The 72,089-nt window shown below is 41.8% G+C and overlaps 1 protein-coding gene across 1 annotated transcript; it reads left to right on the forward strand.

Annotated features, from left to right (window-relative positions):
• The first annotated feature begins 27,013 nt into the window (after nucleotides 1-27,013).
• LOC147732618 (uncharacterized) lies at nucleotides 27,014-46,488 on the forward strand. Its single transcript, XM_086954292.1, has 3 exons — nucleotides 27,014-27,118; nucleotides 31,185-36,827; nucleotides 46,399-46,488. The coding sequence occupies exons 2-3, from the start codon at nucleotides 31,224-31,226 to the stop codon at nucleotides 46,486-46,488; spliced, it is 5,694 nt and encodes a 1,897-aa protein (XP_086810418.1). The 5' UTR covers nucleotides 27,014-27,118; nucleotides 31,185-31,223.
• The last annotated feature ends 25,601 nt before the right edge of the window (nucleotides 46,489-72,089 follow it).

A 72,089-nucleotide genomic window follows, 5' to 3' on the forward strand; every position in this document is an offset into this window, starting at 1 on the left:
AAGCACTATGTTTAACATATGTACTTACTTGGACATATAGCACTGAGATATCCATTCACTCATCAACACATCCATGCACACAGTCAACCACCCATACAGCTGTTTCCACATGCACTCTTGTATTCATACACCTAGTGAATCAACTGTTCAAACATCTATGCACAGAGTCACACACCTCCCAGGCACCCACACACACACTCAGTCTCCCATACAAATACTCGGGCAACCAATCAATAACACATATAGCCACTCATATAGCTACTGATCAACACATGCAGTAGCTTACACAACAACAGACATACTGATGCACACATTCAAACAGTTTAGTCACTAACCCATGCATTCAGTAAGACACATTTAATCACTCAGTCATACATTCAGTCATGTACCTACTAAATCTTTCATTAAGACACTTATACATCCACTCATTCTTCAATATGTAAAACATATTTAAACTTTACAGAAACACACAGTCACTGGATGATGCCATCAGTGATGTCATTTGAGATGTCATCAGTGATGTCATCAGTGATGTCACTGACCATGTCATGAATGATGTAATATGTGACATCATCAGCAGTGGATTGCAGGCGCGCGAGTTATAGTGAGGCCAACTAACTATAACGTGGGAATTTCAATGGTTTTGTATGAGTGAAATGTTTAGCTAACTATAACTGGTGTGAAACCTATGGTTTTATTCTGTGAATATATATATATATCTGAATGTAATTCGCCAACGACTCGAGGCAGCCGCCCCAGCCCAGTCCCAAATGACAAAAGAGCAGACCCGTAAGTTGGTGCTTAGTCAAGGTGCTTTATTTTATCCAGCAAGCCAGCCGCCATTACGCGTTTCGCTTTTCACAAAGCTTGATCACATGGCAAGTTGCTTAGAGCTGGTACCAGTATTTAAAGTGCTAGTGCACTGGGAATTTCACAGTCAAGGAAACAACATGAAAGAAATACTCTCAAACAATGTTGTACATAGGAATTTTGGCATGAATGCAATTACACATTTGAACACATTATAAAATATATAAATACTTTAAAATTAATTATAAATTCATGTATAAATACAAATATTCCTTAAAAAGTCATGTATGGCAATTTTTATGAGTGGGCTATTTTTAATTTTAATACCCCTTGCGACATTACCTTGTACTCGACAATTAATCCACATGTCTGAATCATGGTAACACCACATACCATCTTCAAAAGTGGAGATGTATCACTACTTCAAATGTGTACTCCACATATGACTAAAGGATAGAGCCCCATTGGGCTTAAATCTTCTTGTCAAGAAGATTAAATTCCCCATGACTGTGTCTAACCCTACAAAACTACTGGTATGTAGAGGTCAACAAAATGTGCATTAGAATAATGAAAAAAGTGCTGGTGCTATTACAAAATACGTAGAGCCAAATGCTAACTCCACCAGAAACATTCCTGGTGCAACCCTCTTAAATTATCTCATTAAATTAAACATTAAAAATAAGCACAGACCCAAATATAGTCAAGAATGTTCTAAAATTAATGGTTCCAATAAACATTAGGCTACAGTACAGACTACAATCAAAACATTTCAGATTGAAAAACTTGAATTAGCGATCCTCTATCATGACCCCTTTTGTATTTAAAACCCTTAGTGCTGCCAACCAATACACTGCATGTTACATTGTTTTCTTAGCTGGTATGACAGTTGCTTTACCCTTATATTGGTCACCTGGTTAAAGACAGGAATATAAATCCTCCATGGCATTTAACCCATTGGGCTGCTTGCTATCTAATTCTAGAATGTACCGGGTTTCGAGTAGTCGAAACCTAGCTTTTCGATCCCCTCCTCTTTTTAAAGGCCACACAGAATCGATAACATAGAAAGACAAGTAAGAAGGATTCGAACCATGCTCCGTTTCAAAATGCCTGGCTACAGGGTAGGCTTGATCTTTAGTGCTAATTGCCCTAATGTGCTGGAGCACACGTTTGTGGGCCGGTAAACGAGTACTACCCACATACCTAAGCCCATACGGTCCTCGGTAGCTTGTTTCCTTCCCAGTATAAGAATTGGCTTGGTAGTTGGGTCTGCCCTGTTCCCAGGATGCACTGGGCCAGGGTCAGACTAATTTGCATATAGCCAAGTTCTGAGCTGGGATGGTGCAGTGAGCTGAAAAACGGTGATGGATCAAGCCCTGATCTTTGGACTGGGTAAGAGTGGTCTGCTTAATTCAGACACTCTGTTCATCACCACCCCCTTTTCTGAATAATTTTTGTCCACCATAAGTGTGGAAGGGTATACTCAGATGTGAGTCCCTAGCTCATTGCACCATCAGGATTCAAGCAAGCCGGGCCGAAGACGGCTGAAATGCCAGAAACCGGTCCCCGGTAGCTTGTTTCCTTCCCAGTATAAGAATTGGCTTGGTAGTTTGGTCTGCCCTGTTCCCAGGATGCACTGGGCCAGGGTCAGACTAATTTGCATATAGCCAAGTTCTGAGCTGGGATGGTGCAGTGAGCTGAAAAACGGTGATGGATCAAGCCCTGATCTTTGGACTGGGTAAGAGTGGTCTGCTTAATTCAGACACTCTGTTCATCACCACCCCCTTTTCTGAATAATTTTTGTCCACCATAAGCGTGGAAGGGTATACTCAGATGTGAGTCCCTAGCTCATTGCACCATCATTCGCTCCTTCATACTTTTTCCTTCCCTTACTCCCCTTACTCCACTTCAGTAACTCCTTATCACAATCCTTCTGTCCTGTAACTTACTCACTCACCTTCTTTCACTCTCTCTCTGTTACCCTCATTTTCTCTGTCCCCTTAGTCTCTCACTCCTCTTCTGTCACGCTCACTACCTATAACTGAGCCGTACTCCCACACTCACCTTGTTTTAGTCCTTCTCCTTTACTTTCTTTCCTCTCTGTTCCCTTCCTTCACTCCTTCATTCTTTTTCCTTCACTCACTCCCCTTACTCCACTTCAGTAACTCCTTCTCTCAATCCCTCTGTCCTGTAACTTACTCACTCACCTTCTCTCACTCTCTCTCTGTTACCCTCATTTTCTCTGTCCTCTTAGTCTCTCACTCCTCTTCTGTCACGCTCACTTCCATTAACTGAGCCATACTCCCATACTCACCTTCTTTCAAACCTTCTACTTTACTTCTCTTCCTCTATCTTCCCTTCTTTCACACCTTCACTGTTTTCCCTTCCCTTACTCTCCTTACTCCACTTCACTAATTCCTTCTCTTACTCCCTCTATCCTCAAACTTCTATACTCCCCTTCCCTCATTCTCTCTCTGTTTGCCTCATTCTCTCCATCCCTATAGTCTCTCACTCCTCTTCTGTCATGCTCACTCCCTATAACTCAGCCATACTCCCACACTCACCTTCTTTCAAACCTTCTCCTTTACTTCCCTTCCTCTCTCTTCCCTTCCTTCGCTCCTTCACTGTTTTCCCTTCCCTTACTCTCCTTACTCCACTTCTCTAATTCCTCTCTTTCTCCTCCCTCACCTCCCACACTCACCTTCTTTCAGTCCCCCTGCTTCACTTCCCTTCCCCTCTCGTCCCTTTCTTTGCTTTCTCACTCATTTTCCTTTCCTCTCTCACTGCACTCCACTTCAGTTACTCTTTTTGATTTTTTTAAGAATACAGCTCTATTTTGAGAATTGGAGGTAGTTCTAAAAATAACTTTTTTTTCTCTTCTTTTTTCGTTTTTTTAACTACAAAAACAAAAACAGGGTATGTCAAACTGCTCAACAGGAGCAAAAAAAGAGTCAAAATTAGGGCTGGGGACGGCACCGGTGGTTTTCTCTTGTTCGGACAATGTTCATAATACTTTGTTCTCAGTAACAAAGTAGTTCATCACAGTCTTTTCATTAGATGCTGATTCCATTAAAAACAGGCTGAATATTAGGAATCAGCTGTTCAGGTCGCCCCCTCACCCATGATGTAGTTGGTCCTCCAGTTGATGTCGAAGCACCATCCCTTGGAGCATCTCGAGCCAGAGCTCGGACATTCTCCCGAGCATAATTCTGGGGGTGCCTCCTCTGAACATGGCGAATCATGGTCGAATTTCCGAAACTGTATTTCCTTGTAGGGTTACCCCATGAAAAGACAGTATTGCAAATTTTGCACTCTACAGTAGGAGCATTCACTTTTTTTTATCTGCTGGTATTTTGAAAAACTTCCAAATGAAGTGCTCCTTTACCTTGTGTTGAGGAACCTCTTCATCTATAAACTCATTCAAGTCATTACTGCTACTGGAGGATCTAGCAGCCATTATAATCCCAAAAAGGTTCATCAGAAACAAACAGGTCTTGCATTCACAAAAGTGAAAGCAGAAGTGAAGGAAATGGGTGAGGTTTTCATTCTTTGTAAAAAAAACTGTTAGCAACCAATGAAAAGTGCTAATTTAAGGTCACATGACTTGACGCGCTTACGCTGCGTGCACCGAAGCGCTTCCGGGGGTGCTTACGCGGCACGCACGTAGGCGCTTCCGGGGGCGCTTACGCGGCACGAACGTGGGCGCTTGCGCGGCGCGTTCAAGTGACGTTTTGCTAGCTTTTATGGAAATGCAAAATCATATCTATTCTGAAAATCAAAAATACTACTTTTATAAGTCTAGTACTGAATTTCTTGCATTATTATTTAGTTTTCATACATATTTTTTTTTACGAATGCAGAAATGGCGCTCTCGCTGCGTTCTCTGGTGAGCTTACCGGTGCGCGCACCGGGAGCGCTCCAAGGCAAAATGATACGGGTAAGCTCACCGGTGCGCGCACCCTGAGCGCCCCAGGAAAAAATGATTAAAAAAAATAAAAAAATAAAAAATATTTTTAAACAATAAATTAATAATAATGAATAGTTATACAAAAAAGCTAATAAAAAAACACAAAAAATTGTAATTTACAAACTCGATATACAAAGGAATTTGGTTTTAAAAAACCTTTCAAATTCATTGAAAAAAACAGAGGTTTCACAATCGTTATAGTTAGGAATTAGCATTTAAAAAACCTTTGAAATTCACAGAAAAAACCATAGGTTTCACACCAGTTATAGTTAGCTAAACATTTCACTCATACAAAACCATTGAAATTCCCACGTTATAGTTAGTTGGACTCACTATAACTCGCGCTCCCGCAATCCACTGCTGATGATGTCACATATTACATCGTTCATGACATGGTCAGTGACATCACTGATGACAACACAAATGAAAATACGATGCACCTCCTCACACTCTAATCTAACCTTTGATACACCCAGTGTTAAATACAGACTGCCAATTTTGAAACCATTGACACACCAATATCAGTTACTACATATGAACTCAGTGATTCCTAAGACAACACACTCATCCACTCATTCACCTATAGAATCACTCATACATATAGTCACTCATCAATACAACACTATCATATGCACTCATACGCCTATACAGACACTCACACACTGCCACTCATCCACAGAGTTACTCACACACCTAGTCAGTTATAAAAAGAATCAAACTCCGAATTCCTCATCTACACAGTTATACACACTAAACTTTACTTATTCAAACATAAACTAGCACATAGTTACTCTCTTTTACAATCACTGATACAAGTACACATTGATCCATACAGCAACTTACGCAATCACAGGCTCCCATGTATAGTCATTTACATATGCCAACTCTCCCAAGCACTATGTTTAACATATGTACTTACTTGGACATATAGCACTGAGATATCCATTCACTCATCAACACATCCATGCACACAGTCAACCACCCATACAGCTGTTTCCACATGCACTCTTGTATTCATACACCTAGTGAATCAACTGTTCACACATCTATGCACAGAGTCACACACCTCCCAGGCACCCACACACACACTCAGTCTCCCATACAAATACTCGGGCAACCAATCAATAACACATATAGCCACTCATATAGCTACTGATCAACACATGCAGTAGCTTACACAACAACAGACATACTGATGCACACATTCAAACAGTTTAGTCACTAACCCATGCATTCAGTAAGACACATTTAATCACTCAGTCATACATTCAGTCATGTACCTACTAAATCTTTCATCAAGACACTTATACATCCACTCATTCTTCAATATGTAAAACATATTTAAACTTTACAGAAACACACAGTCACTGGATGATGCCATCAGTGATGTCATTTGAGATGTCATCAGTGATGTCATCAGTGATGTCACTGACCATGTCATGAATGATGTAATATGTGACATCATCAGCAGTGGATTGCAGGCGCGCGAGTTATAGTGAGGCCAACTAACTATAACGTGGGAATTTCAATGGTTTTGTATAAGTGAAATGTTTAGCTAACTATAACTGGTGTGAAACCTATGGTTTTATTCTGTGAATATATATATATATATATATATATATATATATATATATATATATATATATATATATATATATATACATATATATATCTGAATGTAATTCGCCAACGACTCGAGGCAGCCGCCCCAGCCCAGTCCCAAATGACAAAAGAGCAGACCCGTAAGTTGGTGCTTAGTCAAGGTGCTTTATTTTATCCAGCAAGCCAGCCGCCATTACGCGTTTCGCTTTTCACAAAGCTTGATCACATGGCAAGTTGCTTAGAGCTGGTACCAGTATTTAAAGTGCTAGTGCACTGGGAATTTCACAGTCAAGGAAGCAACATGAAAGAAATACTCTCAAACAATGTTGTACATAGGAATTTTGGCATGAATGCAATTACACATTTGAACACATTGTAAAATATATAAATACTTTAAAATTAATTATAAATTCATGTATAAATACAAATATTCCTTAAAAAGTCATGTATGGCAATTTTTACGAGTGGGCTATTTTTAATTTTAATACCCCTTGCGACATTACCTTGTACTCGACAATTAATCCACATGTCTGAATCATGGTAACGCCACATACCATCTTCAAAAGTGGAGATGTATCACTACTTCAAATGTGTACTCCACATATGACTAAAGGATAGAGCCCCATTGGGCTTAAATCTTCTTGTCAAGAAGATTAAATTCCCCATGACTGTGTCTAACCCTACAAAACTACTGGTATGTAGAGGTCAACAAAATGTGCATTAGAATAATGAAAAAAGTGCTGGTGCTATTACAAAATACGTAGAGCCAAATGCTAACTCCACCAGAAACATTCCTGGTGCAACCCTCTTAAATTATCTCATTAAATTAAACATTAAAAATAAGCACAGACCCAAATATAGTCAAGAATGTTCTAAAATGAATGGTTCCAATAAACATTAGGCTACAGTACAGACTACAATCAAAACATTTCAGATTGAAAAACTTGAATTAGCGATCCTCTATCATGACCCCTTTTGTATTTAAAACCCTTAGTGCTGCCAACCAATACACTGCATGTTACATTGTTTTCTTAGCTGGTATGACAGTTGCTTTACCCTTATATTGGTCACCTGGTTAAAGACAGGAATATAAATCCTCCATGGCATTTAACCCATTGGGCTGCTTGCTATCTAATTCTAGAATGTACCGGGTTTCGAGTAGTCGAAACCTAGCTTTTCGATCCCCTCCTCTTTTTAAAGGCCACACAGAATCGATAACATAGAAAGACAAGTAAGAAGGATTCGAACCATGCTCCGTTTCAAAATGCCTGGCTACAGGGTAGGCTTGATCTTTAGTGCTAATTGCCCTAATGTGCTGGAGCACACGTTTGTGGGCCGGTAAACGAGTACTACCCACATACCTAAGCCCATACGGTCCTCGGTAGCTTGTTTCCTTCCCAGTATAAGAATTGGCTTGGTAGTTTGGTCTGCCCTGTTCCCAGGATGCACTGGGCCAGGGTCAGACTAATTTGCATATAGCCAAGTTCTGAGCTGGGATGGTGCAGTGAGCTGAAAAACGGTGATGGATCAAGCCCTGATCTTTGGACTGGGTAAGAGTGGTCTGCTTAATTCAGACACTCTGTTCATCACCACCCCCTTTTCTGAATAATTTTTGTCCACCATAAGTGTGGAAGGGTATACTCAGATGTGAGTCCCTAGCTCATTGCACCATCAGGATTCAAGCAAGCCGGGCCGAAGACGGCTGAAATGCCAGAAACCGGTCCCCGGTAGCTTGTTTCCTTCCCAGTATAAGAATTGGCTTGGTAGTTTGGTCTGCCCTGTTCCCAGGATGCACTGGGCCAGGGTCAGACTAATTTGCAAATAGCCAAGTTCTGAGCTGGGATGGTGCAGTGAGCTGAAAAACGGTGATGGATCAAGCCCTGATCTTTGGACTGGGTAAGAGTGGTCTGCTTAATTCAGACACTCTGTTCATCACCACCCCCTTTTCTGAATAATTTTTGTCCACCATAAGCGTGGAAGGGTATACTCAGATGTGAGTCCCTAGCTCATTGCACCATCATTCGCTCCTTCATACTTTTTCCTTCCCTTACTCCCCTTACTCCACTTCAGTAACTCCTTATCACAATCCTTCTGTCCTGTAACTTACTCACTCACCTTCTTTCACTCTCTCTCTGTTACCCTCATTTTCTCTGTCCCCTTAGTCTCTCACTCCTCTTCTGTCACGCTCACTCCCTATAACTGAGCCGTACTCCCACACTCACCTTCTTTTAGTCCTTCTCCTTTACTTTCTTTCCTCTCTGTTCCCTTCCTTCACTCCTTCATTCTTTTTCCTTCACTCACTCCCCTTACTCCACTTCAGTAACTCCTTCTCTCAATCCCTCTGTCCTGTAACTTACTCACTCATCTTCTCTCACTCTCTCTCTGTTACCCTCATTTTCTCTGTCCTCTTAGTCTCTCACTCCTCTTCTGTCACGCTCACTTCCATTAACTGAGCCATACTCCCATACTCACCTTCTTTCAAACCTTCTACTTTACTTCTCTTCCTCTATCTTCCCTTCTTTCACACCTTCACTGTTTTCCCTTCCCTTACTCTCCTTACTCCACTTCACTAATTCCTTCTCTTACTCCCTCTATCCTCAAACTTCTATACTCCCCTTCCCTCATTCTCTCTCTGTTTGCCTCATTCTCTCCATCCCTATAGTCTCTCACTCCTCTTCTGTCATGCTCACTCCCGATAACTCAGCCATACTCCCACACTCACCTTCTTTCAAACCTTCTCCTTTACTTCCCTTCCTCTCTCTTCCCTTCCTTCGCTCCTTCACTATTTTCCCTTCCCTTACTCTCCTTACTCCACTTCTCTAATTCCTCTCTTTCTCCTCCCTCACCTCCCACACTCACCTTCTTTCAGTCCCCCTGCTTCACTTCCCTTCCCCTCTCGTCCCTTTCTTTGCTTTCTCACTCATTTTCCTTTCCTCTCTCACTGCACTCCACTTCAGTTACTCTTTTTGATTTTTTTAAGAATACAGCTCTATTTTGAGAATTGGAGGTAGTTCTAAAAATAACTTTTTTTTCTCTTCTTTTTTCGTTTTTTTAACTACAAAAACAAAAACAGGGTATGTCAAACTGCTCAACAGGAGCAAAAAAAGAGTCAAAATTAGGGCTGGGGACGGCACCGGTGGTTTTCTCTTGTTCGGACAATGTTCATAATACTTTGTTCTCAGTAACAAAGTAGTTCATCACAGTCTTTTCATTAGATGCTGATTCCATTAAAAACAGGCTGAATATTAGGAATCAGCTGTTCAGGTCGCCCCCTCACCCATGATGTAGTTGGTCCTCCAGTTGATGTCGAAGCACCATCCCTTGGAGCATCTCGAGCCAGAGCTCGGACATTCTCCCGAGCATAATTCTGGGGGTGCCTCCTCTGAACATGGCGAATCATGGTCGAATTTCCGAAACTGTATTTCCTTGTAGGGTTACCCCATGAAAAGACAGTATTGCAAATTTTGCACTCTACAGTAGGAGCATTCACTTTTTTTTATCTGCTGGTATTTTGAAAAACTTCCAAATGAAGTGCTCCTTTACCTTGTGTTGAGGAACCTCTTCATCTATAAACTCATTCAAGTCATTACTGCTACTGGAGGATCTAGCAGCCATTATAATCCCAAAAAGGTTCATCAGAAACAAACAGGTCTTGCATTCACAAAAGTGAAAGCAGAAGTGAAGGAAATGGGTGAGGTTTTCATTCTTTGTAAAAAAAACTGTTAGCAACCAATGAAAAGTGCTAATTTAAGGTCACATGACTTGACGCGCTTACGCTGCGTGCACCGAAGCGCTTCCGGGGGTGCTTACGCGGCACGCACGTAGGCGCTTCCGGGGGCGCTTACGCGGCACGAACGTGGGCGCTTGCGCGGCGCGTTCAAGTGACGTTTTGCTAGCTTTTATGGAAATGCAAAATCATATCTATTCTGAAAATCAAAAATACTACTTTTATAAGTCTAGTACTGAATTTCTTGCATTATTATTTAGTTTTCATACATATTTTTTTTTACGAATGCAGAAATGGCGCTCTCGCTGCGTTCTCTGGTGAGCTTACCGGTGCGCGCACCGGGAGCGCTCCAAGGCAAAATGATACGGGTAAGCTCACCGGTGCGCGCACCCTGAGCGCCCCAGGAAAAAATGATTAAAAAAAATAAAAAAATAACAAATATTTTTAAACAATAAATTAATAATAATGAATAGTTATACAAAAAAGCTAATAAAAAACACAAAAAATTGTAATTTACAAACTCGATATACAAAGGAATTTGGTTTTAAAAAACCTTTCAAATTCATTGAAAAAAACAGAGGTTTCACAATCGTTATAGTTAGGAATTAGCATTTAAAAAACCTTTGAAATTCACAGAAAAAACCATAGGTTTCACACCAGTTATAGTTAGCTAAACATTTCACTCATACAAAACCATTGAAATTCCCACGTTATAGTTAGTTGGACTCACTATAACTCGCGCTCCCGCAATCCACTGCTGATGATGTCACATATTACATCGTTCATGACATGGTCAGTGACATCACTGATGACAACACAAATGAAAATACGATGCACCTCCTCACACTCTAATCTAACCTTTGATACACCCAGTGTTAAATACAGACTGCCAATTTTGAAACCATTGACACACCAATATCAGTTACTACATATGAACTCAGTGATTCCTAAGACAACACACACATCCACTCATTCACCTATAGAATCACTCATACATATAGTCACTCATTAATACAACACTATCATATGCACTCATACGCCTATACAGACACTCACACACTGCCACTCATCCACAGAGTTACTCACACACCTAGTCAGTTATAAAAAGAATCAAACTCCGAATTCCTCATCTACACAGTTATACACACTAAACTTTACTTATTCAAACATAAACTAGCACATAGTTACTCTCTTTTACAATCACTGATACAAGTACACATTGATCCATACAGCAACTTACGCAATCACAGGCTCCCATGTATAGTCATTTACATATGCCAACTCTCCCAAGCACTATGTTTAACATATGTACTTACTTGGACATATAGCACTGAGATATCCATTCACTCATCAACACATCCATGCACACAGTCAACCACCCATACAGCTGTTTCCACATGCACTCTTGTATTCATACACCTAGTGAATCAACTGTTCACACATCTATGCACAGAGTCACACACCTCCCAGGCACCCACACACACACTCAGTCTCCCATACAAATACTCGGGCAACCAATCAATAACACATATAGCCACTCATATAGCTACTGATCAACACATGCAGTAGCTTACACAACAACAGACATACTGATGCACACATTCAAACAGTTTAGTCACTAACCCATGCATTCAGTAAGACACATTTAATCACTCAGTCATACATTCAGTCATGTACCTACTAAATCTTTCATCAAGACACTTATACATCCACTCATTCTTCAATATGTAAAACATATTTAAACTTTACAGAAACACACAGTCACTGGATGATGCCATCAGTGATGTCATTTGAGATGTCATCAGTGATGTCATCAGTGATGTCACTGACCATGTCATGAATGATGTAATATGTGACATCATCAGCAGTGGATTGCAGGCGCGCGAGTTATAGTGAGGCCAACTAACTATAACGTGGGAATTTCAATGGTTTTGTATGAGTGAAATGTTTAGCTAACTATAACTGGTGTGAAACCTATGGTTTTATTCTGTGAATATATATATATATATATATATATATATATATATATATATATATATATATATATATATATATATATACATATATATATCTGAATGTAATTCGCCAACGACTCGAGGCAGCCGCCCCAGCCCAGTCCCAAATGACAAAAGAGCAGACCCGTAAGTTGGTGCTTAGTCAAGGTGCTTTATTTTATCCAGCAAGCCAGCCGCCATTACGCGTTTCGCTTTTCACAAAGCTTGATCACATGGCAAGTTGCTTAGAGCTGGTACCAGTATTTAAAGTGCTAGTGCACTGGGAATTTCACAGTCAAGGAAGCAACATGAAAGAAATACTCTCAAACAATGTTGTACATAGGAATTTTGGCATGAATGCAATTACACATTTGAACACATTGTAAAATATATAAATACTTTAAAATTAATTATAAATTCATGTATAAATACAAATATTCCTTAAAAAGTCATGTATGGCAATTTTTACGAGTGGGCTATTTTTAATTTTAATACCCCTTGCGACATTACCTTGTACTCGACAATTAATCCACATGTCTGAATCATGGTAACGCCACATACCATCTTCAAAAGTGGAGATGTATCACTACTTCAAATGTGTACTCCACATATGACTAAAGGATAGAGCCCCATTGGGCTTAAATCTTCTTGTCAAGAAGATTAAATTCCCCATGACTGTGTCTAACCCTACAAAACTACTGGTATGTAGAGGTCAACAAAATGTGCATTAGAATAATGAAAAAAGTGCTGGTGCTATTACAAAATACGTAGAGCCAAATGCTAACTCCACCAGAAACATTCCTGGTGCAACCCTCTTAAATTATCTCATTAAATTAAACATTAAAAATAAGCACAGACCCAAATATAGTCAAGAATGTTCTAAAATTAATGGTTCCAATAAACATTAGGCTACAGTACAGACTACAATCAAAACATTTCAGATTGAAAAACTTGAATTAGCGATCCTCTATCATGACCCCTTTTGTATTTAAAACCCTTAGTGCTGCCAACCAATACACTGCATGTTACATTGTTTTCTTAGCTGGTATGACAGTTGCTTTACCCTTATATTGGTCACCTGGTTAAAGACAGGAATATAAATCCTCCATGGCATTTAACCCATTGGGCTGCTTGCTATCTAATTCTAGAATGTACCGGGTTTCGAGTAGTCGAAACCTAGCTTTTCGATCCCCTCCTCTTTTTAAAGGCCACACAGAATCGATAACATAGAAAGACAAGTAAGAAGGATTCGAACCATGCTCCGTTTCAAAATGCCTGGCTACAGGGTAGGCTTGATCTTTAGTGCTAATTGCCCTAATGTGCTGGAGCACACGTTTGTGGGCCGGTAAACGAGTACTACCCACATACCTAAGCCCATACGGTCCTCGGTAGCTTGTTTCCTTCCCAGTATAAGAATTGGCTTGGTAGTTTGGTCTGCCCTGTTCCCAGGATGCACTGGGCCAGGGTCAGACTAATTTGCATATAGCCAAGTTCTGAGCTGGGATGGTGCAGTGAGCTGAAAAACGGTGATGGATCAAGCCCTGATCTTTGGACTGGGTAAGAGTGGTCTGCTTAATTCAGACACTCTGTTCATCACCACCCCCTTTTCTGAATAATTTTTGTCCACCATAAGTGTGGAAGGGTATACTCAGATGTGAGTCCCTAGCTCATTGCACCATCAGGATTCAAGCAAGCCGGGCCGAAGACGGCTGAAATGCCAGAAACCGGTCCCCGGTAGCTTGTTTCCTTCCCAGTATAAGAATTGGCTTGGTAGTTTGGTCTGCCCTGTTCCCAGGATGCACTGGGCCAGGGTCAGACTAATTTGCAAATAGCCAAGTTCTGAGCTGGGATGGTGCAGTGAGCTGAAAAACGGTGATGGATCAAGCCCTGATCTTTGGACTGGGTAAGAGTGGTCTGCTTAATTCAGACACTCTGTTCATCATCACCACCCCCTTTTCTGAATAATTTTTGTCCACCATAAGCGTGGAAGGGTATACTCAGATGTGAGTCCCTAGCTCATTGCACCATCAGGATTCAAGCAAGCCGGGCCGAAGACGGCTGAAATGCCAGAAACCGGTCCCCGGTAGCTTGTTTCCTTCCCAGTATAAGAATTGGCTTTGTAGTTTGGTCTGCCCTGTTCCCAGGATGCACTGGGCCAGGGTCAGACTAATTTGCATATAGCCAAGTTCTGAGCTGGGATGGTGCAGTGAGCTGAAAAACGGTGATGGATCAAGCCCTGATCTTTGGACTGGGTAAGAGTGGTCTGCTTAATTCAGACACTCTGTTCATCACCACCCCCTTTTCTGAATAATTTTTGTCCACCATAAGCGTGGAAGGGTATACTCAGATGTGAGTCCCTAGCTCATTGCACCATCATTCGCTCCTTCATACTTTTTCCTTCCCTTACTCCCCTTACTCCACTTCAGTAACTCCTTATCACAATCCTTCTGTCCTGTAACTTACTCACTCACCTTCTTTCACTCTCTCTCTGTTACCCTCATTTTCTCTGTCCCCTTAGTCTCTCACTCCTCTTCTGTCACGCTCACTCCCTATAACTGAGCCGTACTCCCACACTCACCTTCTTTTAGTCCTTCTCCTTTACTTTCTTTCCTCTCTGTTCCCTTCCTTCACTCCTTCATTCTTTTTCCTTCACTCACTCCCCTTACTCCACTTCAGTAACTCCTTCTCTCAATCCCTCTGTCCTGTAACTTACTCACTCACCTTCTCTCACTCTCTCTCTGTTACCCTCATTTTCTCTGTCCTCTTAGTCTCTCACTCCTCTTCTGTCACGCTCACTTCCATTAACTGAGCCATACTCCCATACTCACCTTCTTTCAAACCTTCTACTTTACTTCTCTTCCTCTATCTTCCCTTCTTTCACACCTTCACTGTTTTCCCTTCCCTTACTCTCCTTACTCCACTTCACTAATTCCTTCTCTTACTCCCTCTATCCTCAAACTTCTATACTCCCCTTCCCTCATTCTCTCTCTGTTTGCCTCATTCTCTCCATCCCTATAGTCTCTCACTCCTCTTCTGTCATGCTCACTCCCTATAACTCAGCCATACTCCCACACTCACCTTCTTTCAAACCTTCTCCTTTACTTCCCTTCCTCTCTCTTCCCTTCCTTCGCTCCTTCACTGTTTTCCCTTCCCTTACTCTCCTTACTCCACTTCTCTAATTCCTCTCTTTCTCCTCCCTCACCTCCCACACTCACCTTCTTTCAGTCCCCCTGCTTCACTTCCCTTCCCCTCTCGTCCCTTTCTTTGCTTTCTCACTCATTTTCCTTTCCTCTCTCACTGCACTCCACTTCAGTTACTCTTTTTGATTTTTTTAAGAATACAGCTCTATTTTGAGAATTGGAGGTAGTTCTAAAAATAACTTTTTTTTTCTTCTTTTTTCGTTTTTTTAACTACAAAAACAAAAACAGGGTATGTCAAACTGCTCAACAGGAGCAAAAAAAGAGTCAAAATTAGGGCTGGGGACGGCACCGGTGGTTTTCTCTTGTTCGGACAATGTTCATAATACTTTGTTCTCAGTAACAAAGTAGTTCATCACAGTCTTTTCATTAGATGCTGATTCCATTAAAAACAGGCTGAATATTAGGAATCAGCTGTTCAGGTCGCCCCCTCACCCATGATGTAGTTGGTCCTCCAGTTGATGTCGAAGCACCATCCCTTGGAGCATCTCGAGCCAGAGCTCGGACATTCTCCCGAGCATAATTCTGGGGGTGCCTCCTCTGAACATGGCGAATCATGGTCGAATTTCCGAAACTGTATTTCCTTGTAGGGTTACCCCATGAAAAGACAGTATTGCAAATTTTGCACTCTACAGTAGGAGCATTCACTTTTTTTTATCTGCTGGTATTTTGAAAAACTTCCAAATGAAGTGCTCCTTTACCTTGTGTTGAGGAACCTCTTCATCTATAAACTCATTCAAGTCATTACTGCTACTGGAGGATCTAGCAGCCATTATAATCCCAAAAAGGTTCATCAGAAACAAACAGGTCTTGCATTCACAAAAGTGAAAGCAGAAGTGAAGGAAATGGGTGAGGTTTTCATTCTTTGTAAAAAAAACTGTTAGCAACCAATGAAAAGTGCTAATTTAAGGTCACATGACTTGACGCGCTTACGCTGCGTGCACCGAAGCGCTTCCGGGGGTGCTTACACGGCACACACGTAGGCGCTTCCGGGGGCGCTTACGCGGCACGAACGTGGGCGCTTGCGCGGCGCGTTCAAGTGACGTTTTGCTAGCTTTTATGGAAATGCAAAATCATATCTATTCTGAAAATCAAAAATACTACTTTTATAAGTCTAGTACTGAATTTCTTGCATTATTATTTAGTTTTCATACATATTTTTTTTTACGAATGCAGAAATGGCGCTCTCGCTGCGTTCTCTGGTGAGCTTACCGGTGCGCGCACCGGGAGCGCTCCAAGGCCAAATGATACGGGTAAGCTCACCGGTGCGCGCACCCTGAGCGCCCCAGGAAAAAATGATTAAAAAAATAAAAAAATAAAAAATATTTTTAAACAATAAATTAATAATAATGAATAGTTATACAAAAAAGCTAATAAAAAAACACAAAAAATTGTAATTTACAAACTCGATATACAAAGGAATTTGGTTTTAAAAAACCTTTCAAATTCATTGAAAAAAACAGAGGTTTCACAATCGTTATAGTTAGGAATTAGCATTTAAAAAACCTTTGAAATTCACAGAAAAAACCATAGGTTTCACACCAGTTATAGTTAGCTAAACATTTCACTCATACAAAAGCATTGAAATTCCCACGTTATAGTTAGTTGGACTCACTATAACTCGCGCTCCCGCAATCCACTGCTGATGATGTCACATATTACATCGTTCATGACATGGTCAGTGACATCACTGATGACAACACAAATGAAAATACGATGCACCTCCTCACACTCTAATCTAACCTTTGATACACCCAGTGTTAAATACAGACTGCCAATTTTGAAACCATTGACACACCAATATCAGTTACTACATATGAACTCAGTGATTCCTAAGACAACACACACATCCACTCATTCACCTATAGAATCACTCATACATATAGTCACTCATCAATACAACACTATCATATGCACTCATACGCCTATACAGACACTCACACACTGCCACTCATCCACAGAGTTACTCACACACCTAGTCAGTTATAAAAAGAATCAAACTCCGAATTCCTCATCTACACAGTTATACACACTAAACTTTACTTATTCAAACATAAACTAGCACATAGTTACTCTCTTTTACAATCACTGATACAAGTACACATTGATCCATACAGCAACTTACGCAATCACAGGCTCCCATGTATAGTCATTTACATATGCCAACTCTCCCAAGCACTATGTTTAACATATGTACTTACTTGGACATATAGCACTGAGATATCCATTCACTCATCAACACATCCATGCACACAGTCAACCACCCATACAGCTGTTTCCACATGCACTCTTGTATTCATACACCTAGTGAATCAACTGTTCACACATCTATGCACAGAGTCACACACCTCCCAGGCACCCACACACACACTCAGTCTCCCATACAAATACTCGGGCAACCAATCAATAACACATATAGCCACTCATATAGCTACTGATCAACACATGCAGTAGCTTACACAACAACAGACATACTGATGCACACATTCAAACAGTTTAGTCACTAACCCATGCATTCAGTAAGACACATTTAATCACTCAGTCATACATTCAGTCATGTACCTACTAAATCTTTCATCAAGACACTTATACATCCACTCATTCTTCAATATGTAAAACATATTTAAACTTTACAGAAACACAGTCACTGGATGATCAGTGATGTCATTTGAGATGTCATCAGTGATGTCATCAGTGATGTCACTGACCATGTCATGAATGATGTAATATGTGACATCATCAGCAGTGGATTGCAGGCGCGCGAGTTAAAGTGAGGCCAACTAACTATAACTATAACGTGGTAATTTCAATGGTTTTGAGTGAAATGTTTAGCTAACAGTCCTACTTATTACAAAGGTATGGCACACCTGAAGCCATCTTGATTGGAATAAAGTGATAACTCTTAAAACATTTAATTTAAAAAGGAACAAAATGAGGGGGTTCATTTTGCCATAGAAAGTATGATTAGCGAATATATGACGAAATCCCGCATACCATCAGTCCGCAAAAAAAATCCAGCATGTACTATTAGGCCGCAAATTAAAATAACGAAAACTTTTAGAACGAATATGCCTTTAGCATACACTAAACAACTAAACTACCCTAAACCCTAAAACACTACCCCCAGCATGACCCTACACTACACAAACAGTACAACACTACCCTAAACCCTAAAACACTACCCCCAGCATGACCCTACACTACACAAACACTACAACACTACCCTAAACCCTAAAACACTACCCCCAGCATGACCCTACACTACACAAACACTACAACACTACCCTAAACCCTAAAACACTACCCCCAGCATGACCCTACACTACACAAACACTACAACACTACCCTAAACCCTAAAACACTACCCCCAGCATGACCCTACACTACGCAAACACTACAACACTACCCAAAACCCTAAAACACTACACCCCAGCATGACCCTACACTACGCAAACACTACAACACTACCCTAAACCCTAAAACACTACCCCCAGCATGACCCTACACTACACAAACACTACAACACAACCCTAAACCCTAAAACACTACCCCCAGCATGACCCTACAGTACGCAAACACTACAACACAACCCTAAACCCTAAAACACTACCCCCAGCATGACCCTACACTACGCAAACACTACAACACTAACCTAAATCCTAAAACACTACAGCCAGCATGACCCTACACTACGCAAACACTACAACACTACCCAAAACCCTAAAACACTACACCCCAGCATGACCCTACACTACGCAAACACTACAACACTACCCTAAACCCTAAAACACTACCCCCAGCATGACCCTACACTACGCAAACACTACAACACTACCCAAAACCCTAAAACACTACACCCCAGCATGACCCTACACTACGCAAACACTACAACACTACCCTAAACCCTAAAACACTACCCCCAGCATGACCCTACACTACGCAAACACTATAACACTACCCTAAACCCTAAAACACTACCCCCAGCATGACCCTACACTACGCAAACACTACAACACTACCCAAAACCCTAAAACACTACCCCCAGCATGACCCTACACTACGCAAACACTACAACACTACCCAAAACCCTAAAACACTACCCCCAGCATGACCCTACACTACGCAAACACTACAACACTACCCTAAATCCTAAAACACTACCCCCAGCATGACCCTACACTACGCAAACACTACAACACTACCCAAAACCCTAAAACACTACACCCCAGCATGACCCTACACTACGCAAACACTACAACACTACCCTAAACCCTAAAACACTACACCCCAGCATGACCCTACACTACCCAAACACTACAACACTACCCTAAACCCTAAAACACTACCCCCAGCATGACCCTACACTACGCAAACACTACAACACTACCCTAAACCCTAAAACACTACCCCCAGCATGACCCTACACTACGCAAACACTACAACACTACCCTAAACCCTAAAACACTACCCCCAGCATGACCCTACACTACGCAAACACTACAACACTACCCAAAACCCTAAAACACTACCCCCAGCATGACCCTACACTACGCAAACACTACAACACTACCCAAAACCCTAAAACACTAACCCCCAGCATGACCCTACACTACGCAAACACTACAACACTACCCAAAACCCTAAAACACTACCCCCAGCATGACCCTACACTACGCAAACACTACAACACTACCCAAAACCCTAAAACACTACACCCCAGCATGACCCTACACTACGCAAACACTACAACACTACCCAGAACCCTAAAACACTACCCCCAGCATGACCCTACACTACGCAAACACTACAACACTACCCTAAACCCTAAAACACTACACCCCAGCATGACCCTACACTACGCAAACACTACAACACTACCCAGAACCCTAAAACACTACCCCCAGCATGACCCTACACTACGCAAACACTACAACACTACCCTAAACCCTAAAACACTACACCCCAGCATGACCCTACACTACGCAAACACTACAACACTACCCAAAACCCTAAAACACTACCCCCAGCATGACCCTACACTACGCAAACACTACAACACTATCCTAAACCCTAAAACACTACGCCCAGCATGACCCTACACTACGCAAACACTACAACACTACCCTAAACCCTAAAAAACTAGCCCCAGCATGACCCTACACTACGCAAACACTACAACACAACCCTAAACCCAAAAACACTACCCCCAGCATGACCCTACACTACGCAAACACTACAACACTACCCTGAACCCTAAAACACTACCCCCTGCATGACCCTACACTACGCAAACACTACAACACAACCCTAAACCCTAAAACACTACCCCCAGCATGACCCTACACTAAACAACCACCACAACTCTACACTACACTAACACAACACTACACTACACAACACTACACTACACTACACAATCACTAACCCACGAAAAAATTCACACAAACCCACTTACCTCTCTCGTCATCGTGGTTTTCACAACGCAAATGCATTTACCATACATGCCTTTAAAACGTAATTCTTTGTAAAGGCATGCGCGATAAATGCACATGCGTTTTGAAAAAATGTGGGATAATGGTATGCAAGCTCAATGACCTTGCGGGATAATGGTATGCGGACTGAAAGTCTGCGGGATAAAAAATGCGGGAAAATGGCTGCAAACCATGATTAGCAGCAGACTTCCCTGGTGAGCACTAGCTTTACTACAGTGATCTAATGAGCAACTAGAGTGCTAACATTCAGAATTTATGGCAAATGTGTGACACATCTGAATGCCTTCTTGATAGAACCAAAGTAAACAAGCATTGAAAATGCAATAGATCTCGCCCTCGTTTAAGTTAAAGCCATTCTGTTTGTAATGAGGTTGCTTTTTAGCTTTGCTTTTATTAGTGTTTTTAAAACTTTCATGTAAATAACATGCATATGTATGCATATATGTATATGTATGCATGCATTTATATTTATATAGATATGCAGATTACATATGTTTATATATGTATATTACCTACTGGCGATAGCCAGTGGGTATATATAGTTAGGATTTTTTCTCTATGGGATTTCTGAAAATTCTATGTCTAATAACTTTGGCGTTTGTGGACGGAATTGGCTGAAATTTTCAGGAAAATGGCACATTTTTTTTCTGAGCAGCCCCTGAAAATTTGGTGGGGTTTCGTTAAGGGGGGGCCGAGAACAAAGGGGGGTCCCAAAACGCGTTTTTCCCATTCATTTTTCCATAGGGCGGTTGGACTCACTTTTAGCTCGAACGGCTGAATAGATTTACATGAAACTTGGCAAAATTGTAGATATGGTTTGCCCGACGTGCCTTTGCTATGTCTCAATATATGTGCTCCAGTGGATTTTGAGAAATTAACGTTTAAAAAAATATATATATCTGTGACAGCGCTCCGGTTAGCGCCCCGGTTCGCGTACCTGACGCGTAACGGAACTTCGCGAAGTGAATCTGATTGGCTCTCCGGTGTCTGTCAACATTCTAAACAAACCGGAGCGGCCGCCATCTTGTCAAGATGTGGTGAAAAACGAAGGGGCGATTTTTCGCGGTAGAGGCGCTTCCCGGTACGCGAACCGGGCAGCTAACCGGCAGCGTAACGGGAGTCCGCCATCTTGTGTTTTTGGAGCGTCCGGTTCGCGTACCGGGTAGCGTCCCGGTAAGCGTAACAAGGGGAAAACCAAGAGAAACAGTAAAAAAAAAATTAAGGGAATAGATTTCCAGCAAACTTGGCAAAATTGTAGGGACTGTTTGTTTGATGTGCCTTTGCAAGGCCTCAAGATATGTGCACGTGTGGATTTTGTCTAATTAAGGTTAAAAAAAATATATATATCTGTAAGCGTGCTCCGGCACGCTTACGTTACGGGTTTTGTTTGCGCTGCAGAACCGATACGTCACGGTTATGCGACGCGTCATGAGGCGTCTCACGTGGCTACGTGATACGTCACGTAATAAAGAATATATTTTACAGCTATAGATATTAGCTTTTAAAAAACCAATGAAATTCAATGAAAAAACCATAGGTTATAGACCATATATAGTTAGGAATTTGCATTTACAAAACCTTGAAAATTCACTGAAAAAACCATAGGTTAGAGACCATATATAGTTAGCTGGACATTTTATTGACATAAAACCAATGAAATTCCATATATAGTTAGTTGCACTAACTATATATCGCGCACCCGCAATCCACTGCTGATGATGTCACATATTACATCATTCATGACATGGTCAGTGACATCACTGATGACATCACTGATGACATCTCAAATGACATCACTGATGACATCACTGATGACATCTCAAATGACATCAGTGATGACATCATGACACACCAATACCAGTTACTACATACGCACTCACTGATTCCTACGTCTACACACACATTCACTCATTCACCCATACAATCACTCATACATACAGTCACTCATTATTACAACAATATCATATGCACTCATACACCTATGCAGACACTCACACACTGCCACTCATACATGGAGTTACTCACACACCTAGTCAGTCCTGTAAAGAATCAATCACACTTCCATTTCCTCATCTATACAGTTAAACACAGAACACCATACTTCAGTGACATCACTGATGACATCACTGATGACATCTCAAATGACATCACTGATGACATCTCAAATGACATCACTGATGACATCATGACACACCAATACCAGTTACTACATACGCACTCACTGATTCCTACGTCTACACACACATTCACTCATTCACCCATACAATCACTCATCCATACAGTCACTCATTATTACAACACTATCATATGCACTCATACACCTAGTCAGTCCTGTGAAGAATCAATCACACTTCGATTTCCTCATCTATACAGTTAAACACAGAACACCATACTTTTCACACATATACTAACACATACTTACTCTCTTATACAATCACTGATACAAGTACACATTGATATGCACAGAGTCACACACCTCCCAGCCAGCCACACACACACTCAGTCTTCCATACATCCTCTCATTCTTCAATATGTAAAACATATTTAAACTTTACAAAAACACACAGACACTAGATGATGTCATCAGTGATGTCATTTGAGATGTCATCAGTGATGTCATCAGTGATGTCATTTGAGATGTCATCAGTGATGTCATCAGTGATGTCACTGACCATGTCATGAATGATGTAATATGTGACATCATCAGCAGTGGATTGCGGGTGCGCGATATATAGTTAGTGCAACTAACTATATATGGAATTTCATTGGTTTTATGTCAATAAAATGTCCAGCTAACTATATATGGTCTCTAACCTATGGTTTTTTCAGTGAATATATATATATATATATATATTACCTACTGGCGGTCGCCAGTAGGTAGTTATAGTTAGGATAATTTTCAATGTTAAATCTCAACATTCTATTTTGAATAACTTTGGCGCCGGTTGACGAATCTGCCTGAAATTTTCAGGAAAATGGTCTCATGGCGGTCCGGTCCTTCCCTGAAAGTTTGGGGGGGATACGTCAAGCGGGGGCCGAGATAAAAGGGGGGTCCCAAAACGCGTTTTCCCCATGTTAATTTCCATAGGGCGGTCGATTTCACTTTTAGCCCGAACGGCTGAATGGATTTCCACCAAACTTGGCAAAATTGTAGGGACTGGTAGCCCGATGTGCCTTTGCTATGTCTCAAGATATGTGCTCCAGTGGATTTTGAGTAATTAAGGTTCAAAAAAATATATATATCTGTAGCCGCTCACCGGTGCGCGCACCGGTACGCGCACCGGGCGCGACACGCGACTTGCGCGCAGAAAGCTGATTGGCTCTCAGTTGTCTGTAAACATTCTAAACAGTCCGGAGCGGCCGCCATCTTGTCTATCGGTAAAATCTAGTCATAAGAGGTGGCAAAAACAAAGGGTGGAATTGACCATAAGGGGGCAGGGTAGACCCCCCCTGACCCCCTAGGTTTGATATGGGGGCCATTAAAGGGCCCCGCGGGGCCTCAAATTATTTTTTTTTTTTTTCGATTTTTGCGGGGGAAGCGCCCGGTACGCGCACCGGGGAGCGCACCGGGGAGCGCTCCAAGGAGGGTACTATGGAAAAATAATCACTTTAAAAAATTGTATGTTTATTAATTGTTTTTTTTAAATTTTTTTATTTTATGTAAGTACCTACATGTAGGTACTAATGAAGAGACTTAAATTTAATGTTCACCATCTTCTTTGTAGACATCTTGCATGTTGTTATTGTATTTTTTGTGGTATATGGAATTCATAATATAGTCTGTCTGGAAAGGAGAAACAGATCTTTTAAGCACTCCCTGAGAATTTCTAGGGGATCATGAGTAGTCTATCCTGTTCACTTATGAAAATGAGGTGTAAAATATTCATATGAGATAATATAGTGGGAGAAAGGTAGTAACTATGAGTAAACTTACTATGTAACAGAAAAATAGTTGAACAGTATACTATAAGTCTCACTTTATATTTTAAACATTTTTGGTAATACTTCATGAATTACATATAAAAAAGAATATTGTCTGAAACAATTGAAATTATTAAATATAAATTTATTCCTCTGATTCTTTTTCATAATTTAATAAAATTTCTAACATAATATTGTCCGGAATTTCCTCATAATTATATGTACATGATTCAATTTCTTCCAAACATTCTATAAACTGTTCATCCAAAGAGTCATCCATGAAATCAACTTCTTTTTTTTCATCTTCTGGTTTTTCCACCTTTACTTTGATAGAAGTATCCTTTGCCTTATTTTCTCCTTCCATTTTCTTTCTGAAAATTGCATATAAATTAACTATATTAGTAGAGCTAGTATACCAGAGAAGCCTAACTCAATCCATAACTATTACAGAGAAGTCTATCTCTATCTCTAACTATTAAAGAGGGATAGCATATCACTAACAGAATATTTTTTAAGAAATAAACTTAACGTGTACAATATACTTCCATAATTAGAAGTTACCTTAGAGAAATTAGTTGAAGTTGTCAGTGAAATTTGTTTTCAAGTGTACTTCAGGAAGCAGTAGTCAAAATGGCTGTGTTTCCCTCTCTTCTTTTATATATATTGTTGTACTTAACCAATCAAACGTCAGGAAATAATCGTAGAAAATGAGAGATACTTTTTAATTGGTTGTAAATTCTAACATTACAAGTGTGTTTTTGTCATGTAATTTACCTCAGGATATTTAGACAGGCCTGTAGCCTAAATGTCTCAATGGAATTTCACCAAATTTGGGCAAATGGTAGGGACTGCTATGTAGTAGGGCGTATTCTATATTTGATGAAAGTGTCTCCATTGGGTTTTCCGTAAATTACTTTCCCACCTTTTTTTAACGAGCGCTTACTGGTGCGCGCTCCTGTACGCGCACTGGCAGCGTTACGGGAGTCCTCCATTTTGTGTTTCGGAACAATCGAGACACAAGATGGAGGGTAAACAATGTTCGGAATGGATAGAAGGGGGAACTGTAGAGACTTCTTGACCCTCTAGGTTTTCTGAGGGGGGCTTAGGAGGCTCATAAACGTGAAAAAAAAAAAAATTCTTTAATTTTTCGCGGGGGTAGCGCCCGGTGCGCGCACCTGTAAGCGTACCGGAAAGCGTACTTTGGTGAAAAATAGTGAAAAAAGTTAGAAAAAAATAAACGCTTTGAATGATCAGAGTTAGGGTAGCTCTGAAAAGAGCTTTTGGGTTCTGTGGTTGATTTAGGTACCTACAAGTAGGTTCCAATACACATTCTTAAATTCAGGAGGAATATTCTATTCCCCTCATCTGAGAAGTGCACTCCATCTCCTCTGTAGATGTCTTGCATGTTGTAACGCAAGTTATTATTGTATAATGAACCCATTCCATAGTCTCTCATGTAAGCAGAAACAGATTTATTTACATGTTTCCGTGCTTTCTCAAATTGTGGACCAAATTGGTTGGACCAGTTCCATTTCTGTCTTTGGCATATATTGGAATATACCAAGGCAGTGTGGGGAAAAAGTATCATCAATTGATGAAAGGTGTCCTTTAATAGCATTTCCAGACCTACCCCAGTTAATGTGCCTAGATCGTTTCCACCACAGTGCACAATTATAAGGTCAGGTTCTGGCAGATGCAAAAAGGTTTTCACCAATGGTATCAATTGGTGACATTTTAATCCTCTGTGGCCAATCCACTTGATTTCCACATTTGATAAATCAAGGTTATGAAAATTTCTGCTAGCTGCATACCTTTGAGCCCAGTGGATGTAGCTATGTCCAATAACCCAGACAGAGTACATGATGTGAGAAGGTTCTGGTCCAGTCAGATGAAGTGTGGGAATGAAATGGCAGTTGGAACAGTAGGAGTTCACAAAAAAATAATTGTGGAGTTTCTGTGCTCTTGAATCACTAGCAATGATTGGTGGATTCAGATAGTTGAAAACTGAAAGTTAGGGTGTATGGTTATGTTGTGTGAAAGAAGCAATTTGAATGGTTTAAAAAAAGTCACCAAAAGCAAAAATACCCTGTATAGGCTGCTGTATTGACAGGTCAAACATCCTTGCTGAGTTAATTTGCAACATTGTAAGATAAACTTTTGAACCTTACAGTTCAGTTAGGAGGGAGTTGCTATGGTAACAGATAGAAAGGTTTGAGAGGGGGATGGGTGTTGGTTTGAAAATAGTGAGGGAAGAGTTTTCATTGGTTGAATTAAGGCATATGTGTACAAAGATAGAGATTTTCTATGCCAGTCTTGGTTTCAGTGTATTGAGAGCACACCTTCTCCTCTGCTAAAGAAAAATTGGTGTGTGTGTCTGACACTGTTTTCAATCTCCAAAAGCATTTCTAAAGGTAAGTAATGATTCATTTAATTTAGATAGAGATTTATTTTCTCTATGGAGAATATTTGGAAGCAGATAGTTATGTTTTAGAAGTGAAATTGTATGTTAGTATATAAGTCCTGCGCAGTGTTTTTTACATGTTATTTAAAAATCGATTTTGGGTGCAAATGAATGGTATTTTTATTTGGCCTTTTTTATGATTGCCATGTGCAGTTGATGCATGACTTTAAACATGGGTAATAAGTGATGCACTGGTGGCGCCAGGCTTTTATAAATGAGGCCCTGACTTTGTTTGATGATATTGAGTGGTTGTAGTTAGGTTCTGTGCAGTGTTTCTTACATGTTATTGAAAAATCGATTTTTGGGTGCAATTGATTGGTATATGTATTTGGCCCTTATTTATGAATGCCATGTGCAGCTGATGCATGACTTTAAACATGGGTAATAAGTGACGCACTGGTGGCGCAAGGCTTTCATAAATAAGGCCCTGACTTTGTTTGATGATATTGAGTGGTTGTACTTAGGTTCTGTGCAGTGTTCCTTACATGTTATTCAAAAATCGATTTTTGGGTGCAATTGATTGGTATATGTATTTGGCCCTTATTTATGAATGCCATGTGCAGCTGATGCATGACTTTAAACATGGGTAATACGTGACGCACTGGTGGCGCAAGGCTTTCATAAATAAGGCCTGACTTTGTTTGATGATATTGAGTGGTTGTACTTAGGTTCTGTGCAGTGTTCCTTACATGTTATTCAAAAATCGATTTTTGGGTGCAATTGATTGGTATATGTATTTGGCCCTTATTTATGATTGCCATGTGCAGCTGATGCATGACTTTAAACATGGGTAATAAGTGACGCACTGGTGGCGCAAGGCTTTCATAAATAAGGCTCTGACTTTGTTTGATGATATTGATTGGTTGTACATAGGTTCTGTGCAGTGTTCCTTACATGTTATTCAAAAATCGATTTTTGGGTGCAATTGATTGGTATATGTATTTGGCCCTTATTTATGATTGCCATGTGCAACTGATGCATGACTTTAAACATGGGTAATAAGTGACGCACTGGTGGCGCAAGGCTTTCATAAATAAGGCCTGACTTTGTTTGATGATATTGAGTGGTTGTACTTAGGTTCTGTGCAGTGTTCCTTACATGTTATTCAAAAATCGATTTTTGGGTGCAATTGATTGGTATATGTATTTGGCCCTTATTTATGATTGCCATGTGAAACTGATGCATGATTTTAAACATGGGTAATAAGTGACGCACTGGTGGCGCAAGGCTTTCATAAATAAGGCCTGACTTTGTTTGATGATATTGAGTGGTTGTACTTAGGTTCTGTGCAGTGTTTTTTACATGTTATTTAAAAATCGATTTTGGGTGCAAATGAATGGTATTTTTATTTGGCCTTTTTTATGATTGCCATGTGCAGTTGATGCATGACTTTAAACATGGGTAATAAGTGATGCACTGGTGGCGCCAGGCTTTTATAAATGAGGCCCTGACTTTGTTTGATGATATTGAGTGGTTGTAGTTAGGTTCTGTGCAGTGTTTCTTACATGTTATTGAAAAATCGATTTTTGGGTGCAATTGATTGGTATATGTATTTGGCCCTTATTTATGAATGCCATGTGCAGCTGATGCATGACTTTAAACATGGGTAATAAGTGACGCACTGGTGGCGCAAGGCTTTCATAAATAAGGCCCTGACTTTGTTTGATGATATTGAGTGGTTGTACTTAGGTTCTGTGCAGTGTTCCTTACATGTTATTCAAAAATCGATTTTTGGGTGCAATTGATTGGTATATGTATTTGGCCCTTATTTATGAATGCCATGTGCAGCTGATGCATGACTTTAAACATGGGTAATACGTGACGCACTGGTGGCGCAAGGCTTTCATAAATAAGGCCTGACTTTGTTTGATGATATTGAGTGGTTGTACTTAGGTTCTGTGCAGTGTTCCTTACATGTTATTCAAAAATCGATTTTTGGGTGCAATTGATTGGTATATGTATTTGGCCCTTATTTATGATTGCCATGTGCAGCTGATGCATGACTTTAAACATGGGTAATAAGTGACGCACTGGTGGCGCAAGGCTTTCATAAATAAGGCTCTGACTTTGTTTGATGATATTGATTGGTTGTACATAGGTTCTGTGCAGTGTTCCTTACATGTTATTCAAAAATCGATTTTTGGGTGCAATTGATTGGTATATGTATTTGGCCCTTATTTATGATTGCCATGTGCAACTGATGCATGACTTTAAACATGGGTAATAAGTGACGCACTGGTGGCGCAAGGCTTTCATAAATAAGGCCTGACTTTGTTTGATGATATTGAGTGGTTGTACTTAGGTTCTGTGCAGTGTTCCTTACATGTTATTCAAAAATCGATTTTTGGGTGCAATTGATTGGTATATGTATTTGGCCCTTATTTATGATTGCCATGTGAAACTGATGCATGATTTTAAACATGGGTAATAAGTGACGCACTGGTGGCGCAAGGCTTTCATAAATAAGGCCCTGACTTTGTTTGATGATATTGAGTGGTTGTACTTAGGTTTTGCGCAGTGTTTCTTACATGTTATTCAAAAATCGATTTTTGGGTGCAATTGATTGGTATATGTATTTGGCCCTTATTTATGATTGCCATGTGCAACTGATGCATGACTTTAAACATGGGTAATAAGTGACGCACTGGTGGCGCAAGGCTTTCATAAATAAGGCCTGACTTTGTTTGATGATATTGAGTGGTTGTACTTAGGTTCTGTGCAGTGTTCCTTACATGTTATTCAAAAATCGATTTTTGGGTGCAATTGATTGGTATATGTATTTTGCCCTAATTTATGATTGCCATGTGCAGCTGATGCATGACTTTAAACATGGGTAATACGTGACGCACTGGTGGCGCAAGGCTTTCATAAATAAGGCCTGACTTTGTTTGATGATATTGAGTGGTTGTACTTAGGTTCTGTGCAGTGTTCCTTACATGTTATTCAAAAATCGATTTTTGGGTGCAATTGATTGGTATATGTATTTGGCCCTTATTTATGATTGCCATGTGCAACTGATGCATGACTTTAAACATGGGTAATAAGTGACGCACTGGTGGCGCAAGGCTTTCATAAATAAGGCCTGACTTTGTTTGATGATATTGAGTGGTTGTACATAGGTTCTGCGCCGTGTTTCTTGCATGTTATTGAAAAATCGATTTTTGGGTGCAATTGATTGGTATATGTATTTGGCCCTTATTTATGATTGCCATGTGCAGCTGATGCATGACTTTAAACATGGGTAATAAGTGACGCACTGGTGGCGCAAGGCTTTCATAAATAAGGCCCTGACTTTGTTTGATGATATTGATTGGTTGTACATAGGTTCTGCGCCGTGTTTCTTACATGTTATTGAAAAATCGATTTTTGGGTGCAATTGATTGGTATATGTATTTGGCCCTTATTTATGATTGCCATGTGCAACTGATGCATGACTTTAAACATGGGTAATAAGTGACACACTGGTGGCGCAAGGCTTTCATAAATAAGGCCCTGACTTTGTTTGATGATATTGATTGGTTGTACATAGGTTCTGCACAGTGTTTCTTACATGTTATTCAAAAATCGATTTTTGGGTGCAATTGATTGGTATATGTATTTGGCCCTTATTTATGATTGCCATGTGCAGCCGATGCAAAACTTTAAACATGGGTAATAAGTGACGCACTGGTGGCGCAAGGCCTTTATAAATCAGACCCTGACTTTGTTTGATGATATTGAGTGGTTGTACTTAGGTTTTGCGCAGTGTTTCTTACATGTTATTGAAAAATCGATTTTTGGGTGCAATTGATTGGTATTTGCATTTGGCCCTTATTTATGAATGCCATGTGCAGCTGATGCTTGACTTTAAACATGGGTAATAAGTGACGCACTGGTGGCGCAAGGCCTTTAAAAATAAAGCCATGAGTTGCTATTGTATAAACTTAAATATGTTGCAATTTATTGTTTATATTGTTTGCTTTTTAACATTACTTTGTTGTTTGCTAATAGTGGTCTTTCATGTGTTTTTTTAACAGAACAACAGATTCAAATCAACTTCTGAAAAGGAAGCAAAAATGCCTTCAAGGCAAAGAAATATCAAAAATACCATACGGAAAAGGAGAACATCAACAACAGAGTTTATGGAATCCTCTTCAACAACTACTTCAAAAAACACCAGAAAAGCTTCTGGTAAGCCAATTAAGTCTTTTCTTCGCAACATATGTCGTAGGAAAAAAAATGAAATTGCTAATGTGAATATACAGAAAAAGTCAACAAATCTAAAAAGGAAAGAGAAGCCCACAAAAAATGTTTCCATTGGACCAGGAGAGAAGAGAATGGTTAGCAATAGAAGGGTAAATGTTTTTAGGGACATTCGTAGGCGAATGTTTCGCAATAGGGTAGTTTTAAATTTGCTAAAAAATGAAAAGAAAAGTAAACTAAAAGCTGCTTTTTACAAGAAAAAGAAAAGTGTAGAAAAGATTGTTGATCAGGCTTTTGAAGTTAAGAAAAAATTATTTATTTTAATAATCAATAGAATTAGGATACTTAATAAGGCAATGGATGTTTTCAAATCGAACAGTAGATGGAAAAGAATTATTAATCGGAGTAATTTTTGTGAAGTATTTTCTGGTGAATGGATGCATAGTTCAAGTTCTGAGCCTTTTTTTAATGAGGAGAGTTACTTTCAGGAAAATGATTTGGTGCATGCAGTTGACACCAGTGGTCGTGCATATGAGGTGAAAGATAGTTGTGTGATGGAAAAAGAGAAACTTGTATCTAGAGATGCAGAAGAGGTCTTAGCTGATGAAGTTTTAGGGAGACGTACTAAGGGTCCAGTGTACACATGGAAATGCAGTAGTATTTGTAGTGTGCGACAGGAATCAATTGATTTGCTTCGAAATTTCTTACGTACATATAGTAAAAAAAGTCTCAAACAAAAAATGAAGATCCTGCAAGAGTTAGATCCTTGCAGAGTGAGAGAAAGCACAGGTTTGCAAGGGCATTCACTAGCATGTCTTTCTAGAAAAGTTTGTCGGAGTGTTTTTCATCATTTTAGGATGTTAGCAGTGCATCATAATAACGTAAGGAAATTAGTGAGGAAGTTGTATTATGCAAAAAGTCCTGCACTTAAGCTTAAACAGTTAAATAGTGCTCTTTTGCATGGATCTGAAGTGGATGTGAAGACTATTTGTGAAGAAATTGAGTTTTGTTATTTTGGGAACAAAGAGGACAGTGTAGAAATAGATATAGTAATGGATGGTAATGCAGAAGATAATGGACAAATTTCAAGTATTGAAAAGTTTGATGAGGAAATTATCAAGTTTAAGGTGAAATCAAGTGAGAGGCCTAATGTAACTTGTGTGTGTTGTCGACGGACTCATTATAAAATTCAGACTAGGTTAGTTGATTTATATGCAAAAAGTGAATTGGAAAATAATAGTGAATGGGAGGATTTTGTAAGTTATTTGTTGGTGGAGAATTCTTTTGATTTGAGTTTGGATCAGCGTATTTGCACTTATTGTTTGAAAAAATTAAATGAAAATAGAATGCCTGCAAGAGCAGTTTATAATAATCTTCAGTTGATAGATATTCCTTCTGAATTGATGGATCTAAATACTTATGAATCTATTTTGATTCAATGTGTCCATCCTTTTCAGGCTATTGTTCGCATGGAGCCTAAGACAGGGAAATTGCCTCCATCAGATTTACTGAGAGGATTAAAGGGAAGAGTTGTTTATTTGCCTCTAGATGTAAAGAAAAATATTAATACAATTGGTGTAGAAAGAGTAGAAGAAGATCCTTTAGTTATTCTAGTTAATGGGGTTCCAACAAAGAGTAAGAAAATTTGGCAAGATTTAGTGGATGTTAAAAAAGTCAAGAAGGCAACGTTGTATTTAGTTAAAAACAATGAGTACTACAAACATGTAAGTGTTGGAGTAGAGGAAACAGCTACAGAAGAAGATAGTGATTCTTCAGTTGGTCAAATTGAAAAAGTTGATGTGTCTAGAACTGAAGAAATATATGAACATTATACTGTTCATCCTTTGCATTCCAAAGAAGTAATGGGAAATGCAATTGACTTGTTTCAAATGAAGGCAGCAAAAGGAAGTCCCATTAGTGTATGGGAAGAAAGTTTGGAAGCTCGTTGTTTTCCACAATTATTTCCAACAGGTTGTGGTGGACGATATGATGATCGACCAGTTCAAATTCCTGCAGCTGAATACCGGACTCTAAGATTATATGCAGAAGATCCAAGGTTTCGTCAATGCATTCCATATTTATTTCATCTACTGTTTGAAAGTGATTTGTCTGGGCTTTCTTATGCAGTTAATCATATATTAAAAAGTGGACCTCATTTGCAAAATGTATGTGCAAGGGACTTTATGGAGAAAGTTAATCTGCAAGACAGTATTTTGGAATCTCAGCTAATCAATCTCATGGCATGTCAACGTGGAACCAACGAGTATTGGTTTCGTCGTCATGGAGAATTGAAATGTATGCTAAGAAACTTAGGAACTCCTACATGGTTCCTCACTCTTAGCTGTGCTGAGTATGCCTGGGACGATTTACTTCAATTTCTACGAGAGGCAAATGAAAACATACCAAATATAGAATTGAAAACACCAGGAGAACTGTGTTCTTTAGATCCAGTGAATGTTTGCAGATATTTTAATCATAGATTTGAAGCTATGATGTCTTTTATTACCAACAAAAAAAATCCTCCCCTTGGAGAGGTTTTGGATTTCTTTTGGAGGAAGGAATATCAAGCGAGAGGTGCTCCTCATATACATATGTTGTTGTGGATTAAAGATGCACCCAAATTTGGATCAGATTCAGATGAAACAGTGATGAGTTTCATTGAAGAGTATTCAACATGTGCTGTTCCAAAATCTACTGAAGAAAACAATTTAAGGCAACAAGTTTTACGTTTTCAATCTCATCGTTGTGGAAAGTACTGTCGTCGAAAATTTAAAAACAAGGAAAAGTACTACACGAAATGTCGTTTTGCATTTCCTCGACCAGTGATTTCTAAAGGAAGAGTAAATAATTTGATGTCATCTCTACGACATACTGTGACGAGAAAATCTCCCAAAAACACATATAATTTGAAAAGAAATGAAGAATCTAAGTACATCAACGATTACAACCCAGTGATTTTGTCCATGTGGAATGCTAACATGGATATTCAGTTCGTTGCTGACAACTCTATTGCTGTGGCTCGATATGTGACATCTTACATCACCAAAAAAGAAAAGACAGAACTGAAGGAAATGTGGGAGGACATTTCACATGAAAAGAGTCTAAGCAAGAAATTATACAGTTTCAGTCTGAAGATGTTGTCGCATCGAGAAATTGGAGCATATGAATGTTCTGATCGGTTATCATCAGCAAGTCTCTATGCCAAATCAAGAACAATCATTTGGGTGAGTCTTGGTCTTGCTGCAACACGAAACCGAGTTTTGAAATCTGTACAAGAAATTGAATATTTGGCGGAAAAAGAACCAAACAGTACAGATATTTTGAAGACAAATATGTTGGATACATACTATCCAAATAGAAGTACTCACCTTGAGAACACATGTTTGTATGAAGTTCTTCAAAACTACAGTTATAAGAGGAACATCACAGAAGATATCAATAATGGAAAATATGCACTCATTGGCTATGAAGGATGTCTAGTGAAGCAGAAAAAAGGCCATTTGATTAATCATCGAAAATTGAGTTGTGAAGTTCCAGACAAAAGAGAATTTTACTATTTAGCTCTTTTGCAACTCTTTAAGCCATGGCGTACAGAAGAGGAACTACTTGGAGATTTTCTCTGTTATGAAGACTCTTTTAATGCAACTAAGGATACCATAGAATGTCCTATTTTTCTAAATTATCTGCAAATGTTGAATGAAGAAATGGAGCAAGAAACCACAATTGCTGAAGAGATAGCTAGAAACAGTTCTCAAGATAGTCAGAGTTCTACTTCATTGAGCCAGGATCCACTAGGAGGACCAATTATCCAAAATGAAGCTGCCACTGCCATGGATGAGGTGGAAAGAGCTATGGAACAAGCTCAAGAGGATGGAGTTAACTTAGAAGATTTGGTAACGCAACTAAACATTGAGCAGAAAAAGATATATGATGAAGTCACAGAGCAGATTGAACATGGATTCAGACATGAGAAAAAAGAGTGCTCATGTATATTATTTGACCCTGTCCGACTGTATGTAAGTGGAGAAGCGGGGACAGGAAAAAGTTTTCTAATTAAAGCCGTTGCAAGTTATCTGCAGAAAAGGACTGATTCACCACTGTCTTGTGTTGTAACTGCTCCAACTGGTCTGGCAGCACATAACATTAAAGGGATTACTCTACATCGTTTATTGATGCTGCCAGTTGAACATGATAATAAATTGCATTACAACAAGCTATCTGGAGATGCGTGTTCTGAAGTTTCAAGAGTCTTGAAGAAAATGAAACTTCTTATCATAGATGAAGTAAGCATGGTCTCAAATCTAATGCTTGCTTTTGTGCATTTGAGAATGCAAGAAATTCTTAAAACAGACTATGATGTGTTATTTGGAGGAAAACACATTATTGTTTTTGGAGATCTATTGCAGTTGACTCCAGTAAAAGGACAACCAGTGTTTAAAATGCTCACGCATGAAGATACCAGGAAGTCCCTTGGAAGCATTGGAAATGTTAATATATGGCTAAATTTTAAATATGCTGAACTGCTTCAAAATATGCGACAGGCCAAGGATGAAGATTATAAAAATATTCTACAAGATGTAAGAATTGGAAAAATGACTGAGAAAGGGAAAAAAGCTTTGCATAGTCGATTAATTTCAAATTTGTATGCAAATGAAAACATTCTTCCAGAGAATATTTTTAAAAAAATGACTGAGAAGAAATCTGGGATATGTTTGATGCCAACTCTGCAAGAATGTTCCATCTTCAATCAAAAAATGTTAGACTTAGAAAATGAAGAGATTGTGAAACTGGAAGCAATAGATAAAATAGAGCATATGGGTGCAACAATTGTTTTGTCAGAAAATTTGAAAACTAAATTGCATTCATTGGAGAAAAGTATTTCAAAAACAGCTGGTTTTGAAAAGACTCTGAATGTGTGTTTAAATTGTCGTATCATTTTGAGAAGGAATTTAAATGTTGAAAGCGGTCTGGTAAATGGAGCAATGGGTTATGTTGTTGATTTTGTGAATTACAGAAATAGAGATGGAATTGAATTTTTAAAAATAAAATTTGATGGCATTGAACAAGTACAACAAATAAGTCGTTGTTCTGCTAGATTTTTACTTGTAAAAGACTTATATGTTCGCCGAAAACAGTTTCCTGTTTGTTTGGCGTATGCAGTGACAATTCATAAATCTCAAGGTTTAAGTGTAGATAGTGCATTGGTGAACATTGGAAGATCTGTGTTTAAAGAGGGTATGGCATATGTGGCATTATCTCGAGTCAGAACTTTATCAGGATTGTACTTGATTGCGTGTGATGAGACAAAGATTTCTGCCGATCTAGATTGTGTTAAAGAATACAATAGGTTAAGAAGAGAGTATGCTCCACATTTGCCTCAATATCCTCTGTTTGAAAAACGTGTGGTAGGCCGAAAAAGAAGAAATGAGGATAATTGTAGTGAGGTAGTTGCAAAAAGGCAAAAAGTAGAGAAAACTGTAATTGAAAACAGGAAGAAAAAGAATTGTGGAGAAAATGTTGTTGGATTTCAGTTTGAAAACAGTTCTGGTGTCAACTGCTATGCTAATGTAGTGGTTAATGTTGTTTTTTTTCTTAAAAGTTTACAAGAACAGATTGTTGAAAATCGGGATCAAAGATTGTGTGGTTTATTGAATTCTGTGTTTCAGAAATGTAGCAGTGTTACAGCACAAATAGAAAGTGTAACAGAAATTCGAAATATTTTAGATTTGTGTTCTGGTCAAGATAAATTTTCACAGAACATTCAGCAGGATTGTCAGGAATTTTTAATGTATATGTTTGGTGTTTTGGAAGATGAAGGTGTAGATGTAGATAATCTTTTCAGTCTTTCTTATCAATGGCAGCATGACTGCCACAATTGTAGTTTATCAAGTACTACTACAATAGACACTGAAAGATTTATATATTTGACTTTACCAGACTGTAAATCAGTGTCTTTTAAAAATCTAGTTAAAGCAGCAGATCATAATATGGTGTGTACCCAATGTAACTGTACAATGCTGTCCACATTATTTATACAAAGGTATGGGCAGTATATTATTTTAGTTTTCCAACGATGTAGACCTGATGGAACTAAATTGACAACTTCTATCAAAAATTTTGTGGCTTCTCAGTTATCAATTTCTGGAAGGACCTTTACAACTGAAGCTATTATTTATCATGATGGATCTTCGACCACCTCAGGACATTATACATGCTACTTAAAATCTGAAAATGGATGGAGTTACTGCAATGATTCTCATTTAACTTATAAACAACGTTTGCCTTATGACTCTACAAATTCTTATCTAGTGTTTTTAAAACCAAAGTTTTAGTAAAGGGAATTGGCCTTTGAAGACGGGAATAGTTAATAAAAGTTAGTTAGTTAGTTAGTTAATCTAATATTTGAAATTATTTATCTCATGTAGATACTTTAAGTGGATCTCAAAGTAAAAAATACTGATATATCTGACACAAATTGGCCGTGAGGAAAATGTAAGATATGATGTTGTTAGAAGTTGATGAAATCGAAGTTATAGAGCACAGCAGACTTTTTTTCACCAAAAGGACCTTCACTATCTGCAATCTCATGTAGATACTTTAAGTGGATCTCAAAGTAAAAAATACTGATATATCTGACACAAATTGGCCGTGAGGAAAGTGTAACATATGATGTTGTTAGATCTTTTTTCATAGGAAGTCGATGAAATGGAAGTTATAGAGCACAGCAGACTTTTTTCCACCAAAAGGACCTTCACTATCTGCAATTTGGTCTCACGGAAAAGTAAGTGAATCAAAGATTAGTGTACTTATATGAGATGTATGTTTGAATGGGTTTTTTTAAACACAATCTTTTAGATTGTGTTTTTTTTTTCCCGCTGTTATATGATGAAGACTTTGATCTCACTAATTTAAGTGAAATTCAATATATTCTGAGAACAGCAAAAATAAATAATGTAACATATTGTAGAAGTTATTGTGTAGTTTGCATTGTGTAATTTATATTGTGTTCACATTGTCTTATACTCATTTTCTTTTTCACCCTTATTTACCTCTCTTTACTAATTTACACTCTTTTTTCATCGCTGTTTCTTTAGTGCACTTCATTCACAACTTCTTAATCTAATAGGAACTGTCTGCATTTCCTCTGTTCCTTCCACCACTTTTTATCTTTTTCATATTCTCACAGTACCACTGCTTTAGTTTCCTAACCCTCTCTTTCTTTTTCTCCTTTTTTTTTCTTTCGCATCCATTGTACTGTAGTTCACTTAGTTCTTCCTTTTGTCTTTCTGTGTACTTACTCTCTCACTCCTGTTTTATCCATCGTTCTATACTAACTTCATTCCTTTCATCCCTTCACTCTGTTACTTTACTTCACTCACTCTCAATCATCTTCTATTCCTCTTTTTTATTTATAGTTTCTCAATCAGACTTCTCTCCTTTTCACTCATTTTTCTTTTATTTTCTTATCTTTACTGATTTTGATTTGATATCTTACATTCTTTTAGTATCTTATTTACCTTTAGGAATTTGTTCTCTTTCTATTTCTTTTTCCTTTTTTTTTCTCTTTCTACATTACTTTCTTTCTGTTTTTGTATCCTTCACTATTGCATCATTTCTTAGTAAACTTTTGTAGATTTTTAAACCTCATGAACTGTTGTTTCTATTTTATTATATATTTTTAAGAAATTATAACGTGTTTTTTCTTTTATCTTTCATAGATACAAGTTTGCATTGATTATATGGTAAGTGTGTTTACAAAATCTTTTTTGTTATCACCTTTTGTTTTATTTTCACTATTTTTCTGTCACCCTACCGCACCCCTATTTCCTTACTTTGCTTCCCTCACTTATTCTTTTGTTCCATGTTTACTTCCGACCACATTCAATTTCTTTCAGTACTTCTGCCTATGCACACTCCTTCACTTACCTTTTTTACTGGTTCACTTAGTCCCTTTGTGACAGTCCTTCTTTTACTCTCTCTCTTGTTTGTCTCTATTACTCCCCATGTGTTACCCTTATTCACTTACATGTACCCTCTTTCACCCCTTTTTACTTATATTCACTGATATTTACTTTCCCTCAATCACTGCTATTCTTTTCCTCTGATTCCGTCACTACCTGACATTCCCATACTTAACTGTCCTTCTTTTTACTTTCAACATCCATTTACAATCTCCCTTAACCTCTGCTTTAGTCTTCTTCCTATTTCTTCTTTCTTTTGCTCCCTTATTCATTTTTCTTTTCTCAGTTACTTCCTTTTACACTTTTTATCTGTCTTACTATCTATTACACAGTCCCTCCTTCATTTTTTTTTCTTTTTTTTTTGTTAGTGCGCTGACGGTACGCGCACCGGTGCGCGCACCGAAAGCGAAATATAAAAAAAAATATTTTAAATTAAAAATATTATCTCAATATACATTATAGTGTTCATTTTTACAAAAACATACTTTAGCAATTCACTAAAAAACACATAGGTATGAGTCTGTATAAAAAGTTAGGAATTAGCATTAAAAAAACCTATGAAATTCACTGAAAAAACCATAGGTTTCACACCAGTTATAGTTAGGAATTAGCATTTAAAAAACCTATGAAATTCACTGAAAAAACCATAGGTTTCACACCAGTTATAGTTAGGAATTAGCATTTAAAAAACCTATTAAATTCACTGAAAAAACCATAGGTTTCACACCAGTTATAGTTAGCTGGAAATTTTACTGATATAAAACCATTGAAATTCCCACGTTATAGTTAGTCGGACTCACTATAACTTGCGCGTGCAATGCACTGCTGATGACATCACATATTACATCACTCATGACATGGTCAGTGACATCACTCATGACACCATCCTTGTGACATAGTGACAGACCTCCTTTCACTATAATGTAACCCTTGAGACACATATTCAAAAATAGAAACTGAAATTTTTAAAAAAATGGAGATACCTATATCAGTTACAACAAGCAATTCAGTAATTCCACTATCTATATACACATCCACTCATTCACCAACAGTTCTATATAGTCACTCATACATATACTCACTCATCATATGAAGTGATACACCTATACATCCTGTTACACACCGACATTCATCCAAAAGTTACTCACACACATATTCACACGTGCAAATAAACTATTGGACATCCATTTATTTGAATATAGAGTTATACACACACTTCCACCTTACTTCTATTTAAAATTACACATATTTATTCTCTTAAACAATCACTTATAGAAACACATACTTATTTAAACAGGAACTCTTACAATCTCTTACTCTCACATATACTCACTTATATACATCAATATTCATATATACTAGATTAAAACATATGTAGTTACTGATAAAGACACTAGTGAGACAGTCATTCACTCACTAACAAACACATATAGACACTCATCCACCCATACAGTCCTGTACATATGTTGTCTTCAAAACACATACAAACAAAGAGTCAGTCACTCATGCATCTATGTGCTAAGTAATACCCCCACCAAACCATATAGACACTCATACTGATACTAATAAAAATATCTAATAACCCATATACATACACATGAGTGGATGTGTATTAGATGGTGGTATTACTGAATTGGTTGTTGTAACTGGTATGGGTATATCCACTTTTTTGAAAATATTAGTTTCTATTTTTGAATATGTGTTTCATGGGTTACATTACACTGAAAGGAGGTCTGTCACTGTGTCACAAGGATGGTGTCATCAGTGATGTCATGAGTGATGTCACTGACCATGTCATGAGTGATGTAATATGTGATGTCATCAGCAGTGCATTGCACGCGCAAGTTATAGTGAGTCCGACTAACTATAACGTGGGAATTTCAATGGTTTTATATCAGTAAAATTTCCAGCTAACTATAACTGGTGTGAAACCTATGGTTTTTTCAGTGAATATATATATATATATATATATATATATGTATATATATATATATATATATATATATATATATATATATATATATATATATATATATATATATATATACATATATATATCTGAATGTAATTCGCCAACGACTCGAGGCAGCCGCCCCAGCCCAGTCCCAAATGACAAAAGAGCAGACCCGTAAGTTGGTGCTTAGTCAAGGTGCTTTATTTTATCCAGCAAGCCAGCCGCCATTACGCGTTTCGCTTTTCACAAAGCTTGATCACATGGCAAGTTGCTTAGAGCTGGTACCAGTATTTAAAGTGCTAGTGCACTGGGAATTTCACAGTCAAGGAAACAACATGAAAGAAATACTCTCAAACAATGTTGTACATAGGAATTTTGGCATGAATGCAATTACACATTTGAACACATTGTAAAATATATAAATACTTTAAAATTAATTATAAATTCATGTATAAATACAAATATTCCTTAAAAAGTCATGTATGGCAATTTTTACGAGTGGGCTATTTTTAATTTTAATACCCCTTGCGACATTACCTTGTACTCGACAATTTATCCACATGTCTGAATCATGGTAACGCCACATACCATCTTCAAAAGTGGAGATGTATCACTACTTCAAATGTGTACTCCACATATGACTAAAGGATAGAGCCCCATTGGGCCTAAATCTTCTTGTCAAGAAGATTAAATTCCCCATGACTGTGTCTAACCCTACAAAACTACTGGTATGTAGAGGTCAACAAAATGTGCATTAGAATAATGAAAAAAGTGCTGGTGCTATTACAAAATACGTAGAGCCAAATGCTAACTCCACCAGAAACATTCCTGGTGCAACCCTCTTAAATTATCTCATTAAATTAAACATTAAAAATAAGCACAGACCCAAATATAGTCAAGAATGTTCTAAAATTAATGGTTCCAATAAACATTAGGCTACAGTACAGACTACAATCAAAACATTTCAGATTGAAAAACTTGAATTAGCGATCCTCTATCATGACCCCTTTTGTATTTAAAACCCTTAGTGCTGCCAACCAATACACTGCATGTTACATTGTTTTCTTAGCTGGTATGACAGTTGCTTTACCCTTATATTGGTCACCTGGTTAAAGACAGGAATATAAATCCTCCATGGCATTTAACCCATTGGGCTGCTTGCTATCTAATTCTAGAATGTACCGGGTTTCGAGTAGTCGAAACCTAGCTTTTCGATCCCCTCCTCTTTTTAAAGGCCACACAGAATCGATAACATAGAAAGACAAGTAAGAAGGATTCGAACCATGCTCCGTTTCAAAATGCCTGGCTACAGGGTAGGCTTGATCTTTAGTGCTAATTGCCCTAATGTGCTGGAGCACACGTTTGTGGGCCGGTAAACGAGTACTACCCACATACCTAAGCCCATACGGTCCTCGGTAGCTTGTTTCCTTCCCAGTATAAGAATTGGCTTGGTAGTTTGGTCTGCCCTGTTCCCAGGATGCACTGGGCCAGGGTCAGACTAATTTGCATATAGCCAAGTTCTGAGCTGGGATGGTGCAGTGAGCTGAAAAACGGTGATGGATCAAGCCCTGATCTTTGGACTGGGTAAGAGTGGTCTGCTTAATTCAGACACTCTGTTCATCACCACCCCCTTTTCTGAATAATTTTTGTCCACCATAAGTGTGGAAGGGTATACTCAGATGTGAGTCCCTAGCTCATTGCACCATCAGGATTCAAGCAAGCCGGGCCGAAGACGGCTGAAATGCCAGAAACCGGTCCCCGGTAGCTTGTTTCCTTCCCAGTATAAGTATTGGCTTGGTAGTTTGGTCTGCCCTGTTCCCAGGATGCACTGGGCCAGGGTCAGACTAATTTGCAAATAGCCAAGTTCTGAGCTGGGATGGTGCAGTGAGCTGAAAAACGGTGATGGATCAAGCCCTGATCTTTGGACTGGGTAAGAGTGGTCTGCTTAATTCAGACACTCTGTTCATCATCACCACCCCCTTTTCTGAATAATTTTTGTCCACCATAAGCGTGGAAGGGTATACTCAGATGTGAGTCCCTAGCTCATTGCACCATCAGGATTCAAGCAAGCCGGGCCGAAGACGGCTGAAATGCCAGAAACCGGTCCCCGGTAGCTTGTTTCCTTCCCAGTATAAGAATTGGCTTGGTAGTTTGGTCTGCCCTGTTCCCAGGATGCACTGGGCCAGGGTCAGACTAATTTGCATATAGCCAAGTTCTGAGCTGGGATGGTGCAGTGAGCTGAAAAACGGTGATGGATCAAGCCCTGATCTTTGGACTGGGTAAGAGTGGTCTGCTTAATTCAGACACTCTGTTCATCACCACCCCCTTTTCTGAATAATTTTTGTCCACCATAAGCGTGGAAGGGTATACTCAGATGTGAGTCCCTAGCTCATTGCACCATCAGGATTCAAGCAAGCCGGGCCGAAGACGGCTGAAATGCCAGAAACCGGTCCCCGGTAGCTTGTTTCCTTCCCAGTATAAGAATTGGCTTGGTAGTTTGGTCTGCCCTGTTCCCAGGATGCACTGGGCCAGGGTCAGACTAATTTGCAAATAGCCAAGTTTTGAGCTGGGATGGTGCATTGAGCTGAAAAACGGTGATGGATCAAGCCCTGATCTTTGGACTGGGTAAGAGTGGTCTGCTTAATCCAGACACTCTGTTCATCACCACCCCCTTTTCTGAATAATTTTTGTCCACCATAAGCGTGGAAGGGTATACTCAGATGTGAGTCCCTAGCTCATTGCACCATCAGGATTCAAGCAAGCCGGGCCGAAGACGGCTGAAATGCCAGAAACCGGTCCCCGGTAGCTTGTTTCCTTCCCCGTATAAGAATTGGCTTGGTAGTTTGGTCTGCCCTGTTCCCAGGATGCACTGGGCCAGGGTCAGACTAACTTGCATATAGCCAAGTTCTGAGCTGGGATGGTGCAGTGAGCTGAAAAACGGTGATGGATCAAGCCCTGATCTTTGGACTGGGTAAGAGTGGTCTGCTTAATTCAGACACTCTGTTCATCACCACCCCCTTTTCTGAATAATTTTTGTCCACCATAAGCGTGGAAGGGTATACTCAGATGTGAGTCCCTAGCTCATTGCACCATCAGGATTCAAGCAAGCCGGGCCGAAGACGGCTGAAATGCCAGAAACCGGTCCCCGGTAGCTTGTTTCCTTCCCAGTATAAGAATTGGCTTGGTAGTTTGGTCTGCCCTGTTCCCAGGATGCACTGGGCCAGGGTCAGACTAATTTGCATATAGCCAAGTTCTGAGCTGGGATGGTGTAGTGAGCTGAAAAACGGTGATGGATCATCAAGCCCTGATCTTTGGACTGGGTAAGAGTGGTCTGCCTAATTCAGACACTCTGTTCATCACCACCCCCTTTTCTGAATAACACACGTGCACTCCAGCACATAGACCGCATAGTCTGTCTTACAAGTAAGTCGCTTAGTGATTTCACGCGGTTCTTGTGCAAAGGGGCTAACATACTTGGTCCTATTACTGCCATGCCTGCATTCCTTACATTTAGCGCATTTTTTGAAACCTTTGCCTAGAGCTTGCCAGGTACTGCATATCTGGGGTTCAAAAGTATTCTTGACCAATGATTTGGCCATAGAAGTGGAATTCCTGAATGTGAGTACAGGTTTGTCTGACACCCTGTGACCAATCGTTGGATCCCCTTGTATGAGATTCCAATTACGGTAGAATATTTTTCTGATGACAGAGTGTTGTCTACTATATGACAGCTACCTCCCGGGACATTAGCTGTGTCCTTTTTGAAGCAGCCTCAATGATGTTATTGGAGTACCCCCTTGCTAGGAATTTGAGCTTCCTGGCCTCCTGAGCAATCCTGCATTCCTCATCATTGCTGCATATCCGCCTGATGCGCAGCATCTCCCCATAAGGGATGCTGCGAATCAGGTGACGTGGATGGTGAATTGCAGGGTGAAGGATGGTATTACCCGCTGTCAGCTTCCTGTATAGTTTAGTCTCTATACTGTTGTTACTGATATATATTTCCATATCTAGAAAGCTAACAGATTTAGCATGCATGTACAAAGTAAACTTTAAATTCAAATTGTTGTTATTGAGATTATTGACAAAGTCTTTAGCAGCATTCTCTGTCCCCCTCCACACAAAAAACAAGTCATCAATGTAACGGAGGTAGGTGACCACATGTAGCTCCATGACTTCCCAGAGTTCCCCCTGCCAGGACCTGCTGCTCCCACAGCCCCATGTGCAAACATGTGTAACTGGGGGATAAACAGGCCCCCTTGGCGACACCCCTCAATTGTTGGTATATTTGGTTATTGAACAAAAAGACATTTTGTTCTAAGCACATTCTCGTCATGGCAAGCAACATCTTATTGTGCACCCCACAATGTATTGGACGTTTATCCAGGAAATACTCAATTGCCTTTAGTCCATCCCGATGTCCGATTGAAGTATAAAGGGAGGACACATCTAGGGTCATAAGTAATAGATCAGGACCCCACTGTAAGTTATCAATTTTTTGAATGAAGTCTGCAGAGTCTTGCACATAAGAACTCAGTCCTTTCACCCAGTCTTGCAAAAAGTAGTCGATGTATCCGGAAACATTTTCCAAGGAGCTGTCAATGGCTGAGATTATGGGGCGACCTGGTGGATTATCACAGCTTTTATGGATCTTCTGGATCAGTTAGAAGGAGGGTACTACCGGGTGCTCTTTTTTTGGGAACCGAAATTCATCCTCAGTAATACCCCCCCACTCCTCCAAGCCTTGAGTTTTGCATTTTGATCCCCCACGCTGTTTTCAAAGTGGGCAAGTTGCTCTTTCTATAACAAGAAGTATCCCCAAGCTGTTTTTCAGCCTCCGACAAATATAGATCACGGGGCCATAGTACCACATTGCCGCCCTTATCTGCTTGCCGCACCAAGATCTTATTGTCCGAGTCCAACTTTTTCATCAGTTGAGCATAGCTCCAATTTTGTTTACTCATCTTTTGACGTTTGTTGTTGGTGGCTACATATAACTATTTAAGATATTTGACCACTAAATCATGATAGATGTCAATGTTATCATGTAGCATTGTGGGCTGAAAAGTGGACTTTTTGGTTTGAATGGAGTTAGGCATGCATTTCTCATTCCCCAACCTGCATTTGCCGCAGGTCCTTGACTTCCATCAGTTTCTTTTTGAAGGTACCAAATCTCATCCAAAGCTCCTTGGTCCCCCACCGTCAATAGGGAAGGACTTCTAACAGCCTCAACAGTTTGCTTTCTTTTTGATTGTAAACTGTGAAATTTGCTGGGTTTCAATTTCCGCACAAATCTAAAAGTGTCCATACGTGCGTCAGCGTAATTAAACTTACAGGGCGGACAATAAGATAAACCCAATGCCAGCACTGCTTCCTTTTGTTTCGTTAATGCTGATTTGGTTAAGTTAATCAGTGAGTTGGAGTTGTCGCTTGTGTTGTGCTCCGGTTTTGATACCGGTTCCATTTCCCTCTTGCGGGCCCCTTGGCTTTGCCTCTTTCACCTGTTACTCCTTTTGCGGCGTTGGCTCCGCTTGTAGTTGCGCCTTGTGCTTGCTAGCCCGGCACTGTACGGGAACGCAACGTATCCCTCCAATCTAGGCAGAGGCAGTCCACCTCCTGTGCCATGGAAAGTTTGGTAAACCCCAAAGATTGGCCATTGGTCGTTTCTCCTTCCGGGTCACTCTCGGCATTGGAGCTGAGGTCGGATGCTGATACCAATAATGCCCGTGCACCTTTAATGTTTTTACCCTGCAAGTTTTTGACCCTTGCCTTAACCCCATCATAACGGCGGGCGAAGGTGAAGATTTGGCCGTTAAGGTAGTCCAAGCATTCTATCTGGAATTTAAAAGTCTTTCTTTTTTTGATCTCCTCCTCCTCTTTTTTCAGGCGGACCAGCATATCTTCACGCAACTTTTTTATTTGATCATTCATTCCCAACGCAGTGATTTCCTCCTCCAATTTGTCAATTTCTTCCTGTAATTTTACACCATCACTAGCTGCATACTTCACTAGGATCTTCATTAGTTTTGCTGACAACTCTAAGTTCGACTCTGCCCATTCATTTAGCATTCCAGGGTCAGGCTTTTCATAGCTGGGAGCTAATGTTATTCGTAGCCCCGTGGTACTCTGTTAACTTGTAGGTACCGAGTGAGGGACCGATGTTCCCACCACTTGGATTGTTCAGAGCGTATCAGCTTTTCCAGCCTCTTGAACAAATCCCGAGTGTTGGGGCTCCCCGTAGTTGCCAGTACTGCCTGTAAAGTGGAACCGGACTCCCCAGCCGGGGATTCCAGAAACATGGTCTCCGTCGCTTCTTCACGTTCACGCAACATGTTTGCAGACAATATGGCAAATATCGCTGGGAGCACCAATGGCTCGCCTATGACACAGCTCAGTCGGGTAGTAAATCTCCCCCGTCAGAAAATTCGCACTATTCTTACCGGATATTCCGTTTCCAGTTCGCCACAGCTTATTCACCCTTTCTCCGCGCCGGCCGGCGATAAGTTTCACAGGTGTCAGCCAAACAGCAAACTTGCCTCAATGGTATCCGGGGGCAATTGCAGCGTACTCCTCGCAGGAGTTTGTAAATCCTCTTGCAGGTGACCAGAGAAGGTAGTGCTTCCTGCCGCGTAGCCCAGTAGTCAAGAAGGGGTTCTGCTCGTACCGTGAAAGCCTTTCAGTACAACATATGAATGTAATTCGCCAACCGACTCAAGGCAGCCGCCCCAGCCCAGTCCCAAATGACGAAAGAGCAGATCCGTAAGCTGGTGCTTAGTCAAGGTGCTTTATTTCATCCAGCAAGCCAGCCGTCATTACGCGTTTCGCTTTTCACAAAGCTTGACCACATGGCAACTGGAACACGATATTATTCTCATATCGTACCTTCCCTAATTAAACAGTCTCTGTATAAAGTCTCTGTGTCTAAATTAAACTGTGCTTGGCAACATACGTAGCTCTCAATTCTTTACTCTGCAGGCGAGAACATAGGAAATGTACTCGAAGCAGCACACACACACTTGACTATCGAGGGTATTTCTAACTTGCTGTGAACTTTCAGACGAAGAGTATTAAATGTAGAAAAACTCACCAAAGCCACGGTGAAAGCAAACTGCTCCTTATGCTAGTCTTTGTTTAATACTCACGGACGCAAAAATAACCAGAATTGAAACGACGACAGAAGGATGCGTCCGTTTTACACAGGAATCCAGTTGAAGTGCGCAGTTTAGCTAGTGAGGAACCGTGAGCACAGCTGTGATCGTTGCCGGTCAAAAACACTAGACAGGCAACCTAGTTGTAAACCATGGCGGCCATCTTGGAAATCTGCCTCAATCGTATTGATAGATTTTTGTATAAAAGTGAAGACCATCGCTTTGAGAGGGTTTTAATTGGTTTAAAATAACGATCCTGATGGGTCTTAGAAACCACTGAGAGTAACTGAGGGTCAAGTAAAGGATTTGTCTCACCAGTCCAGACATTACCTTCATGGTAGAGGCACACGAGGCATGTAGAGCAGAGGTGTTTTACTCCTGGGTTAAATTCCCTGCAGCAGATGATGCTACACAGGTATTTCAGAAAATAGAAGCAGGCAAAATACCAGAGGAATATACTCCATATAAGGAGATGGGAATCCCTCTAACCTACCAAGAATGTACTAATTGGTTTAAAGGCACTGTCCCACAGAGTATACAAGACGTGCAACAGGGCCCACTCAGCAACGAGGGGGCAACATGGCCAGTTTTAGCTTGTTACAACCTGCATTCTGGTGTTGATTGTTTAACCGCAGGACTGCTGGATTATATCTAGTAACAATATACAGAAGTCTTACATAATTCATGATATCAACATTACCACTGCATTGGCTGTTCAAGTGACCGCACCAGAATTAGGTACACCAGGCATTAGCCCCAAAACATTGAATGCAGTAATGGGAAACATTCCAATCAAAATGGAAGAAATTCCATTTTGGATAGCACAAAAAATAAACTAGCTTTAAGCAGCACTTCCCCATACAGCCCATCAGGAAAAACACAGGTAGAGGACTGTGCCATTTGGGGTAAAGACTTTACTGCAGTATATACCAGAACACATGAAACCTTTTTGTTGGCTTTTCTACTTGAGGTTTTAAAACAGGTTCAGAACCTGCATGGGGCAGCACCTGCTATTGACTTAGGGATGAAACAGATATGCAAATTTGATTCAGTTTCTGTCATCATTTTGAGTAACATTAAAGGGAAAGCAGCACTACTAGCTATACGCCAACGCCTAAGGGATTTGACTCCTCCCTAACAGGAGCACGAATTACCTATAATCATCGAAGAATCCTTTGCTATGCCGGGTAGAGATAATTTAGGAGCCAGACCAGTAAAACCACAATTGATGAGTAATTCTGAAAAGGATAACTCTAGGCAAGTACCTGACACTTTGGCAAAGAAGAAGTGGTTCAAAATGAAAAGCAAGAAAAAAGCAAAATCATTGGGTGGGTCTCCTACACAGGAATCCACTGAAAAATGTTACATCCTACGTAACCATGATAATGTTATTCCACCTGATAAGTATCAGGCAACTGATACACGTTCCTCTCATTCCTTTCTGGATTTATTCGCTAAATGTTCAGAGAAAGGAGGATGATCAGACCATATATAATAAGAACATATGTAGCCAAGGAAGAGCTAAAAATGCTCATCTGAATACATAATACAGGAAGACAAGGCTAAAATATCAAAACCTCAATTTAAAGAGAAGGCGGTAGCCGGATGTTAGACCTGGCATCATTGGCGCGAGTCTCCCTTCCTCTTTTTGCTTCCTATCTTTTATGTTGGCTGGATTTAGATGCTCTGGTCGCTGTGCCACTGCTAATCAGTGCCACAGCGCGAATGCTCCCTATGTAAAGATGACTTTGGATAACCATAACTGACTTGTTTGCTCTACCTGTCAGCCCCTAGTATAAGTGCACTGTGTGTGCCCAGGGCTGGTAGACCAAATACTGCTGGTGGGCCCGCTGCGCTGATTTGCACTACCCACCGAAGCAGCTTTTAATGTATGTCTGCGTAGCATGTGCTAATTGCGAGTTACCCTCCATTTCACTGTTTACTATTGTGAGGCTATACATTCTCATAGACCAGAATGGGCAGGCCAAATATTACATTCCATAATCCTACTTGCCCCCAGGAACCTGATAGGAAATTCAAATTTGATATGTTTAAGCTCAGGACATTGAGATACATCTTTTAGTAAGGATATCCCGTGTTTGAAAATGCCTCTTATAAAACTGAGGTATTTTCTTGCCTAAGCTTTCTTGTAGGCTTTGCTAGTATGTGTATTAGCCGTCTTGTATTGGAGCAGCAGCGCCAGCTAGGTAAGACCTGGCTGGAGAGAGAGATCGGCATTCAGAGTATGGGGAGGGGTGACTCTTTGATCTGAGCAGGGCCGTGCCTGGCAAGATGAATGATGGCCCCTACTCCCACTGGGCGTCTGATAGCAGACCCCTGATTCTAAAGGGCAGGATGTCGCCTCGTTAACCAAGTGCTCACCGACCCCACCAAACTGGTACTGGCTGGATTCAGTGATTTGTGACTTTAGAGAACAAAGGCTTTTTAGGTATAAAGCGCTGCTCTGAAACCTGTTTCAAGTGTGTTCCTTCTGGATGTCAAGAAAAAACTCTGTCCAAGTGAACAGAGGAAAGGACTTTGAAACTATCACCAAGCTTGCTGAAGAAACTACCCGAGGCCCTGATTTGAGAGCACATCCTGCTGAAGTCTCAGGGACATTAGACTTCACCCCGTCACCATCTGAATTCCTGTGTGAGGGATTCTACTTGCAGGTGAGGCCTCCGTCGAGTAATCCGGAGCCTCTAGTTCTACTGTGAGGAACGTGGACCGGTAAACCTTGTAAACTCTATGTTGGCTGTCGCAGCTAAGAGAGAGCTGCCGCTTCTGAGAGCCCGCCTTAATTTGAACCTTCGCTAAATTTGTGTAAGCCGCTGCAGCAAAGAGAGAGAGCTGCTGCTGCTGAGTGCCCACACCTTTGCCATCTTTGCCTCACCGTGCTTTGTCCTGTGGGCCGCCGCAGCTAAGAGAGAGCTGCTGCCGCTGAGTGCCTGCACCTTTGCCAACTTTGCATCATTGTGATCTATCCTGTGGGCCGCTGCAGCTAAGAGAGAGCTGCTGCCACTGAGTGCCTGTACCTTTGCAGACTTTGCATCATCATGATTGATCCTGTGGGCCGCCGCAGCTAAGAGAGAGCTGTTGCCGCTGAGTGCCCGCACGTTTGACAACTTTGCCTCATCGTGATTCGTCCTGTAGGCCACCGCAGCTAAGAGAGAGCTGCTGCTAGTGAGTGCCCACACCTTTGCCCACTTTGCATCATTGTGATTTGTCCTGTGGGCCGCCGCAGCTAAGAGAGAGCTGCTGCCGCTGAGTGCCGGCACCTATGCCAACTTTGCATCATCATGATTTGTCCTGTGAGCTGCTGCAGCTAAGAGAGAGCTGCTGCCGCGGAGTGCCCGCACCTTTTCCAACTTTGCATCATCGTGATTTGTCCCGTGGGCCGCTCTAGCTAAGATAGAGCTGCTGCCGCGGAGTGCCCGTACCTTTGCCAATGTTGCATCATCGTGAGTCATCCTGTGGGCCGCCGCAGCTAAGAGATGCTGCAGCTGTGAGCCCACCATGGTTCTGCTCAATGAGAGTCATCGCCACCACCAGCTCGGGCTGCTGCAGTTGCGTGCTGCTGCCTCTGAGTGCCCGCCTGTCCCCCAGTGCCCGAATCATTGTGGGTGCACGTTGCGGACCACTGCAGTCAAAAGTTGTGGTCACTGGCAGTCCACCTGTCACCATCTCCGCTTCTTTTAGAAGCTGCGTACTGTGTCCCTGTACAACGTCAGGTATCTGGTGCGCAACGGATCGCGTAGACCCAGGCCTTGAACTCAGTCAGTGCCACGTTCTGGTGAATACATTATTGCCTTTTTAAGTCCATCCTGATTTATGTGCATTGTGGCTGGTTAAAACGCTTTGAGAGTCTTGTGTTAAACCTTAGATAATAATACTATTTTTCTATACCTAATTGAGTTGTGTCCTTTTGTGGTGTCATTACTGCCGTATTGTGCATGATCATAAATGCTTCACACACTGCTTCTGAGATAGGCCTAACTCCTTGTGCTACGTTACCACAGTGTTGAGCAGGGGTTATCAAAGGGGGTGGCCCACTTGCCCTGACTTAGGTAGAGGGGTCCCTATTTGGACATTGACTCCAGCCATTGCCAACTAAAGATCCCCATTTCTAACATTGGTGGTCAGGGTTGAGGATCAGGACTTGCATTTGTGATCAACGTACAATAACTGGTAGACGCCACTATTTAGTACAGACCAAAGCGCAGCCACGCATGTTTTTTTCCCTCTTTGAATTCTTTATTTTTTAATTGGTTATTCTAGTATTGAATTGTTGAGCGCAGTCATAAGTATTGCTAATACGGAAATGCTAACATTCAGTGCTTTGGAGGATCTCACCTTTGAGGAGGAAAGATTAGGGGGCATATTATCAAGAAAGGTGATAAAATATTGCTGCTTTAGCGGCAGGAAACTGCAGCTAAAGCGGCGAAAATGCGCTTGATAATATGCCCTTTTGAATTCCCATAGCAGCCCTGGTTAACACCAGAACCTGAGCTGCTATGGGAATTCACAAGGACATATTATCAAGCCCATTATCGCTGCTTTAGCTGCAGTTTCCTGATGCTAAAGCGGCAATCATTTTATCGCCGTTCTTGACAATATGCCCCTGATACCTATACTGCCAAACAGCTGAAGTAATTTTGTAAGCAATTCACAGTCCCCGTGATAGGTCTCTCTAGGAAGGAGGAGTACCCGAAGGCACTGAAGGCCTGGTGGGAAGCGATAGAGTCCACTGGGGATGAGGAAAAGAATGCTGGAGGGCAGCAGGATGATGCAGTAGAGGGGGGAGATAGAACACCCTCCAATCCAGGTACTAGTGTATTCCAAAAGAGCCTGACCCCAGAGGAGCTGTAGGACAGGGAGAGAGATAGGAGGCATAGTTTGGAAATGGCTAAATTGGAACTTCAGAAGGACCTTGAGAGTAAGAAGTTAGACATTGAGAAGTATCGATTGTCAATCTAACTTGAGAAAATGAGAATGGAGCATGTGAGAATGTTGAGGGCGATAGAGTTCAGGGGGAGGAGTGCCCCAGTCTCCCCCTCTGGTGGCAGCATACCTTTAGTAACTTCTGAGAGTCGTGTTTATTTTCCTAAGGACGTCATTAAGGATTTTCACAAGAGTGAGGATATTGGGCAATGGTTTGCTGCATATGAGATAGCAATGGTTTCCCACCGGGTCCCTGAGAAGGATTGGGGAGCATGATTGTGGAGACGCTTTGTGGGTGATGGTAGGGATACCCTGTTGGACCTGCCTGAGGAGAGCAGGATGGTGTTTGCCCATATGAAAGAAGCTTTGATGACCCGTTATGGTTTGACCCTAGAAATGTACAGGCAGAGGTTTAGAACCGGTAAGAAGTTAGAGGGTACCACGTGGGTTGAATATGTGTCTTTTTTCTGCAGATCAATGGATCACTGGGTAAAAAGTAGCAAAGTGGAAACTTTTGAGCAATTGTATTATTTGTTTGCATCAGAGCATTTTTCTAGTAACTGTTTTCCAGAGCTACACCAGCACCTGAGTGATAGCAAGCTGACTAACCCTAGGAAGCTTGCTGAGGAGGCGGACCGATGAGTGAGCACTCGGGTTCGCAAAGGTTTTGTGGGAGACTTCACCAGAGGTGGGCAGGGTCTCCAGCAGAGAAGTGGGGGGACAAGGATAAGCCGAAGGAGTTCCAGAGAGGGCCCCAAAATAATTCCCAAGGGAACCAAGCAGTGGTTTCCCCGCCTCCCCCTGAGAAGAAGGCAGTGTCTCCGACAGGTAGGCCTGTTCAGAGGGGGCCACTCACTTGTTTCAAGTGTGGTCAAGTGGGCCACCACTATTATGATCCCCAGTGTCCCCAGAGGGACCCCAATGCATCCCCTAGTGCACCAACCCATGCACCATCCCACCAGATTGCCAGTGTATCCCTGGGGGGAAAGGAGATAGAGGTCCAAGGTGGGGGGGATACCGTAGAGTTATCCCTTGTTTAGCTAGGTGACTTTGAGAAGGTCCCTAACCCCGCCCTGCCTAATAACACTAAGACGTATCGGCAGTGGGTGACCATCAATGGCCATAGGGTGGAGGCTCTCAGGGACACCGGAGCTAGTGTGACTGCTGTCAGCTCCCGGTTGGTGTCCAATGAGCAGTTTGTGCCCCATGCATTCTGCCCCATAGTGTCACCAAACAACTCAGCGAGCCAGTGTGAGGTGGCTGTGGTTCCTTGGAATGGGGGGTCTCAGAAACTCTTCAAGTGGCTGTGAGGCCCGCCATGCCTGTAGACTGTCTGTTGGGCAATGATCTAGAGGACTCCCATGGGCTACGGTGGAGAGGAAGTCTCATTTGGAAATTTTGGGTCTGCCTGAGTGGTCGTGTGCGACAACTCAGTCCATGACAGCTCAGGAGGGTGTTCAGGAGAGTCTGGAGCCTGAAAGTATGACCCAGGCTCTTGCCTTAAAGAGAAGGGGTAGGGGACGTGGGTAATCAGCCCCCGTGGTTCCCACAGTCCCGGAGGGAGCAGACTGTGACAGGGATGCGTTGGAACCTACAGGAGAACAAGTGGCTGAACTGGGGGACCTACCGGAGCTGACCCATTGGCAGCAGGAAGGGGGGGCCCTCCAGGGAGGAATTTTGTGAGCAACAGAGAACCTGCCCTTCTCTTGAGGGGGTGCGGCAACAGGCCACCGCCCAGGCAGCAGATGATCGGACAGGGTCACATTGGATCTATTGGGAGAATGACCTCCTTTACAGTGAGCCTAAGGTCGTGAGCCTGGGTCAGCCCTTGTGCTGGCGGTATCCCAGCGCTTCAGGATCTTCCTACTGGGGTTGGCTCATGATGTGCCACTGGCCGGACATCAGAGACAGACCAAGACCTTTGAAATTCAGAAAAGGGGGTAGTGATGGACAGAGTATCTGAATTAAGCAGACCACTCCTACCCAGTCCAAAGATCAGGGCTTGATCCATCACCGTTTTTTAGCTCACTGCACCATCCCAGCTCAGAACCTGGATACATGCAAATTAGTCTGTCCCTGGCCCAGTGCATCATGGGAACAGGGCAGACCAAACTTTCAGATACTCTGTCCATCACCACCCCCTTTTCTGAATCGGTTTTTCCACCATAAGCGTGGATGGGTATGCTCAGACATGAGTCCCTTGCTCACTGCACCATCAGGGTTCAAGCAAGCCGGGCCGAAGACGGCTGTAATGCCAGAAACCGGTCCCCGGAAGCTTGTTTCCTTTCCAGTAAAAGAATTGGCTTGGTAGTTTGGTCTGCCCTGTTCCCATGATGTACTGGGCCAGGAACAGACTAATTTGCATGTAGCCAGGTTCTGAGCTGGGATGGTGCAGTGAGCTAAAAAAAGAGAATGGATCAAGCCCTGATCTTTGAACTGGGTAGGAGTGGTCTGCTTAATTCAGATACTCTGTCCATCACCACCCCCTTTTCTGAATCGTTTTGTCCACCATAAGCGTGGAAGGGTATGCTCAGACATGAGTCCCTTGCTCACTGCACCATCAGGATTCAAGCAAGCCGGGCCGAAGACAGCTGTAATGCCAGAAACCGGTCCCCGGAAGCTTGTTTCCTTTCCAGTAAAAGAAATGGCTTGGTAGTTTGGTCTGCCCTGTTCCCATGATGCACTGGGCCAGGGACAGACTAATTTGCATGTAGCCAGGTTCTGAGCTGGGATGGTGCAGTGAGCTAAAAAACGGTGATGGATCAAGCCCTGATCTTTGAACTGGGTAGGAGTGGTCTGCTTAATTCAGATACTCTGTCCATCACCACCCCCTTTTCTTAGTCTGACACACCAGCACTACTCTCAGCCGGGAAGATCCCAGCCCGACAGCCTATAGGCACTTGGCAAAGTCAAGGACAAGCCTCCCCTTGAGGACGCAAGTTGTATCAGTCCTAAGTAGGGACAGTATGGTCGGGAAACAATTGTTCTTGGTGTTGAGCAGAGTTAAGGGAGGGTTCCACCCTTCCTTTCAGTAAGCTGTCACTCTCTGCTTCCGTAGATGTAGAATGCAGTCTGGCATTGCTGAATGGGACAAACGTCGGGACTGTTTCTGTTTCTGAGTCTCCTAGTCCTTCCCTCACCACTGATCATAGGGGAGGGGCAGAGCACATGTCTGCAGTGCGATGAATGCACCCAATGCTTCCGACATTCTACTTTCACGGCGGTGTGGGTGGCTAGTAACACCTGACGGGGTTGTGTCCAGCAGGGCTCGAGGCTCTTAGTCCGTTGAAAATTCCGGATCAGGACCCAGTCACCAGGTTGATTAACGTGTCCTGGGCCCTCGCTTTTGTCAGGTATGGCCTCATGCACCTGGTGATAAAGAGTACGAAAGGTATTAGTCAGTCTGTACAGATAATCAGTTAATATAGAGTATTCGACATCAGACAGTTTCTTAGGCCGCGGAACACCCCATACATTGGCAGGTCTCCCGAACAAAATTTCATGGGGAGATAGCCCTATCCTGATGTGGGCCATTGTTCTTGTGGACAGTAGGGCTAAGGGCAAAGCATCAACCCAAGTGACTGCTATTTTGGCCATTTTAGTTTTTACAATACCATTGTACACCTCCACTAGACCTGCTGACTGGGGGTGGGTAGCTGCATGACATTTTTGTTTTATAGCCAATGCTGTACAGACATATTCCCTAATTTGGGCTGTAAAGTGTGTCCCATTGTCACTCCAGACCAAGCAGGGCAAACCGAATCATGGGAGGTACTCTTTTAATAGTATATTGGCGGTAGTGATAACGGTGCGGTCTTTGACGGGGTCGGCCTCCACCCATCGGCTGAATGTACAGACCACCACTAGGACATATTTCAAATTGTTACATCGGTCCATCTCGATGTAATCCATTGGAGGACTTCAAAAGGGAAGGTAGGAGGAGAGAATCCTCCCTTAGGAGTAAAAGTGCCTTTTCCTGGGTTATACATTAGGCAAATCATGCATGTTTTAACCAGTTTGTCAGCATGTGCTGGTATATTAGAGTTGTACCATGTAGGTTCCAACAGTTTACATATCCATTTTGCACTGATGTGAGCAGGACCATGGGCCATCATAACTACTGGTAGCACGTGACTGTCAGGTAACATCCATTGTCTTTCCATAGTCATACGGACCCAACAACCATCAATTTCCTCCTTTGCTAATAGCTCCTTCCACACCATTAGTTCCCCAGTAGTATGGTACTGAATATCAATCACACTCTGTACTGTGTTTTCAACCATGCCCTCGTCTGCCACCCACCTAGCGAGACCTCCTACATACATTCTTTCCCTTTTCCTAAGAGCTGTTTGTCTGGCCGTCTAGTCAGCCAGGGCATTGCCTTTCCCAACATAATCTCTCACTTTCTTATGGGCCGTACATTTTATGATGGCCACCTTTCTGGGGAGTGTCAGGGAGTCTAACAGTCGGTGAATTAGGGGGCCATGTTGAATCTTGGTCCCATGGAAAGTAAGAAAATTCCTTTCTTTCCATAACCTCCCAAAGTTGTGGGCCACCCCGAAGGAATATTAGCTGTCAGTATAAATATTTACTGTCATCCCTTTGCATAACTCACAAGCTCTAGTGAGGGCCACTAATTCTGCTGCTTGAGTAGAGCACTGCGGAATCTGAGCTGTTTCTACTACTCGCCCTAATGTTGTGAGGGCGTAGGTGGCTGAGGTGTTACCATCTGACCCTCTGAGACATGATCCATCCACATACAGTGTACCTTCTGGTTCTGCTATCGGGGTATCCTGTAAGTCCACCAGTCCCTTTGTCTCTTCCTCTGTGCTTAATATGCAGTGATGTGGGTCTAAGCATGCATCCTGAGTATCCAGTGGGAGTAATGTGGCCGGGTTTAGTACAGTGCATCTTTTGATGTTAATGTGGCTGGCAAAGAGTGTCAGTTCATATCCTGTGAATCGTGCACTAGTGAGGTACTGTGTCTTGGTGTTATTAAGGAGGGTATCTACAGAATGGGGGACCATCAGAATCAGGGGGAGTTCATGACGATCCCTGCACTCTGACGGACCATAAGGGCGGCCGCAGCGGTCGCTCGTAGGCATCCTGGGAGAGCCCTTGCAACAGTATCTAAGGTGGCTGAAAAATAGGCACTTGACCGATGGTGACCTCTGAACATCTGGGTCAAGACAGCGCATGCACAGCCGTCTGTCTCATGTACAAAAAGAATTTTTTTTTGTTATATTCAGGAGTACCGAGGACTGGAGCAGTACACAGAGCCTTTTTTAAATCTTGGAAGGCCTGCGCATGCTCTCTAGTCCAAGGAATGGAACTGTCTGATATGTCTTTAGTGTTGAGGGCAAGAAGAGGTTTGACCATGGATGAAAAATTAGAAATCCACTGGCTACAGTATGAGGTTAGGCCTATGAAGGCTTGCACCTGCTGTTGTGTTTGTGGGGCCGTCATAGCATTGATAATGGCTACACGATCAGCGGTGAGCTGCCTTCCCTCCTTTGAGAGGAGATGGCCTAAATAGGTCTTGACAAAACTGAAGCTTTTTCAAAGAGATTTTGTGATTATGGAGGGCAAGGTGGTGTAACAAACAGAGAGTAGCTACTTTACATGCTCGGGCAGAATTTGCAGCAATGAGGAGGTCATCTACATATTGTAATAGTGTGGAATTATCAGGGAGTTCCAAGGAATCTAGTTGACTTTTTAGGGCTTGCCTGTAGATACTGGGGCTCTCGGTGAAACCTTGAGGGGTGCGGCAGAATCTAAAGCTTCGCCCACCAAGGGGGAAACCAAAAAAATGTCTGCTGCCAGGATGTATAGGAACGCTGAAAAAAGCATTCTTCAGGTCTATGACAGAAAAGTGTGTGGCGTCAGAAGGGATCATCGTTAAGAGGGCTGTAATGTCAGGGACAACAGGATATTGGGAGATTGTTATTTTGTTAAGGACTCTGAAGTCAATCACAAATCTGTATATTTTAGGGGAGAGAGCATCCCATTGGTCTTTTTAAGAATGGAAATAATGGGACTGTTACAGATATTGCCACGTGTGTCCTCCACTACGCCCTTGTCCATTAATTCAGATATTATTGTTAACAGGGCCATTTCTCCTTCCACGGGCAGTCAATATTGCCGGAGGCGGGGGAGAAGTGCACCTGGCTAGATGCGTACCACATGAAGGGATATGTTGAGACACCCTACATCAGTGTCTGATGATGCCCAGAGGGAGGAAGGTAAAGACTGCAATTCTGGTGGGAGGGGACAGGACAGGTACATATAGGAAGCTGTGGTGGGTGAAATTGTTAGGGATACACCTTGGGGACTACATGATATGGTCACATACAGAGCTTTCAGTAAATCCATGCCTAACAAGTTTTCACTGCAACCTGTAGTAAGGACCAAGGGAGCGTCAACATGTGCAGGGCCAATATCGAGAGGAAGGGGTTCAGAGACAGGGCTCGTCAAAGGTGTTCCTGCAAAACCCACAGAGACATTCATATTGCCAGAAAGGGGTGCATCCGGAACTGACAGACGTGCAATAGGAGACCTGGTGGCCCCAGTATCCAAAAGGAAATTCTGATCATTCCCCACAACTGACATTTGAACATACGGGACCCTTTGATCCACTGGAATTTGCACTCTGGTAATACCCCTTTCCTGGCAGTCCTATGCTTGGTAGGACCCTGTCTAATCAACTTCATCATAATCATCATTGTAATAAGTGCGTGTTGCTTCATACCCATCAAACCTATTGGCCGGGGGCTGCTGGATGGGGGCATCATCCCTGGGCCTCCACTCTCTGGGAGTGCGAGGCCGAGTCTTCTAGTTCGGATGTTTCCAGCTAACACAGGACACTCATCTATCCAATGGCCGTACCCCTTACAATAAGCACACTGATCTGTTTGGAGGGCTCCCTTACATTGAAGGCTGGAGAGGGTAGACTGGCGAACCCTCGGAGGGAGTTGGGGTTGAGGTCTGAAATTCCCGCGGGTATCGGGACCTCAGGGAGGGTATGCCTGCTGCAGAAGTGCCTTAGTCTTTAGATCCTGAACCTTCTTACTTTCCTTGTCTCTATCCTCATTCTCTCTATTCTCATGATATTGTGCCATAGCCAAGATACCAGTCATAGTTTGGGCAGACCACATAATTTCAATTTTCTTAAGCCTGGCGGAGATCTCAGGAAGCAAGATGCTGACAAACTTATTGACAAACACTGGGCCAGAACCTGGGGTCCGGGGATCCAAACCACTATGTCCCTTGTATTCTGTCTCAAAACGGGTAAAGAAGTCAGCCACATTCTCATATTTTCGCTGCCTACAGGCGTTTATTTTATCCCAGTTAATGACAGTTTCTGGCAAAAGTGTTATAATACGTAAAACGTACATAAACGTTATTATTTTATCGGGCAAAGTCAGGATGGCAGCTTCTGGTTTAGTCCCTCCTACCCTTGCTTCTTCCATAGCCTCTAGGACAGCCCATTTACCTCCCAACACCGCTTCATGGTCAGTATGTCGAATTTCGCCCCAAATTTCAGTGGGAACAACTGTACCAAAGAGTACATCTATATCCTCAAGAATGAGAGTACCTGCAGAGATAATCGGACCTAATTCTCTGTAAAAGTCAGCTGGATTCTTCCGGGGATCTGGTAATTGTCCTTTTAACTGCATAACTTTTGACCTTTTCCAAGGAACATGAACCCAAAGCCTGCGCCAGTGTGCCTCAACATTATTTTGGGCATCGGTAAGTGCATTACCAAAGACAGGGAGCTCCTCTCTCACTGGCATAGCTGTTTCTAGAGGGGTGTTGGAAAAAGCGGTCATATCACGGTAAGCCATTAAAGCAGACATATCGCCAAACATCCCCTCTCCCTGAACATCGCCTCTTTTTATTTGCGACCTAAGGTCCATTAATCCGGTGGGTATCTGCATAAGCGCATTCTCAAATCTTTGTATGACCAGGGTACACATGTATTCAGCCCAGGTGGTCTGTTCCATAATCGTCCACTGGGAAAAGGTGGACCATATTTCTTTAAAGGCATAAATATTCCCGATATGTATCCAACATTCACATTGTTGCCTCTGTAGGTCATTTTCTTGAAGGGACGAAAAGCTGATTGCAGAGCTCAAGGAGGCCAGTCGGGGGGAATTCAACAATTTATATAAATCTTGCTTAACTGTAGACCACCGGGGAAGTAGGAAAAGGGCCTGTAGGGGTAAAACCGCAGGTGCCGGGCGAATGTAGACTTATTGTCATTCCCGCAGCAAGGACAGGGTTAGCGGGCGTGGTCTGTGTCATGGGTAAAATCGGGAGTGTTGGTGTGACAGAGAGAACAGTAAGAGGGGCAGTGGGGGCAGGAGTGGGCTGTTGCCGCAGGACATGCAGGTTTGAGGCGTCAGGGCAGTGTACATTGGGGCATAGGCAGGAGGGCTTTCTAGCATGGTATCAAGCAAGGAATCACCTTCTTCTTCCCCTTCCATATGGCCCTTTCCTTTCTCCTCACGAGCTGGATAACATTTTGTACCTGGGCCTCATGCTCCCTATCGGCTATTTCTACTGACTTTGTCATTTGATTTTGTAAATTTTCTCTGGCGTGGTCAGCCATTGACATAATTTCCTGTTTTTTTTCTTGAGCCTTCTGCTTTCTAGCTCTCTGCTCTATCTCTTTCCTCCAAAATCTTTTCATTAATTATTCCTCTAAGTTGGCGAGAACTTGGGAATTAAAGGAGCCATAAAGTGGCCACTGTAATTCCGCATTACTTTGTTTCGTATATTTTACCCAGAATGAGGAAAACATTATGGCAGAAGGACCAGGTTTAACATACACCGTATGGCCAGGGGTCCCTTCTGGAGGAAGCGGACAAACCGCCTCCAGCTGGGAGTCCTGCGTACACATACAACAACATAATCTCTTGAACTTACTACTGACTGGCATGCTTGAAAACAGATAACAGACACCACCGGGTTTTAAAACTTACCTCGCTTGCTTGGCTTTTGCAAAAGTCAATAACAGCAGAATCATACAGAACAGAAACCAGCGGGTTTTTAAAATCTCACCTCGCTTGCTTGGCTTTGGCAAAAGCCAATAACAGTTTGGGTTTTGCGAAAGTCAATAACAGAATCATACAGACTTGGTGGGTGATCAGTCCACCTTTACCTTACAGGGGTAGTTCTCTTCTGCAGACGTAGGGCTGTGTCTTGCTCCAGGAATTATTTGCTAGGGGACTCCAGCAAGAATGCAGTCAAGTGGCCCAGACCGGGTGGGGAGGAACAGCGGGCGAGTCATTCGGCTTACGGGTTGCAAGAATCCCTCGGGAAGGGTACCTCCATCGGAGTCTCTCCATGCACCCCCTAACAGCCACCGGGCCTGACATTCGTGCTTGTGGAGTCCCTGTTCAGGCACCTGTCAGGAGCGATGGTAACAGACTAAGATTCAGACAAGATTCAGGCCATACTAGCCTTCAACCCTTCTTTCCCTGTTACAGACATTTAAGGAGAGTCATTTCGCTGACCTTAGTTAGCTTGGCATTGCAGTCTTTATCGGGAGGTTGGCCGCGGAATTCTAAGATGGCCGCCACCCAATCTCCCCAAAGGTTTGCGGTTTAGTTGTTCCTTTCGCGATCGAGTGCAGCTGTGAAGGCACTCGCTCGCACTGTCAACTGCGCACTTCAACTGAGATTTTGGGGAAAACAGCAGCGTTTCCTCAGCACGGAAGATATTTACAGAAATTCGAGTTTTGGAGAACTTATGGAGGAAGAGCCCAAGTAGCTGACAGCTAAGAGAAGCCGATATATTCTCTTGAGCTGCATATTTTGAATGTTCAATGTCTCGGAGAGTGAGTTAACTTCCAAGACAGTTCGAGCTATCTGACAGGCAGTTATTAGTTTCTTAATTAGTTAAAAGAAGACTACAGAGATTAAGTCAAGACAGAGGCAGAAGGCATTTTGTGAGTAAGATATAGAGAGAAATTACCAAGAAGGCAAGTGACCTTAAATTCACATAGACACAAAGAGAGGGAAGAAAGTGGAAGATATTACAGTAACTCTTAGGAAAGAGTTAGTGGACTTCAGACCTACAAGAGTAAAGACAATAGAAGAAGTAGATATAATTATATATATATAATTGTACTTACCAACACGTGTTCAGGTCTTCTTCGCTTCTAAAAAGAAAAAGATAAAGACTTTTAGTTCTTCATTTGCTAAAGGACTAGAATATAATTCAGGAAACATCAATACAACGCATTGTGCAGGTGCTACAAGGTAACAAGAGTACATAGGGAGGAAGGGAACATACATTCTAGATAGAGATTAAATGTGATTTATTTTACAGAACACTACCAGATACCAAGACATCAAAGCCATGCTTAGTCAGTGAGAGCTTTAAGACAAGCGACCTACAACTATAAGAGAGTGGCAATAGCACTGTAGAAGACAGGTATGCATCACAACAATAGTTTAATAGAGATTGTTTAGGGTTTTGATACAATGAATGCATGACTGTATATTTTACAGGGTTTCTCACAAGAAGAAGGCAGAATCCAGTCCGAAGAACAAGAAGCAGTGCTGTCTCTATTTCTCATTCCAACACCCTTTCCCCCCTCTCCTACATGTGAGTTTAACTCGCAGGTAGGGAAGTTGGGTATTGAGGAATTAACATCGGCTCCTGTGGAAGCTACAGTTTGGACAGGTACTTGAAGTCCCTGACAGATTAAAGTGCCATCCCAAACTTCCACCCGAGCAGGATGGCTGAAGGGTTAGATGTTAAGGCCTTGGCATCCATTTTGGATGGAATACAGAAACAATTAGGTGACACTATGGAGGAGGAAAAGGCTCTTAGGGAAGAGGTTAAGAACTCTCGTCAGGAGACCCTATTTTTACGTCAACGATTTGAAAAATGTACCTTGGGTAACCCCTCAGCGTCCAAGGAGAGTAAACCTCAGTCGTTTTCCCATGCTCCATTGGCCACAGAGTTAACTACCTAGGTTATTCATGCTATTTCTCCAACTATTCCTTTAGCCGCCCCAGAACGTTTTAGCGGGGTCCACATAAGGCCCACATTTTTTTTACTCAGTGTTCCTTACATTTCTTGTGTAGGCCCATAATCTTTAAGGAGGATCAATCAAATGTGGCTTTCATTTTGTCTTACCTGAGTGGAGATGCCGCCGCCTGGTCAATGCCTCTGATCAATAATAACGAAAGCATTTTGTATGATTTTGAAGCCTTTAAGAAAGAATTTCTTCGTATATTCGATAGACGGTCCATATCTCAAACCACAGATAATGAACTTTTAGGTTTGAAACAGGGCAATCGAGAGCTGGTCGCATATTTGGCTCATTTCAATAAATTGATAGTTGAGACAAATTGGCTGGCAGCCAAAAGAGCCGCTATCTTTTATAGAGGTTTGAAGGACGAATTAAAGGATGGTCGTCTGGCACAAATACCGAAACGTCCTACAGATGTTTCCGAATTAATTGACCTGGTACTACAGATTGATCAACGCTTGTGCGAGAGGAAGAAGGAGAGACGTAAGGATGTTAAATATCTTCCTCCATGATTTGATAGAATTAGATCAGACTCTACAAGACCTAAGGAAGGAACCAGTGAGGATGAACCAATGCAAATTGGGTCGGTCCGTGGTCCTCTCACTAAAGAAGAGCGAGAGAAGAGAAGAGTTGGAAAACTCTGTATGTATTGTGGATCATCTGGGCACTTTGTCAAGGAATGTCCCAAGAAACCCAAGACCAATACTTGGGTAAAAGACAGGCTCCACCAGTAGGGGGAGTTGCTCTGGTGGAAGCTGATGATAAGTCAACTCCAAACTCTCAATGCATTGCAAACACACTTCAGTCTGCAGCTCCACACCTAATCATTTCAGTTTTGATTAGGTTTGGGAATTCTGAGGTCGATAAGATCTCCGTCATGATTGATTCCGGGGCCACTGGGAATTTTTGTGACATCAGATTTGCCCAATCCTTGAGGATTCCATTTGTAAAGAAAGACAAGCCTGAAGCGGTTCGAGCTGTGGATGGGACAAATCTATCTTCAGGTCCCATTGTGTTTGATACTGAAGAAATTTCCTTGAGGGGTCCTGGGAATCATCTCAGTGTGCTACAATTCAGTCTCATAGATGCCCCTCAATTTCAGTTAATCTTGGGATTACCCTGGTTAACGGAACATAATCCCAACATAGATTGGGCCAAGAGATCCATTGAAATGGTTTCAGATTATTGTCTGCAACATTGTTTTGGAAAACATTTGGAGAGGTTGGAGTCATCTCCTTCCTTGAGTTTGGCCAGTCTCACCTCGTCAATATGTGCATTGGAGACTCCCAGCATCCCGTCTAAATATCTGAATTTGATGTCTGTGTTTGATGAACAGGAAGCCAAGAAACTGCCACCACATCGTGAGTACGACTGTTGAATATAGCTAGAACCAGGTGCTTCGCTGCCTTGTAGCTGGATTTATGCGCTCTCTGAAGCAGAAAATCAACATTTGAAAGAATATTTGGAACAATATTTGGCTAATGGTTTCATTCGCCCTTCCCAATCTCCAGTCTCATCTCCCCTCTTTTTATTCAAAAGAAGAATAACGTGCATTGATTACAGAGCTTTGAATTTGGTGACCAAAAAGAATCGATACCCATTACCATTAATTTCCGAATTATTGGATCAAGTCAAGGATGCAAAGGTGTACACTAAATTGGATTTGAGGGGAGCTTATCATTTGGTGCGCATAGCAGAAGGTGATGAATGGAAGAGGGCGTTTCATACACGGATGGGGTTGTTTGAATATTAAGTTATGCCTTTTGGTTTACGCAACGCCCCCGCAGCCTTCCAGCACTTTGTTAATGATGTGCTGAGAGAATTTTTGGATCGATTCGCTGTGGTTTACATTGATGACATACTCATTTTCTCAGCAAACATGAAAGAACATGTTCAACATGTGCGTGCCATTTTGAGTCGACTCTTGGAAAACCAAGTGTTTGTGAAACTGGAGAAATGTGTCTTTCATGCTAATCAGGTGGAGTCCTTGGGTTTCGTATTGTCCCCTGAGGGAGTCTCTATGGATCAAGCTAAAGTGAAAGCTATTACAGATTGGCCTTCCCCATTAAATGTCAAAGATGTTCAGAGCTTCCTTGGGTTTGCCAATTTTTACAGACGTTTCATTCCTCAGTTTTCTGAAAAAGTCTGTCCTTTGACTCGGTTGCTAAAGAAGGGAACCAAATTTGAATGGAACTCAGATGTCGAAAAGGCTTTTGTGGAGCTTAAAAAGATTTTTACCACAGCTCCAGTTTTGATGCATCCAAACCCAGAGGAACCTTTTTATGTGGAAGCAGATGCGTCTAATTTAGCTATTGGAGGAGTTTTGTCGCAAAGGCATAAGGTAACCGGACAGCTCCATCCTGTAGCTATAGATCACAAAAGCTTTCTGCAGCAGAAATAAATGACTCCATCTCAGACAAGGAGTTACTTGCTGTAAAAGATGCCTTTCAAGAATGGCATCATTACTTGCTGGGCCCTAAGCATGAGGTTACGGTTTTCACTGACCATCGAAATTTGCAATTTTTATGATCTGCTAGGACACTCACTCCAAGACAATTGAGACGGTCTTTGTTTTTTGCAGATTATAATTTTGTGTTAACTTATCGTCCAGGCTCAGCAAATTGAAAGGCCGATGCTCTGTCTCGTCTTCCTTCTGACGAAGAAGATGGAAGAAAGAAGGAAGGGTGGATAATTCCGTTAGAAAAGATCATTGGAGTCATTTCATTTCCCGAGTTTGAAGACAAAGTAAAAAACCTTTTTTCGGGGAAGGACCTTAGTGATTGGGTTCAAGCAGGAGATGGAAGGAAGGTCAGGAATAGAACACCCTATTATTTGGAAAATGTATTTGTTCCAAATGAGGAGCTTCGTTTAGAAGTAATACAACATTGCGATGATGATTTGTTAGCTGGCCATAAGGGTGTTAAAAAGAACTTGGAATTAATTCAACGTAACTTTTGGTGGCCCGGCATGGAAACAGGTGAGACAATATGTGGCTTCATGTGAGCAATGCGTGAAAGGGAAACCCGCTAGAATTGCCCCACAAGGGTTGTTGCAACCTTTGCCGCCAGCTCCTTTCACGTGGCACACCATAGCCATGGATTTCATTGTAGAACTCCCTTCCAGTCAGGGTTTTTCCACTATATGGGTGGTGGTCGACCATTTTACCAAGATGAGCCACTTCATTCCTCTAAAATCCATTCCAACTGCTACCAATTATCCTCCTTGTTTTTCCAGCATGTGGTCAGAATTCATGGCATTCCCAGGGTGTTTTTTTCCGATAGAGGCCCTCAGTTTGTTTCTCATTTCTGGAGGTCCTTCCTTAAAAGATTGGAGATTGATTCCCGTTTGTCGACCAGCTTCCATCCTGAGACTGATGGGCAGACGGAGAGAGTGAATCAGGAATTGGAACAATATCAGCACCTCTTCCTGATGGAGCATGAAGGAAAATGGCCAAGTTTACTTTGGGCAGCTGAATTTGCCTATAACAATGCAGGACATTCTTCCACGAGGTATTCCCCTTTCTATCTCAATTCGGTAGGCACCCAAACACTTTAGTGGGGAAACTAGAGAGTGAGGTCCCCGCGGTAGAAGAGGTGGTAAAGGAGTTACAAGAGGCTTATAGGAAAGCGATTGAAATTTGATTAAAGCAAAAAGTTCATATAAGAAACAAGCTGATAAAAAGAAACGAGCAAACCCTACTTATGAATCTGGAGATAAGGTTTGGATTTCGACTCAAAATATGCACTTAAAAGGAAATCAAAAATGTCTGCCTCGATTTGTAGGCCCATTTGTGGTGGAAAGAATGGTGAACCCAGTGAGTGTAAAGATAAAACTTCCTCCTAGACTAAGGCTGCATCCAGTGTTTCATGTATCCCTACTGAAAAAGAATCCATTGGGTTTGAGAATGAAGGGTCCACCTGCTTCTGTTCAGATTCAATCTTCTGAAGAGTTTGAGGTGAAGAGAATCTTGGACTCCAAATTCAAAAGGGGGAAGCTGTTCTACTTGGTGGACTGGAAAGGTTACGGCCCAGAAGAAAGATCTTGGGAGCCCATAGAAAATGTGCATGCCCCCAGACTGTTGAAAGAGTTTCATAAGACACATCCTAGTAAACGAAAGAGGGGTGGTAGGGAGGCCTTGGTGGGAGGTACTGCCAGGAGCGATGGTAACAGACTAAGATTCAGACAAGCTTCAGGCCATACTAGCCTTCAACCCTTCTTTCCCTGTTACAGACATTTAAGGAGAGTCATTTAGCTGACCTTAGTTAACTTGGCATTGCAATCTTTATCGGGAGGTCGGCCGCGGAATTCTAAGATGGCCGCCACCCGATCTCCCCAAAGGTTTGCGGTCTAGTTGTTCATTTCGCGATTGAGTGCAGCTGTAGAGGCACTCGCTTGCGCTGTCAACTGTGCACTTCAACTGAGATTTTGGGGATAAAAGCAGCATTTCCTCAGTACTGAAGATATTTATAGAAATTTGAGTTTTGGAGAACTTATGGAGGAAGAGCCCAAGTAGCTGACAGCTAAGTGAAGCCGATATATTCTCTTGAGCTGTATATTTTGAATGTTCAATGTCTCGGAGAGTGAGTTAACTTCCAAGACAGTTCAAGCTATCTGACAGGCAGTTATTAGTTTCTCAATTAGTTAAAAGAAGACTGTAGAGATTAAGTCAAGACAGAGGCAGAAGGCATTTTGTGAGGAAGATATAGAGAGAAATTACCAAGAAGGCAAGTGACCTTAAATTCACATAGACACAAGAAGAGCGAAGAAAGTGGAAGATATTACAGTAACTCTGAGGAAAGAGTTAGTGGACTTCAGACCTACAATAGTAAAGACAATAGAAGAAGTAGATATAATTCTATATATATAATTGTACTTACAAACACGTGTTCAGGTCTTCTTCGCTTCTAAAAAGAAAAAGAGAAAGACTTTTAGTTCTTCACTTGCTAAAGGACTAGAATATAATTCAGGAAATATCAATACAACGCATGGTGGAGGTGCTACAAGCTAACAAGAGTACATAGGGAGGAAGGGAACATAAATTCTAGATAGAGATTACATGTGATTTATTTTACAGAACACTACCAGATACCAAGACACCAAAGCCATGCTTAGTCAGTGAGAGGTTTAAGACAATCGACCTACAACTACAAGAGAGTGGCAATAGCACTGTAGAAGACAGGTATGCATCACAACAATAGTTTAATAGAGCTAGTTTAGGGTTTTGATACAATGAATGCATGACTGTATATTTTACAGGGTTCCTCACAAGAAGAAGGCAGAATCCAGTCCGAAGAACAAGAAGCAGTGCTGTCTCTCTTTCTCATTCCAACTCCCCTTTCCCCCTCTCTCCTACACATGAGTTTAATTCGCAGGTAGGGAAGTTGGGTATTGAGGAATTAACATTGGCTCCTGTGGAAGCTACAGTTTGGACAGGTACTTGAAGTCCCTGACAGCGCCATTTGAAGAACCGGATTAACCCGCTTACTGGGTCTCGGCAGTGGGGGGACCGCCCAAGCCTTCCATACCCTTCATATGTAGTAAAAGGAGACACAGGAGCCTTCGTCTGCAGGAGGAACCCAGATTTATTCAAATAGCCCAGGCTATGGACAGAGACCCAAGCTCATCAGAAACAAGACAGAGGAGGATGCTGCTTTACTCCACAGCTTACAAGCCTTTTATACTTTTTCATTCCAGTCTTTTGGCTGTTAGTTCATTGTTCAATCAGGGCAGTGTTTGCAGTTGATAACCAGATCCAGACGACGTTTGTAGATGGTGACCTGGCCAAGGCTTGGCTTGATCAAGGCTCAGTCTTTCAGTTCATTGTTCAATCACCTTGATCAAAGCCCGGTCTTTCAAGTAATTGTTTAATCACCCTGATCGAGGCCCAGCAGTCAGACCATTGTCCAGATAACCTGATCACGGTGTCAAGGTGTCAAGGTGTCAAGGATGTTTACTAGGCTGGGAGCAGGAGATGGAAAACAAATAATTTACTCAGGATGTGAATGTCTCGTGGCTTTCAGTTGAACTGCAAAGAACAGGGGGGGTTGGGTGTGTGACAGTTCCTGGGCAGAAGTGCAAGCTGCAAGATGGTTTTTGTCGTGTCAGTTAGAATTTCCTCAGGCATCAGCAGAAACGACCAGGTGGGTCATGTGGAAGTGTTTGACACGAGATGGCAATGAAAAATGAAAAAGCAATAGAGTCCCTGTACAAACGATGCCGATCAGAAGAACACTTTTCCTCAACCAAGTGATCCTCCCAGGTGGAGCTAAGAGACAGCAATATCATCTAGATATGCTGCACAGTAGTCTTCCAGGCAAGTTAGGACTTTGTTCACCAACCTTTGAAAAGTGGCAGGTGCATTCTTCAGACCAAATGGAATTACCACACATTGATAGTGCCCACTAGGGGTTGAAAATGCTGTCTTTGGCTTTGCATCATCAGCTAATCTGATCTGCCAGTAGTCAACTGTAAGATCAAATGTGCTCAGAAACCTGGCTGAGGCCAAAGTATCTATAAGCTCATCTGCTCTTGAGATTGGATGGGCATCAGGCCTAGTGACTGCATTGAGACCTCTGTGGTCAACACAAAACCTCATCTCTCTCTTACCACCCTGGGTGTGAGGCTTTGGTACCAAGACCACAGGACTAGCCAAAGGCTATCTGAGGGTTCAAGAACTCCAAAATTCAACATTTTCTGGACTTATGTCCTGATACAGTCCCTGGCATGATCAGGTTGCCTGTAAATCCTATTTTTAACAGACAGACTGTCCCCAGTGTCCACTTCATGAGTGCACCAGGTGGTCTGCCTTGGAGTCAGAGAGAACATATGCTGCTGCTCAGTGAGGCTGCCTGCCGAAGTTACACCATCTACTGACCCATCATCAGAGTTCTGTGGGAGCAGGTCAGGGAGAGGGTCACTCTCCTCCTCCTGTCCCTCATCAGTAGCCATGAGCAAGCCCATGTCTACACTGTCAACATATGGTTTCAGTCTGTTGACATGAAACACCCTATGGGGGCTCCTGGGAGTTCCTAGGTCTACCAAATAGGTAACCTCTCCCTTCTGTTCACCAATAGTGTGGGGTCCACTCCACTTGTCTTGGAGAGCTGTTGGGCCACAGGCTCCAACACCCACACTTTCTTTCCTTGCTGGTAAACAGTCACTACATCCTTTTGGTCATGCCAGGCTTTCTGTAATTTCTGAATAGCCTCAAGGTTTTTTGTTGTCTTTTTCATATACTCAGCCATCCTGCAGCGGAGACCAAGTACATAGTCCACTATGTCCTGTTTAGGGGGTCTGAGAGGTAACTCCCATCCCTCTTTCACCCGACACAATGGGCCTTTTACAGGATGCCCAAACAGAAGTTCAAAAGGGCTGTAGGCAACCCCCTTCTGAGGAACCTCCCTGTATGCAAATAAAAGGCATAGTAGTAGATGTCCCATCTCCGCCTAAGCTTTTCTGGGAGACCCTTGATCATACCCTTTAAGGTTGTGTTGAATCTTTCAACTAAACCATTGCATTGTGGTTGATAGGGTGTGGTGAATTTGTAATTCACTCCACACTCCTTCCACATTGCAGTCAAGTAGCTGGACATAAGGTTTGCAGCTCTGCCACATACTACATCCTTAGGGAAACCCACTCTTGAGAACACTCCCAAGAGGACTCTTGCCACAACAGGTGCTGTAGTGGTC

This window comes from Lissotriton vulgaris, chromosome 2_1, assembly GCF_964263255.1.
Source record: "Lissotriton vulgaris chromosome 2_1, aLisVul1.2, whole genome shotgun sequence".
Lineage (NCBI taxonomy): Eukaryota > Metazoa > Chordata > Amphibia > Caudata > Salamandridae > Lissotriton > Lissotriton vulgaris.

What these genes read in the sequence shown, in the direction of transcription:
- LOC147732618 (XM_086954292.1), top strand. Translation starts at nt 31,224, where the DNA reads ATGCCTTCAAGGCAAAGAAATATCAAAAATACCATACGGAAAAGGAGA. An exon ending in GGCAAAAAGTAGAGAAAACT is followed by an intron (nt 36,828 to 46,398) that starts GTAATTGAAAAC and finishes CATTTGCCGCAG; the next exon opens with GTCCTTGACTTCCATCAGTT.